Below are 72,089 nucleotides of genomic sequence, written 5' to 3'. Positions count from 1 at the left end.
ATCATACTTGAATACCATTAAGTTATGACTGTTTAGAATTATTTAAATTCCAATTTTATGTTTTTTTTAAAGTTTAATTCAGCAATATGGCTCCTTTTTAAAATATATTTTACTTATCATCTCTGTGTAGAACATAAGCTGACATCTGTTACAGGCCATGAAACTAGAAATACCCTTCCTAAAATTACATACGATCAACTTCACAAAACTCATTTAACTTTGGCTGGAAAAAGAATTTGTTTTACACGTTCAGTTATTCATTTTGAACAGCTAAAAACCGGAAATGTATAGAGTTGGCCAGGATAGTTTAAAAATATTATGCTTTTTTTTTTTTTTGTCCTTTCCCTATTGATCTAGTTGATACCTCTACTGCATGGGTCTAATCAGGACTGAAGCCTACCTGGAGTTATTACCATGTCTATCAATGTTCAGGCTTTTCTTCCTCTTAATATTGTCTATTTCTAATTTTAAATTATGTGTCTATGACAACTTGCAGTGAGTTATGGCTACAAATGGTGACAATGACATTTCTTGCTAACAAATTGTAGTTCTATGCTTTCAAATTCCTCTGGAGTAAAAAAAAAAAGAAAAAAAAATGCTTTACTTAGAAATGAGCTAAGGGTTGGCAATAGGGAGAGAGTTTCTGGCCATCATTTCTATCTTGATTACGTGCCACTTTAGCCATACTAATATGAAATACGGGATATTAAACTGAGATTTTTCTTATCAGTCCATTAAAGGAAGAAAAAAAAAAATGAAATGTTAGGTCACATTTTTTAGTATTTTTTTCCCTTCAGTATTGTCATATTCAAGGTGTTGTGGTCATTGGTTGTAAGCACATATTTTACTATATCAATCGTAGTTTGATGTCCTACTGTCCTGGTTTCAAATCCAATTGACACCATAATCATTCTTCCCAAACCAAAGACTGAATAGTAAAGATAGTAATTCTCCAGAGCATAAAGAGGTCTTTTGTTCTGTCTACTTAACACATTTTCTTCCCCCATTAGTTGAATACTTTAGCTCTTTAGCATTCAGATTACTCAGTCAAATGTAACACTGTTTATTCTATTCATGTTGTTTTGAATTAATCATGCATCATCTCATAGCTTCATGTTTTTGATGATGTGATAGTTAATTATTAATATGGCATTGTAGAGTAGATGTATCACATAGGCAAGATCTGGTTGGTTTAAACATGGAACTCCTCAAGAAGGCTAATTTTAATTGTTGTTTATCTTTATGAATTGATAGCTGAATGCTACAATTATATATTTATTTGAAATAAAAATCATTTTCTGTTTTTTCTGCTCCAGCACGAAGGAAATCAAGCCAACTGGGTCGTTTATGCGCCACATATACAAAAAGGTCAATAAAAACTCTAATGCTATGTCTTTGAATAAAACTCCAAGTGCAATAAACCAATCATGGTCAGGCCATGGTTCCCATCACTTATCCCACCACTCTGGGGTATCAAGCAACTCTGGTAGTCATTCCAATTCTGTTGGTAATGGATATTCTAGCCAGAGTAGACTACCATCTTTACACTCTTCATCGTCACCGCATACTGGAACTGGTTTTTCTCATTCAGGGAGCAGCATAAAAAGAAATGCCCATAAATCAGCTATAGTTGATGAACCATATCGGTTAGTGTCAAAATTTAATTTCACTCTTTATATATTTCTATATACACGACATAAAATTATATCTATGTGTTTGTGTAATGCCTATGAATGATTGCAACCTACACTGGGCTACAAACAATGATGTCAACTTTTTTGTGTTTGTTTTAAGAAGCCTGTTGTGTTATGTATGCATGTGTGTATGAGAGGTGAGAGAAAGAGAGCATGTCCTTACTTTGTTTTGATGTTTGTTGAAATATCCTGTCAAATCCTCCACTAGCTCTGATTTTGATTTCATGTAAAATGGCTAAGGGTCGATGATTGGAAGAACACATGGCTGTAAACGTCCTGCCTTAATTCACCTGCCAGCCAAGCCATTATTAGCATGGAACTCTGTGTTTGTCTTTCAGCTGTTTTTTTTTACTTTCTACTGTGTTACTAATAATTTGTTCCTCAAATTTAATTTCAGTGATAGAATTATTCATTTATTGGCTCTACGACCTTATAATAAGGCTGAGTTGCTGCTACGGTTGAAAAAAGGTACAACGTTTTTTTGGTGTTTTTTTTCTATTTTTGATTTCAAATTTGTTTCAGTTGTTGCTAAATAAATAATAATGCATTTAAAATATTTGAATCTTGAACTAAATGATTAACTAATTCATACATAAATATCATTTAACATCATCACTGTTTTAATGCCTGCATTTTCCTTGCTTGCACAAGAGCAGATTTTCAATGGCTGGATACTTTTCTTGTTGCTGACAAAAAGATATCCACTTGCTTGGAAACAAGCTAATATATTCCCTTATTCCTTGAAACAACACAGCTCGATGCACAAATGTTTTAAAAATTTATTCGGGATATTATAAAACAACACTGCTTCTATGAATGGTGGCTTTTCCTATCAGCATGCAGATGTCCTAAACAAGGTGGGAACACATGCATTCTCTCTCCCTCCCTCATACACATACAGGATGGACTCTTTACAGTTTCTGCATTGGTCAGCCTGTGGCTATAGTAGATGACCACCATCCAGCAGTGGAAACAAACCCTTAATTATTTGGTTCTACTGTGAACTTCTTAACCATACCCAAGTTATGATCTGCTTGATAATAATAAATAAATAAAAAAAACTAAACTGTGTTGTAGTAAACCATTTGTAAACTAAAATTTGTATTTCCTTTCTTTATTTTTCAATTGTTCTTTTCAAATTTTAATTTAAAAAAATTTTTAATTTCAGATGGCATACTTGATAAGGATAAAGAATGTTTAGCATCTATATTAGATGATGTTGCCTCACAATATAAAGATAATAAATATACTTTGGCCAAACACGTATTGAGTGAAGTGCGGTTAGAATGGCCCTATTACTCAGACGGGGAGCGTCAGTTAGTTCGAAGGTAAGTTGTTTTACAATTTTGATACTCCTGCAATTTTAAATAGGTATGAATTTTCATTTTGCTTTCTTCCCCCACCCCACCCCAAATTTTAACTAAGCTCTCTGGTGTATATATATAATCATCATTATTATTTAACGTTCATTGTCCATTCTGGCATGAGTTGGATGGCTTGATTAGAGCTGGGGAGCTGCACCAGACTCCAGTCTGATTTGGCATGGTTTCTACAGCTGGATGCCCTTCCAAACTCCAACTACTTTACAGATTGTATTGGGCACCTTTACATGACGCAGCATGGGCACTTTTACGTGTCACTATATATTGTGTGTGTTATGTGTATGTTAATAACACCTAGAAGGAGGTGCCTTTTTTTTCCCTCACCAAAATGAATGGAGCTTTTGGCCAGGAGGATCTGATGCCACCAGATGGTATTCACTGTTCATTGGGTGTTTCCATCCTGAGCCGTAACATCTTCCTGTTGGTGGATCAGCAAAGGTAGCCAAATCACTACTACTCACCTCTTCCTGACTTCCAGCTGAACTCCTGTTTCTTGTTCCAAAGCCAGTAAGAAGCTCTTTCAGTTGCCTCTCCCATCTTGCACACAACCACTCTTTGTTCCTTTCGTCTCATACCAATTGACTGTAGTATCCTCCATTCTGACTGAGCAGGGAACACCCTATCAAGCATCCATTCATCTCCACCCACTTCCTGGGAGGGTTGTGTGGGTAGAATCCTGAGGCACCTCCTCCATAGGGTCTTATCAGAAGCAACCACCAGTAGATTTTCTTTTTCCCAATTATTAATGGTTGTCCCCTCCTGAGATTGCTTCCAAGTCCTACCCCACACCCCCAAGAACAGATTGCAGGTTCTGTACTGTCATTGGATACATTCCTTGTCAAACCTACCTAAAGGATGATGCAGATGGTTCATTTGAACTCCTTTCATATTGCACCTTTTGGTGATCTTATTCATACCAAGCACCGAGCTGGTATTTATATTTAAGCCATGAAAGCTCATTGTCATCTGCTGTCCAAATTCTATAGGTTGGGCGATCCATCAGGATCCAGCTAACAAGAGGACTGCTTTGACAGGGTTTCCACTGCTAAATGCTTTTCTTAAAACCAATCATTTAACATATAGTTTTTACCCCAACTCTGATAAGTATGTCTTTTTGATCATGCAGACTAGTGACATAGGGGGAAATCTTCAGTCACAGTAAACAGATCAGCATGAGAATGAAGCGCCAATAACCTGCCAGGAAATAACAGCTAACTCGTACCATGCTGTCTTTGAAAATGGAAGATCAGTTTTTTATAATATTGTTTTGTACACACTAAAACTGAAAGAAAAAAATACAGCTTGTATCTTTGATCATGGGTCTGTTCTGTCAATAGGCTTGGAACTAAACCTGATTCAAGGAAATATGGGAAGTATTAAAATTAATGTGTTGACTGCTGTGAATAGTCATACGTTTTTGCAAAAGAAACACTTCTGTACTTCCTGTTCATTATACGTTCATAGCTAATTTATAAAGTGCAAATGTAATATTGAATTAGGTTTGTTATTTATAAGCCTTTTCACATCTGCTGTAAGAGAGTTAGAACTAGACTGCTGGACATGTCTTTTCTCCTTCACTTCTTTCTAAAACTTTCAATTCTGGCAACTACAATGAGCTCAGCACCGTCTCTGTGAAAGCTTTTTGCCTACTTAGGACTGATTTGCCTATGCTTGACTGCCATTAGTACAGAATACTTTTCCATCTCAGTCTTTAAAATTCCAGTAAGCCAACAAAGCTAGCTCTGCATAGTCACTCTATTTGCTAGAAATAGCAACCAGCATTTCGTAAATCACACCCAGTCGTCCTAAAAAGAGAAGTGCACATTGAATAATGTAGTCCTAGATTCAATAGTCATGACAAGAATGCTTTTAATCATAGGTATTCTGGGGCTTAACAACAACTGAAATTACATAGCATTCACATGCCATGCAACATCATTGTTACTAATTGTCCAATTTCTCCAAATTCTTTCAGGAAATATTGTTTTAACCATTCAGTAACTATTTTTCTTATAAATGCTCAGTTCAAAATTTTTAATTCTTTTGTTACCATATTTCTTATGAAACACATTGTATGCATTTCATTTGATTTTGAGAATAATGAATAATTTGTAAAATAACTTTTACATTATTGAATCGATGCTTGGAACAGAACTACCATATTTGCCATTGTATCAGATGCATGCCTATTTGTAGGAAAAAACAAATTTAATGTTTCCTCATACACTGTCTCATGCATAAGCGTATCTTATACACTGGGATAGATACTACATAAAAAGATTTGAATATGAACACTAAAACAAGTGAGTTTTGTGTTACAAAATCATAGCAATCTTGGATTTGTTGATATTGATATTTAGCATTTAAAGTGGCCATATCCAGCCTGAATATTGTTTTATGTTACTAAAACTACCCAGATCAATCCTCTCATGCCTACCCTGTGATGTCATTCTAAAAATAAGCAATTGCATCATCAAAATCCAAAAACTACAAGATAATGTAGGATTAATTCAAAACAATGTGAATAAATAAGCATTACATTTGACCAAGTAATCTGAATGCTAAAGGGTTGAACTGCTTGGGAAAAACAGGAATTCCTTTTTTTTTTTTAATAGTTTTACCCTTTGGAGAAGTCATTGGGAGAATGATAGAATTGTCTTGACTTGCAGGGTAGGGGTAAAGATGATATGGTGGAATCTTTTTTTTATATGTTAAGATTGTAAAACTTAGCACTTAATTGAACACCATGCCTTGATTTTTCAAGATTTTATTATTTTTCAATGCTTTAGTTTTCGTCTTCTAGTAAGAAATTGCTCATTGTTTTTCTGTTGTATTGTAAATAGAAACACTATCAATTCTGACTTTTTAATCCTTCCTCAACTGCTTTAACCGAAACCAATTTTTAGGTTTCTTTTAAAAATCATAGTAACTTATCCTATTTACATACTTAATACATGTAGTCTAGTCATTTTGTTGTAAAAGTTTATTATGGTGGTGTGTATACAAGTTCAGAGTAAAGTATTATTAAATGGAATTTTAAGTAGTTTAAAAGGATTTTACAGGATGATTATTCTCAGAGCAACAGGCAACATATATTTGTCATCAATTGCTCTGATAGCTATATATAACTCCAAAATATTATTTCCCTAGTGTATTCCATGTCATTTTATCTTTATCAGGAGAATAGCAACTGATGGTCGGAGTGCTTCAAATTCTCCCGAAGAGTCATCACCTCATCACAATAACAGCCTGCCTACTAGCTGTAGTCCTTATGGGGCAAACAATTTACAAGTTAGTATCATTCAGTACTCAGTTTATATTTTCTTGCTACTGTCTGTACTGTACATTAGTTCACTTTCATTATTTATTTTAGTAATCTTAGTAATAGTAATAGTTATAAGCATTTTACTAGTTTCAATTTCTGGATATATTTTGAGCAATTTTGCATTCTTCAGAAGCGAATGCCTGACAGTTCAGCTGTCGATGGTAATTTTCATCCTCCAAAGAAACTACGGGTTTCACCTCCCATGTTGGGAGACAAACAAATGAACGGGACTGTTAAGAAACCATCCGCAAAAATCGAAAACCACTCAGCTTCCAATAACGTCGCAAACAACATTTTAACTAATGGCCTGAACAAAACAGCTGATCAGAACCAGACTCATCAAAATTCTAGAAGCAACTACAGTGATCATCAAGCTGTTGTGTCCAGCAAAAATGAAGGTATGTATTCTACTTCAGTTTTCCACATTACGGGGTTGCTGTTGGGATTTGTTTGTTTGTTTTTTAAATTTTATTTCTTTGCTTTTATAGAAAGAATGTCTAGTACTTAATTTATTGATGTATGGGGGAGTACAAGTCCCATCACAATAAGATGCAAAGTATGTGTTTGTTCATATATGCAAGGACTTGTTGCTTGATTTCTCATCCCTGCTAGAAATAGAAGCTAAATTTCTCTTAAATCATTTTGTTTAATGTAGTGTTAGGTAAATACCTCTGAAATGACATAGTCACTGCTGGAATGCTTTTGATCATAAAGTAATTCAGGGTTGAGTTGGAGTTTAATAATACCATAATACACGGACTACATTTGCTATTCAGATCTTACTAAATGCTGTCTGAAATTGGTTTAGTGATTAAAAATTAAACACAATTGTTTGTTTGTTTGGTTGTTTGTTTTAAATTGTACCTGGTGGTTAAAAAAAAGTCCCAGTTTGTCATAATGTCTCTGCTATTGAGGAAAGTTGTACTTGTGTATGATTTTTTTTTTTTTTTTTAACTCCCAAAAATAGCAGCCTTGCCTCTCACATTTCACACTTCACTGTCTTTAAAAGTGCAAGGTTACTTTGGCTTTAGTTAATGTTACTAATTTGGGTACTTTCTCTAGAAAAAGAAGAAAAAAAAATGTTTATGACTGGGATATTTTTTTTACCAACAAACAGTATGCTTGATCTGGGGCTAAAGAACAGCTACAACTAAAAATACTTGATTATTTTAGCAAGCATTTGAGAACCTGTTTTGATTGTATATTTTATTTTATATTTTATATGATTGTATAATTTATTATTTTAGAAATACCTTCTCCTTCGTCTTCACCAGACAATGATACTTCTAACTATCTAAAGTAAGTACCTGACAGTTCACTCAAATTTTTTTTGCTAGAGATTTCTTCAATTTCATTTTATTTACTTATTAGGCAAGTTTTCCTAAACTGTGAATTTTTTTCTTTCAGTAAATATTCTGTGATATGTCGTGATAGTCAACGCCAGGAATATAAAAATGACTTCAATGTCGACTATTTTGAATACCAACAATTATATATCGCTATTAACAAAGTCTCCCAGAAATTTCTGGATTGGAATAGCCAAATGAAGAAGGTCTCAAAGGGGTCTCCAGATTACGAGGTAAAATACATTGTTGTTTTTTTGTTTTTTTTTATTTTAACTTTTACTCCAGTTAACTTTTCTTAAGTTCAAACAGGTCAGATTTGACCCCTCACTTCTAACCTACACTATCATATTAAAAATAATCATGTCATTGAATTCTTGAAGACATGAAATAGTGCATGATTAATTCAAATCAGTTTGCCTAATTATTACATGTGACAGAATAATCAGAATGCTAATGGTTTAAGTTTTGGAAGTGATAATGGTACTGTTGCTAAAAGTGTTTAGTTTTTAAACACAACTATTATCTGTCTTGGCTTTATTTATGAAAAGCCAGCTGAATAATAAAATGAATGCAAGGACTGTAATAGTTGTGAACACAAATAGTCTGCTACATTTCGAAAGCAAATTGAATATGATTCATTAGATGGGCATTGTTTACTTGGATAAAAAAAAGTTATGAGTGCAAGTAAATCGTTACTGTGTATACAGTTGACATTTAGAATACTTATTGAATTAATAATAATGATGCATGACCATATGGTAAGTTTGCTTCTCAACCACTTGGTTCCAGGTTCAGTCTCACTGCTTGGCAATCTTGAGGCAAATGTCTTCTGTTATAACCCCAGATTGACCAAAGCCTTGTGACTGCTACAAAATTTCTGTAAAAATATTTTTGTCTTTACAAAAGACTTTATTCAAATTATTCTCTCATTTATTTAAATTTTCACTGTTTTTTCTGTTCTGATTTTTCAGTATATTTTTTTTTTAGTCATGTCATTTATTTATTTATTTTTTTTTTCCAGAAACTGGAGAGGAAAATATTTAAAGAATATGATCTAACTAAAAACAACACAAAATTTATGGAAACTAAAATTAGATTTGAATTCCTACACCGCAAATTGAGACATATAAAAAAGTTGGTTTCAGATTACGACCAAAAGCAAATGGCTATGATGAGATCCTAACATTGGCTCTTTGGCTTTCTTTTCTGACCCTTCTTTATGCTATGGCGATTCTAGACCTTTTTCACTGTCAAATGACCAGCTAATTGTTGGACTTTGGATTTACTAAGTCACTAATTAAAAACTTCAGCCAAACACTTTTTGGCTATAAATTTGCATATAAAAAATGGAAAAAAAAAATGAAAAATAGAAAACAACAAAAAATGGGGATAAACCCTGTTCTTTCCTATATAATGCTAAAAGTAAAAGGAAAAAAAGAAAAAGTAGTAAAAAAAAAAAAGCATTAAGTAATTTTAACTGTTCAAATATAAAACAAAAACAAAAAAACAACAGAAAGCAAGAGTGAAGGTGTGATTGCAAATTTCTCTCAAGATCTTGCTCTGTCAAAAATCTTATTTGGGTTACCTAATGCTGAGCAGAGTAGTTTTTGAAAGACAGTTAAGCTATCTTATGTTTCATACATTTAATGCATACACTAAATCTATAAAAGAAAAAAAAATATCTTTTTACAGAATTGTGTGTGTATGTGTGTGAGTTGTGTGTATGTAAATGTATGTTTATTTCTCCGACTGGTTGTCAGTATTTAACTTCCAACTCATTCTGTGATGGTATTTTTTTTTTTTTTGGTCCATTCCTACACCTCTTCCAGTTCCAACTCCCTTCTTTTTTTTTTTTTTTCCTAGTCTCAAGAGAAAGCTAATTTTTACATACATGCTCAAAAAATGAAGAAAGAATAATATTAATTAAAAAGTGAGAGAGAGAGTGAAAGATAGGCTTAAAGTGAAACCAATTTCTTTTTACATTTTCTTTTCAGATTCTGTTTATTATAAACAAGTTTAATTTGAATATACATTTCCTTCCTCACTCTCTCTCTCTCTCTCTCTCATATATACACTCACACACACACACACACACACACACACACACGTGCACATATTCCTCTCTCCTGCTCAGTCTTACACAGACATAAATACATGGTACAAACAAAGTGTGTTGGAATAATAATAATATAGATCCTCCAAGGATGTTTTTTGTCTTTCAAAAGATTTCTCCCCAACATGTGTACAAGTAATAAGTTAACTCATGCTCTTCCTTTCCTAAGTATAAAACAAAAAAAAAACAATGAAATTAACAAAAAAAAAATACTAAAATAATATTGGTTTGATTTCTTCCCCTGCCCTGCCTTTTCCCCCAACCTCCCACCACTTCCTTCTAGAACCTTGCTGAAATAATTTCTTGAAGTTAAAAAAAAAAATACAAAATTGCAGAAATCATTCTCTGGTTGTGTGTAAATGCAGATTCAGTTTATTGTTGAGGTTTAAAAAGAATGTTACTTTGCATAACAACTAATAAATTATTGAAAGGAATAGCACGTACACACACACACACACACACACACACACACACACATTCTATAGCTCATTGTGTGCTTGTTTGGCCCCTTTCCCTCCTGTTCAATGTTAGATTGATAAAACCAAATATTGACCACACAAAAATTTAAAAAAAAAAATGATTACTAAAGATTTTCAGAGACTTCTGAAAGAAAAAAAAGCAAAGAAAGAGTTCTGCATTGATCTGTTGTATCAATATATCTTCCAAGTTAGATTCCTATCCGTGCTCTTTTTTTTTTTTTTTTTTTTTCTGTTGAGGTACGGGTTTGCTAGGATCTGCTGAACAGACTGTGATATAGCAAAGCTTTTAGCTCACATATAGTGATGTTGGATAAGATTGTCTCAACCAATCAACTGAATGTAAACTTGAATGTAAAAATGTATAAAACTATTAAAAAAAGATAAAAGAAAAGGCCACTGGCTTTCTTTTCTCCCATTCTCCCCATACACTATTTAAAAGTTGGAATCTATAACCCTAAAACTATTTTTGCTGGCACCTTCTACCCCAACCCGAACCTTATCTTCTGCCTCCTTCCCATCACACCTCACCTCCCGTCCACTTCTGTAATTAGATACCAAGTCTTGAAAAGCTAGCTAGGAATGAATCTCCCAATAGAATATATATTAAAATTTAATTTTTAATCTCAAAGTGTAATTTTTTTTGTGAGTTTATTTAAATTATATATACTCTTATTTATTTAAATCACCTAAACTGTTTCCATCTCTTAAAAATAACACACTAAGCAACAAATTTCAACTTTTTTTTTTTTTGTTACAGACATGTAAAAAAAAAATACTGATTCCTACTAAATTTCTGATGTTAATTTCAGATCTGATATCTAAGTTTCCCTATCTCGTCCAGATTTTGTGTAAATGAAAACCCACATTTTTCATTTTTTTCTTACCCACTTCTATTACACTAAGAATATTTTTCCATGCCACGTTTTATGTTAAGCATACGTAGATGATTAGTGAACAGGGATGAAGGTTTTTCATTGCCATTGTACAGTAATACAGCTTTATAATTAGCTTTACTAAAGTCAATAAGCAGTCTCCATTCTTTTGGGTCATAGCGAAAGCCAATCTTTTCCATCAGGCCACTGATATCATAGCAGAAACAAACGTTTTCCTCCATTCTGCAAATGACGATATTGGAAATGGGAAACTTTGGTGTTTGAAGTCTGGAACCAGGCAACTCTGCCTTTTTTTTTGGCAATTCCAAATTGCACACTAAATCATTTAACATCCACTTAACCTAACAAATGTGGGGTACTAGTTGCAGCTTTCCCTGTTTCTGTATCAATTGCAGAATCTTCAGATGAACTGCTGTCTGTTGTCGTTGCTGGTGGAACTGGTGGTGGATTTGTTTGAGCATGTGGTACTGGTTTTATTGCTGACTCACAGTTTGGGCACATGATTTTTGACTTTATTTTTGTGAAACCAGCAATCTTTGTCAAATAAAAATAACTGAGAATGGCATAGCTTTTCTTTCACAATTCATCCAAGCTATTAACATTGCATTGCACTGTTCACAGCTAATATGTGATGTCCAATCCCTCTCTAGTTCTCTCTTAGTCAAAATAATATTTCTAGGCAAGTTTAATCTTTGTTTTGTCTTAGGTGTGTATTCTTCCCGAATATAACAGAAGTTGTCTGGGTGATTTACACAAGCACGTCTATTTGATTGCATTTTAATTACCCTACAATATCCGGGGAAAAATGTAGAAAGTAATAATTATGATGTACAAAGTAAAAAGAAATACACACCATAGTACAAAACAAATGCTATAAAAACACGTTACCACAGTCTGTTACTTCATCACCAGCAGAGAACTTCAACGAATGCTTTACTTGACTGTCTCGTAGTGACCGACCATGGTCTTTTATTATGCTCTTAACTCAGTGTTGCCAACTAGGGATAAATTTTATTGATCAAAATAGTTAGAACTTGTATACAGTTGTCAAACAAAAATTGCTTCAACCTTGAAAAGCAAGTTTCATCTTATGGGCATTAAGCTGATTAGAACCAAAATCTAGATGTTGTAGGAAACTTTACTCAGAAATTTACATTTTACACAAAATCTAGACATGATAGAAAAAAATCCAATTTTAGATTTGAAATAGCCATATTGAAATTAGCTAAGAACAACCATTTGGTCTTCTGTAACAGAATCCTTGTTGCCTGCTGCCATGAAAATATAAAGTGTTGGACATGTTTATGAAATGTTGGTTTAGATGTGAGGTTACTGTCTACTCTCTTACTATTTTCTTATGGAGGAAGTTGAATTTAAATTGCTGAAAATTTATCTATAAATTTATCTGAAGGTTACCTTTTTTATGCCCTTCTGCTTTTGTTCTATTTGGTAGAGAAACCTTAAGCAGTTCTTTTTATTTTTTAGGTTTCTAATATTCAGTATTTGTTTACTTTTGACTTTGTTGCAAATTTTATTTCTCGAGCTTTACCATTTCCCTCCTCCCAACTAGACCTTATTTTTCAATTTTCACTATCAATTTATTCCAGTAGTTGCCGACACTGCCTTAAATTTTCTGTCTGCCATTTTACTTTGATTGTGTTGAATTTGCTCTTGAGTAATTTCAGTTCATCTTTCTATTTAGTAGCTTACCCTTTTTAATTTTCTTTTTCTGCTTTCTCTATTTGACTTATATACATTATATATACATATAGCTCTACTTTATGATGCTGCTATTCATTGAATGTCTACTTTAAAAAGACAATCAAAATAATTCTGTCTTGGTTATTCCAACCTTTATTTTAAAATATACAGAACGGAACAAAAAGAAAATACATTTTAGCTAAATATCAAAGCAAGACTAGCATTTAATTTCAACCCCTCCTCTCTTCAAGCTTATTTAATGCAGTAAGAAAGCTTTAGCTTTCCCATTTAGTATTTCCAAAGATTTTAACTTCTAAAAGAAGGTTTGCTATCAAAATATAATTGAAATTTGTATCCATTATAGACAGTCCTATATAAGTGGATACCAGTTTCTGTCTACCTGGATAGATTTATTCAGTATTTACTGAAGAGAGCCACTGACATTGTTTGGTTTGGTCCCAAATTTACTAACTTGGATATGTCATTAATTGAAACATTACATGTATGGTAGCATTATATCTTGCATTAGTTATGGGATCCTTTATTGAGATTTTTAAATATCTATGGAAAAAAAAGTTAGTAATCAAATATTTAACAAATTAACCATTCCAAAATTAAAATCTGTATCGAAAGTAAATCATAAAAGTTTCTGCTAATCAAGACCCTATCTTGAATGTTTCCTGACTGTGGTTCCAACGTCAGACATTTTAAGCACTGCCACGAATTTAATGGTTTTGCAAAAATAGTATTTTAATTGTGTTGACATGGAGTAATTATTTTTCATTTTGTTTGTTTTTTTTTTGTTTTTTTTCTTTTACCCTTTCTGCTCCAGTAGACCACTATGTGCATCAAGGCTAAATGTTAATGTTACTGCATACTATTTCCTAGCTGCTGGTGTTAACTGTTGATTTGCATTGTGCTGCTAATTTGTGTTCTTATTTTTCATTTGCATACTTTAATATTTAGTCTTAAAAAAAAAAGAATTGGTCATTGTGAACTTGCAACATTATTCTTAGATTGGTTCAAAAAAATAAGTGATTTTATATATATAGATATACATAGATATAGATAGGTATTTATGAGAGAGAGAAAAGTATAAAGATATTGTGTAGCAGGTGTTAATTTTAGGTTGCTGATAGTTCTGTTCATAATTTGTTGCTCCACCAAACTTAGACTTATATGTTGCAGAATTAGCATGGTTGTTTAGCTTATTGGTTGTTTTATATATATATATATATATATATATATATATATATATATATATATATATATATATATATATATATATATATATACTTAGTAAGGCTGTCTGGTACATCAGTTGAGTCTAAAATTACTTTAAACATTTTCTTTTCACTTTATTTTTTTTTCTTTTGGATTTGTGCAGATTATATTTATTTCATGTATTTATGTAACTATCTCCTTGCATCTTTCTCTATATTTATTTAATCTGGATTAAATTCATAATCTAAACTTTCCAAAGCCTATTCTGCACTGGTTCCATCTTGGTCTCTTATTTATTTATTTATCATCATCATTATTATTATTTTTAAATGTTTCAAAAAGCTTTATATACCTTAACAGATGTACTAAACACTAAAGATATGCATATTCTCTTGTAACTATCAGTTCTTTTATTAATGTTTTCTTCCAAATCTGCATCTTAAATAGATAACCTAATTGTATGGGATATTAATGGATTGCAATTGAATCTGTTATGTTTATAACACAGATAGCAAAATATTCATCTGATAAGCTTTAAGAATATTACCATGTAATCCCATCTGGTCAAGCTGTTCTGAATTGATTCAAACAACCATGTTTTTCTAAGCTCTATCTACCAATAGCTTTAATCTAAGATATAATATGCTTAATAAATGGAAACAAGATAGTGTTGATATCAGATCATTCGTTAAATGGAAACTAGCTAATCTCCTTTTCACTCCTGTTTTGTTTCTGCTGACATAAATATGTTTAAATTTCCTGAAAGTAAAGATGTTATATATACATGCACACATACACACACATATTATGGAAATTTTTGATTTTTAAGCTCATAGATATCAATGATAGTATCATTGGTAGTGTTATGTCTGAGGAGTTGGAATACTGCTGCTGTTTCTGCAGTGATGTCTCTTTGAAATATCTGTATGCAATTTAGTGTTTCATTTTTGCTAAATGTCTGCACTTTCATTAGTCATCAGTGATCTGCAACTTTGGATTTTGTGACTGTAACATAATTGTACTGTCATGATAGCATAGAATTTTATATATATATATATATATATATATATATATATATATATATATATATATAAAACCAAAATTTCCATCTCTGTGGAACTTACATTCCATCTCTTATGAATATTGAAATGTTTGGCTGGGGTTTAGGTAATCTGAAGTTAATTATATTCTGTTATAAATGTATTTAGTACACCTTTTCTCTCTTTCTGAAAAAGAAAAAGGACTAAAAAAAATTACTGATAGTTTAGGTTAAAGAACTGGATCTGCCACTGTACTACAAAAAAAAATTTATAAATCACCTGAGAACTTCTCCCAAATTTAATGAGCAAAACAATGAGGTTGTTTTGAATCTTTACCAAAATTACACTGACAAAGCCTCGCCTATTTACATCTACTGCTCTTTGATAGCCCTTAATTTTTTCCCCCCTCTGTATGTGTGATATTCTGTTGTCCTTAAAGGTCCAAGATTTTGAGATATAAAGAAACCAAAAGAATAAACTACTGTAATGTCTTCTGCATAAGACAGTCTTTTTATTTTAGATATTCTGTTTGGTAAAAGATTTAACAAAGCAAAATAAATAAACAAATAAAACTCTTGCACTCTGATAGCTGAAGAGTATTGAGTACTAGATTGTGATGCAAAATGATGGTAACTGAACGACCAAGTGCCTCTGCTGTTATGTCTGCTTTTTTTTCTTTTTTATTCCCTCAAATGATATCAAGAACCATTCCTTTTGCAACATGAAGATTTAAGTTCCATAATAATAATTAAAAATAAGAAGATTGACTTGCTCTTGTTTCAAAATGTGCAGTCATACCTTTTCTGTTACGACTTTTGGTTCAAATAATTTTTTTTTTTTTTAAATCCCTATTCTTTTCACTGTTCTGTATGATGAGCGATCTAATAGAGAATTTAACTGCTTGCTCTTGTTTATGCAATTTGTTGGTGTCCAATTAAGTTAGCATAATACTGAAATTACATCACCACACATTGTTCTAATTTGGTCTTTCAAAAACAACATATAGGGGGACTAAACCAGTTTTTAATACATTTCAAAAGAAAAAAATAACTTCAGTTGCATAAACTTTATATATTTATTTCTTGGAATAGTTTTTTTCCAAGAATTTGTGTTCCTCCTATACAAATGCTCTTGAAGCATACTGACAAACTGTATAATGAACTTCCATTTTAATCTCTGTCCTTGGACATGTCTGTGTTGTGTGATAGATTTTCAGCTATTATTAAAAATAAAGAAAAAAACGAATATTCACCTTCCAAACAAGCAATGCATTTTGATATACCTTTTACTCAATATACAGCTTTTCTTTTCCTTTCTTCTCCTCACAGGTCATTTGAATTCAATACTTAGCATTTTGTTTGTTGCACTATTAGTGTCTTTCTTGTTGCAAAGCTGATTTTCAGTTTTAAAAACCAAACAAAAACGGAAAAAAAAAAAATTGATACCATTGCTGTGGAATCAACTTCCACTGACTAAGCTAATCAGGGAAGTTATTCTTATCAAAGTGCTGTTTTAGCTGGTTCTTTTACTCTTAGCATTGGTCAATGTAAACTGCTTGTATGTGGGATGGGTGGGTGTTCATTCAGGAGTAAAACTTTTATAAAGTTGTAAAAAAAATCAAACTGGAAGTTCCTTTCCCAACCCCACCTCTCTCTCCAACCCCCAATCTCCACCCAGTTAGTGTCCCTCTCAATAAAAAATAAAAATTATTTGTTCCAAAGTTCTTATATATCATCTAGCTGATGTCTAAAAATTATTTTTACATGAAGTTTTTTTTTTTCTTTCTCTGAGTGAAATTTATATAAATATATATATATATATATTGCTTTGGTTGCTGACATTGGACAAATTAAGGGAATGTTCCAAATTCTGAAACCAGACCACCTAAATTAGAACCATCAACAGATGTTTTTACTTCTTCCTCGCACCTTTTCTCTCTCTGCATAACACACATTTTGGAGTGTGTATGCATATAAATGCATGCATAAAATTTTATGCAAGAGAAACTTTGAAATGTGAAAATAAAGCAAAATAATAATTTTATCTAGATTTAATATGAGGACTAAATCAACACACACACATATATATTACTTAAACAATGTATTTTTAAAATATGATTCACTTGTATGCTGACTACTTGCTGTGATGGTGTCTTGGGCCAATTTGTTACATCGGAAGCACTGTTATTTATAATTAAAAACTTACAAGTATGGGCCAAGAAATCTGAGCTTCCCATGCATGTATTAGTACTTTTGACTTAACTGTTGGATAATGGTATAATTTCCCTTTTTTTTCTTCTTTTTTTTTTTTTACACCGCCACCAGTACCACTTTCTCTCGCAGCTGTTAAATAAAAGACTGCTGGCAAGTAATAATAAAGTAGCTGCGAGAGACCTAAGAGCTATCGGTATAAGAAAACGAAAATAAGGCTAGCTAGCTCAGTTCACGTTTGCTCAACTGCTAGGTGTTGATTGAGAGATGTAGATATTAAAAGAAAATATCATTTTGACCTTTGATCTCTGCTCTGAGGTTGGTTATCTTAGAAAGCCTCTAAGAGGCTGCAATTTTTTTTTTTTTTTTTTTTTTTTGCTCTCTAAAATTTGAAAAGCTTTCTCTCAACACTTTGTGGCAAATGAAAACTGGAACTTAATGCAGTTATGTAAATAACTATAATAAGCATTTTCACATATTAGCATAACAAAACCTATATACTCCAATAAGACTGCTTGCTATAGAGCAAGCTAATTTTCTGCTAACACACTTTCCAGTTTCTCTGTGGAACTTGGTGTTTTCAGAAGTTATTTTGTAACCAGTAAAGAATAAAATTATTTAGTGTTATTATGTTATGTGTAGTTTAAGGTGTTAATGAGAAAACATTGTGAAATGTCTGTTTTTGTCCGTTTTATTAGCAGTTTGGTATTTCAGATTCCAATTGATGGTGAGGGAAGGTGTTAATTCTTTCCTTACTTCAAAGTTTGATTTCCACCCCACTGAATGGGGAGGAAAAAAAAAAATCATTTTTGTCCAGTATGTTTCATAAATTCTCCTTGTTAAAAGCTAAAACAAAAGTATTCTTAAGAGTTGCTGGACAGTTTCATATCAAATTAATACTCATTAAAAGATCGGTGAGGAATAATTTGGTAAAACTTCAGAACACACAAAACAAACAAACAAGCCACCTATCGTTCTCTTCCCGTACACCCACCCATCCACTCTTCCCTTTCTTGCCGTTCCCCTTCTTTTAGACTTCAAAACAGTTCGTTGTTTGTAAGGAGAGAGTCTGCACGAGAAAGAAAATAACTGCTGTTGAGTCAGGGGTGTATGGTTACTTACGAAACATTTCCTATCAATTATTTTTAGTCTGACCAGATGACTGGATTTTCATCAGTCTGACCTCAAAACATTCCCCCCACTCTCAACTTATATTTTAGTGAAGACAAAGGAAAAATAAAGAAAAAAAAACACAAAAGGAAAAAACACTAATGAAATTGACTTTTGGGGTCCTTAAATTCATCCTAACCTATCCTCTACTATTTTTTCCGGATACTAGACCCACAGTGTATGTAGAAAACACATACAAACTTGTGAATTGTCTTACCTAAAATGAGTCGTGTATATTATTGACACGTACTATTAATGGACAAATAAATATTTAATTCATGTGAAGCAATCCCAATGTGTCTCTTGTCTTATTTTGTTATGTATTTATCTTCTAATTTATTTGTGTGATCTATGGATTTTTTTTTTTTTTTAAACATTGCTCGAGAAAATAATTTGGTATTAATGACATAAAATGTACAGCTCATTTGAATGCAGTCAGAACCACGTGTTTTCTTATATACGTGTGTATGTATATTATATACAAGCATAAGACCAATTCTCAGACAAACAAAGCGGATCTTGAAGCAAGAAGAAAGGGAAGTCTCGAAACGGCGGCGAACAACCGATCAATTATTTAATCAATACATTTGACAAACGATCGATTAGAGTTAGTTGGTTAGATATTTAACCAATTGACTAACAGCATAGAAGTGAATTTGGACCTGTGCGTATGTTATTGGCGTAATTACTCCCAAGACAAAATTTGTTTCAACACACGAATTCACATCAAGAATCTTGCAAACCAGATGTATGTGTGTGTGTGTATATATATATATATATATACATATATATATATGTATATAAATTTAGGAACTGGAACAAAATGCAGGTGACGTATGTTTCTTAGCTGATCTTCTGATGTAATTCAACGAGTGGTACATTATACACTTTGTTTTCTATACTTGCCAGGGACTGCTTGAAGCTTACTAACTCCCTATCCCTGGATCTTACCCTTATCTATCTCACTCTATCTCTCTTTCTCTCTCTCTCTCTCTCTCTCTCTCTCATATATATATCAACCGAGGAAGAAAGTATATTCTATCTTGGTCTTAAGATATAGTCTCAAAGAGTTGCACATTATAAGTGAAATATGATGTTGGGTTAACAGACATTGTTGGCTTTTACAAATAGAGAAAAATTGAGAACCATTTCCTTTACTACTAACGAACAAATTTACCTTTATATGATGTATAAACACACTCGTGCTCCTCTCGGGAGTGAAGGAGTTGTACGTAGGTAAGTCGTCAACCTAATGTTCGTTCATTTTCATATTCTAGTTCCAATATCTGAATATTGATGTTACGGTTGTCAAGATGTATTGCCAGTTAATTGCAAAACAAATTGTGACTCATGTGCTGCTTTTAAATTTTATAAACTGCATTAGTTGCTTGTCTTATGGATGATCGATAGTCATGTAATTTCGAACGTGCTGTAACCCTGATTCTGTACACCTCTTTGAAAAGACGATTTCAGCCGTAAACTAGTGTCTTTTGTCCAGGAGGTTTGATCTAAGAATAGATACTCGAATGTTCTTTTGAAATGGGATATTTAGTTGCTATTTTTAGTAAAATAAGTGACCGCATAGAAGGTCTCTTACTGGAAACCTAAAGTTGTTTAGCTCAAAGCTATACTTGATCCATCAGATCTATTGCAAAAGACCTTCAGTTGTCATCATCTCGTTTTTATTTTTATTATTATTTAAAGACGTCGATTGAAGAGGAATGAAAACTAAATGCAGGAATCTTTGTTTTTGTAATACCATACTTAGAAGCATGATTGTCTAGTTGCTGCAATGGTAGAATGGTTTGAGTTTCGACTGCAATGCCTTGTATTTATTCCGACTGTCTGCTCTCTCCGACAGTCTGTGTGCTGGAGTGACGAAACTGTTAGAGCAATGGTCAGTATTCTTCGCGATATTTCTTCCACTTCTTTGCGTCCTGGCAGCAACGCTTGTAACAACATCAGTATTGACCAGTGTCGGCTTTTGTTTTTGCCTTACACAACATAGGTGGCGTAGCGAGATGTGATTTACACGCATGGTCAGCCGTTTTCCACACACACTGAAGGGAAAAAAAGTAATAATAAAGAAAGATGAAACCCTAACCCGGCCTGCGCTCTGGAGAAGTTTTCAGACGCAGAAATCTGTGGTTTGTCGCGTCTGAAATATTTTATTAAGCTCCAACTCAACCCGGAACTAATTATGACTATGTAATTTTAGAGATATTTAACACTGCATTAAACAGTGATTTAAGAGATATTTAGTTCCTGGATTCTTGTGCTCGTAATCTGTTGTCACAACCATTATCTAGACTGTCCTCGTTTCCAGTACTTCAATAACAATGAAATTAGTGTTCCAATTAAACATCATAATCATCTAACATCCCCTTTCCATACTAACAGACCTGGGTTGGACAGTTTGGTAGCTGTCAAGCCAAAAGACTGTGCCAAATTTTGCTGTCAGGTTTGGTACAGTTTCTACAGCTGCATGCCCTTCTTAACGCCAATTATTTTATAGAGTGTATTGGGTGTGCTTTACATGGTACCCGCACCAGTGATGTCATCCGGTAACTTGCAAGTCAAGACCTTTCAAATGAGGGTGAGTAGGATGAAAAATGTAAGCGAGAAAGTAATTCCAGAAAGGGATAAGTTATTGGAAGGAAGGTTTGTATGGATAGTTATAGGATCTGTCACAATTAAAAACGTGTGGTCATGTTTTTCTCTATGGTGATTAACTGGCTGAATCGCTTGGGCGTCGGACAAATGCTTCGCGGTAAGTATTCTGGCTCCTTGCATCCTGAGTTCAAATTTCACTGAGGCCAGGTTTGCATTTCGTTCTTAATTCACTTTTTCCATTCAAAATCGGCTATGCAGCACTGTGAAAGGAGCATGGGACGGAGGTGAGGAGGCACGAATAGTTTCCCTTGTCACGAAGAAATGGAGGGGTGAACTAGGGGCTAGCAAAATTTTCTAATATCTTGCATTTTATAAAATCATCCAGTGAAACCAGAAACGATAGGGGCGATTTAATGTTCTTTTCGGCCCTGAAAGCTATATAGGAACGGTAAACCTTGAAGCAAATAAAACTATAAATAATAGCATGTAAATATTGTGTTAAAATTCATTAGATAGACAATGTTGAAGGCGACTCGTGTAACTCAAATTTACATCTCGTGTGAACATTATTTTCCTCGAGATTCATGGTTCCTAAAAAGAATTATTTCGCGTTCTCGAAGTTTTTTTTTTTTTAAATTCTCATGACGCCAGCAACATTCATTCATTCGTAGAGAGAGAGAGAGTACACAATCGATTTAACGAATTAATGAGAAGGTACATCTGTTAAAAGATAGACAGCGGTTAATTTTTTTTCATTGCTTTTAATCTAATAAAAAAAATACAACTTTAATATTAACATACACTACCACACAGGAATTATTGATTTGTGGTAATAAAATACGGGTAATTTTTTTTTTTAGACAGTGTAATTCAAGAGTATTTTGCCTTAAACACCGTGGTAGTATCCACGATAAGGTTTATTCCTTGTTGCACTGTGGTAGCTTGTGTGATTCAGTGACTCTGAGAGCTATGCCAGCGGAGTGCAAACTCCCAGTAGGACCTCCCATACAGGAAAGGTCAAAGGATAGAGGCCAGATTAATATGGACCACCTCTTGCTAGAGGTAAAACATTAGCTTTATGTAGGCCAACAACCCAACCTAGAAAAAAAGGTAAGTTACAGAAGCATCGATGAAAATTCAAAACCAACGAGACGTGAAGGATGGTGGGAGGTTAGGGTTAGGGTGAAACAGAAAATAGAAAAACGAGTCCTCAATCGAATTCCAATTTCCTTCGGAGATCATTTACTTTTACCTACATGAGTTTCTCTTTTGTGCGAGATTCAATGTATCAGACAAGAATGGTCATATGGTGAAGGTCAAGCCATCGGAGCAGTTTTGAAGATCGTGACAGTTAAACCACCTTCACCCGAAGCCCCGGTGTTCTTCAATATGTGGATAGCTTCACGAATCCAGGTAAAAAAAAAAAAGTCACGGTAATAAAGTCACTGGGGTTTTGACCGGGGAAATTTTGTACGAGGGTTTTTGTACGGATCCCATAAATTAATTGTGACTTTATTACTGGCCACCATAAAATAATTGTGACTTTATTACCGGTCACCAGTTTCACTACCTTCTCGACTGGTACATCTGGATTGTCTGTGTCGAGAGTAAAATATATAGCCTATTTGTAAACGTGGTTTGCAAAATGATCATAAACAGGGAACATCTGGATTCGAAATAACTATTGTACACCTTGAGCATCGAAAATGGTTTCACTTAATGGTGGACAGTCCTTCATGATTGATCTTAGAAGTTGGTTCAGTTTTCGTAAGCCTCCAACAGAAACTGTATCCGTCTCAGTGAGTTAGTACGCCAGCTTGTAAATTTATCACTTGCTCCACTGAGAGAACAAGTATGTCAAATTTCGTGAATGTCATAGCAGTAACCGAATTTTGCAAGAATTTTGTTGAATATTTTAGTTATCGCAGGCATTCTCCAACTGCAAGTAAACACGCATTGTAATTATATGATCACTTCATACTCTCCAGTTCCCACAATCGTAGAGGTTAGCATGGATGAAGGAGATTGCTGAATATGGGGCACGTATCTTGAATTTAGATGATTGTGACTTGCCACAATATATTTGCAGGCGTATCTCACGGCAAGTAGTTACCGGATCCGGGAACAGATACATACTGGATTTTAGGTAAACGATTTGAACAACGAACTCACGCTTTCCAACACAACCTAATTCAGTTGTGTTAATGCTGCGGCGAGAATACATGAGAAGAAACTTGTTCGAGAGAAATGATCAAATTGTTGGTGCCATATGGAACAACTTAAATCAGTGAAACCCTCAACTCCAGCTGTTCATTATCAGTGAAACATAAAAATTGTAATGTAGCCCTTTCGAACTTCCAAATTTCGCCATTTAAATTTTAACAATTAAACAATCAAATAATAAATTGGCGAGGTCAGTAACCTAATTAAGAAACTACTCAGAAACCAAAATAGTCTATGACTGACGTACAATTCTTCCGCCTAATTTGTTTATATAATAGAAAGATTTTTTTATTTTTTATCAAATATGTACGAAAAGTTAACAAGAAAAAGGAAATGGTTCTTTAGTACGACAGTCATAGTTCGGAACTGCCATCAGCATCTGAAAGAATTTCCAATATTTCCCTGTACTGTATTTCGTTTTTCATGTAACTGATTTCATTCTGTGACCCACAGCTCGGTTAATATAGAATGCTGAATAAAGCTGATCGACATTTTTAATTTTATATTTCGTTTATCATTATCATTAAGAAGGTGGATGTGGCGATCTGTTACCGCACTGGGAGAAATTCTTTGCGGCGTTTCGTCCATTGAGTTCAAATTCCAGCGAGGTCGACTTCGTCTTTCATCCTTTCGGTGTCGATAACATAAGTTCTAATCGACCACTGGGGTCGATGTAATTGGTTTACCCCTTCCCCCGAACTTGATGGCCTTGTGCTAAAATTTGAAATCATTATTATTAAGAAAGCGGTAAGCTTGCAAAATTTTGCAATTCTTAGAGCGCCGGACGAAATTTTAAGCAGTATCTCTTCTGGCTTTTCGACCTGAATTCAAATATCGCGTTCGATTTTACCGTTATGCTTTCATTGTCGATAAAAAAAAATCACCAGTCAAATACCGGGGTCGATGTAATCGACGAGCTCCTTTTTCCCAGAATTCCAGACCTTGTTCCTATAGTACTGAGGTTTATCATTTCTAAACTATTAAGATATTTCGATATTATTCGTTAGCGTGCCTGGGAAATGCTTTGCGGCATTTCGTCCGTCTTTACGTTCTGAGTTCAAATTCCGCCAAGGTCGACTTTGACTTCCATCATTTTGGGGTCGATAAAATAACTACCACTTGAGTACTGGGGTCGATGTCATCTACATACAAATCCCTCGTACTTGCTGGCTTCGTGCCGAAATTTGAAATCGATATTATTAAGATTAGTAAAACCACGAATAAAAACTTTTTTCGATTTCGTAGCTCGAACAGTTTCTTGGATACCATCCATAGAAGACACCGAAGTAATTAACCGAGCAAACAAAACGTACAAAATAAAGTGACAACTCTTCGTTTCGTAGTCAGGTAAGCTACATGGTGAAAGGAACGGGAGGAATAGTTGTGCATAACATGAAATGAGTAAAGCTTAATAAGTATGCAGCCTTCACTTAGATAAAAACCTTTTATCAGAAAATAATAAACTGATAAACCATTTTATTTCACATGCTTGTGTAATCAAATAGCCATACATCAAAGGACTTTTGTTTTAAGCTTTTATACTTGTTGCCGTTGTTGTTTAACCCAAGGTCAACTTTGATCAAACAGACCTATGATTAAGGTGGCCAGACAATTCCTTCTTTTCCAAAACTTCACCACCACCACAAAGCGTGTATATTCAGAACTGCATCGTTCTTTTTAAGACTTTAGGCTAAAATACAAGTGAGTTTTGTTTGCTATTTCCAACAGATCGAGCAACTACGTAGTGGCGCTCTCGCGGGAGAGCTGAGATACATTGGCTGAAGTGTCTTCAATTCTCGTATCGAAGGGCGGAATAGAAGAGCATTTATCGCAGAAGGTTAGCGGGAGACAAGGAAGTGCTAGTCGCTCTTTGTGTCTTCGACGTCTGATCTCTGCCTTTTTTTTTTTAACGTACATATATTTAATATAACATGGAGGCGCAATGGCCCAGTGGTTGGGGAAGCGGACTCGCGGTTTCGATTCCCAGACTGGGCGTTGTGAGTGTTTATTTAGCGAAAACACCTAAAGCTCCACGAGGCTCCGGCAGGAGATGGTAGAGAACACTGCCGTACTCTTTCACCACAACTTTCTCTCACTTTTACTTCCTGTTTCTGTTGTGCCTGTAATTCAAAGGGCCAGCCTTGTCACATTGTGTCACGCTGAATATCCCCGAGAGCTACGTTAAAGGTACACGTGTCTGTGGAGTGCTCAGCCACTTGCACGTTAATTTCACGAGTTGGAACCCTTGACGTCGTAAGCGACGGAGTGCCAACATTTAATATAACACGGAAACCATGTATATGTTTTGTATAAGCTAGGAGACAATCACATCTTTGGGAAAATTCGTAAATTTCACAATCTCTAAATTTGTTTCGTCACACATGCTCATGGAGATACGATATAAATATCAATATTCCCACATTGTTGCCAAGTGTTCTTCTTGGCGAGTATCCATTACCCTCCTATAGTCTGTGTATGGATGCTGTCATCGTTTTATTTCTTTACTGCTCACAAGGGGCTACACACAGAGGGGACAAGCAAGGTCAGACAAACGGTTTAAGTCGATTATATCGACCCCAGTGCGTAACTGGTACTTATTTAATCGACCCCGAAAGGATGAAAGGCAAAGTCGACCTCGGCGGAATTTGAACGAGCGGCAGACGAAATACCTATTTCGTTATTGCCCACAAGGGGCTAAACATAGAGGGAACAAACAAGAACAGACGAACGGATTAAGTCGATTACATAGACCCCAGTGCGTAACTGGTACTTAATTTATCGACCCCGAAAGGATGAAAGGCAAAGTCGACCTCGGCGGAATTTGAACTCAGAACGTAACGGCAGACAAAATACCGATATGCATTTCGCCCGGCGTGCTAACGTTTCTGCCAGCTCGCCGCTTTCATCGTTTGGATCAACACAACTGAGTGGCTGGTTGACAAATTATGAGTATAGAAGTTGTCGAAACCTACATAGGGAGCCCAACTATCGGATATCAAACGTGTTTCATGAAATTTTGGTATATTATTGTCGTCACTTCCTGCTTCAGTCGCAAAATTCTTAACCGACTGAAACTGCCGCGATCAACTATAACCCAGGGATCTTTTCTGTTCGGCTGCCAATTTTCAATCTCTTCCATTTCTGTTCGAATCGATTTCATATTCAGTGAAATTATATATATTTATATGCTAATCAATGCCATGAAAATCGTGTTCACCATAAATCAATAAAGTTATTAGGTATTAAAGTTTGATAATTTTGGGTAATTTTAGCCAACCGTAAGCTACATTAATGCCTGTTTCCATAGTAACAAGCCGAACATGAAAACTCTTTTGTCTGGGAGAAAGCACGTGTTGACAAATATATTCCAGTCATTAAGGTGGTTGTCATATGTGCAAAAAATAGCTGCCAAATAAGCCTTAAATCACGCATTAGAGGAGGATGCGGTTTCGTACTTGCAAGAAAAGGGTGTTATACCCAAAAGAAAATTATGCAAAACGAAGAAGCATTTTATGAGTACAAGAAAACGTGGTGGGAATATGTATTAGCGATGCTCATGCCAAAGATGCATGGAATCTGCGTCAGTGAGGAAAGACACAGCAGTGGTCCCAAAACAGTGCCTTGCGGAACACCGCTCACTATTTGCTTGTCATTGGAGGTGGGTCCATTGGCTACTACCACCTGACTTCTATCCTTCAGAAAGTCATGCAGCCATTTTCCCAATTTCCCGACTATGCCGAAATCATGCAGTTTGTGACATATTCATGATCGACTTTATCGAATGCCTTTGCAAAGTCGAGATATATCACTTCCACATTTGAGTGATTGAGCAGCTGTTTCAACACCCAGTCATAGTGTTGTAAGAGCTGAGTCAGGCAGTTTCTTCCTGGTCGGAAACCATACTGGGTGTCAGTTAGCAAGTCATTTTCCTCAAGGAAGGTGATTAGTATATATATATTACAAATGTAATAATTAGATTATGTATTATGCGTTTGATTGTGTTTTGCTACGCGCATGATTCCATGGTCTGTGGTAAAATTAAATGTTTTGCATGAAACCGGTCTGTGGTGCAAAAAAGGATGAGACCGCTTGTTTACAGAATGATGATAGCAGAACATAACAATCATTCAGAATAAAAAAAGAAATATATCTTTTTTCTATGACATAGGTGAACGTCCATCCTATCATTGCCATCATCTCATGTTCTTTTTTAGAAGTATGGAAAACCGCTTTCTTTGAAAGACAATAATTTGTTCGTGTTTCTTTTTCGTTTCTTTTTTAAGAATGCGGTTAATACATACATACATACATACATACATACATACATACATACATACATACATACGAGGGTGTGCTGAAAAGTTCCTGGCTTTGGGCAAAAGAAAATATAGAAGGGTCAGTTAATTATGATTTCTTTCAACATGTCCCCGTCTCAGATTCACACACATATTGCAACGGTTCTTCAGTTTTTCTAAGCCCTATAAAAGAACTCAGAAGGTTGAGCCTCCAATCAAGCCTTTCGTGACACTCTTAACGCCAGGAACTTTTCAGCACCTCCTCGTATACAGTAATCCATCGACTATCGCGGGTGTTACGTTCCAAAACACCCCGCGATAGGTAAAAATTCGCGAAGTAGGAACAGTACTGTGCTATATATATATTTTATCGTTTTTATAATTTGTATGCATTTATTTTATTATAAATGCAAAACAACACCACACACTCGCCTCGCAAGTTTCGTTTTCCATACTGTATTTGATTTTTTGTTCACTCATCTGCGGTACACTACGTATTTTCTTTTAATATATTTTAATCAATGTATTATACAATGCAGTACTATACTGTATTCTTATTTATTAATTTATTAATTTTTAGGCGTGAAAATGCTTATTTTACCACGGAAACACTTACAATCTAAAAATATATAAATACTTATCGGCTGCAGAAACCCTCGATATACTTAGGAGTCTGCGATATAAATTTACATATATTAGCCAGAAGAATCTACGATGTACTGAGGGCGAGATAGGTAAACCGCGATATGGCGAGTGATTATTGTATGTGTATATGTTAGCTACATTGTTTACTGTAGAATATTGTATTGTTTTCCTATCACAACGGAATTTTTCTTATTTAGCTTGTTAAACTATTGACAACGGGGCTCATTCTGTCTTATCTGCCTTTCTCTCTTTCTCACACTTGTCTTTTCCGTTTTATGCAACAAGAAATGCATACACATTTTATTCTACACTAGCAGTACCGGCGGAAATTCCACGGATATTTTGTGAATTGTGTAATGAAATTGTATATTTTTCTGAAACATTTGATTCTTGAGAAGATATAAAAATTCACGTTGGCAGTAATTGAAAGGGCAAATCGATATGTTTGTTTGTGTTTATCGATGTGTTTATCTCCCTGCCTGCCTGCCTGCCTGCCTGCCCATCCTTCTATCCATCCACCCATCCATCCGCCCTCCCATCCGTCCGTACGCCCCGTTCTTCCATCCGTCCGTCCGCCCGTCCATCCATCCATCCACCCACCCACCCACCCATCCATCCATCCATCCATCCATCCATCCATCATATCCTTCTTACATTTCTGCCGGTGTATGCATCTATTTACTCAAACATTTAAACTATAGGTTCCCAAAGAGGGCGATATCACCCACTGGTGGGCGATTTCAACTTACAGGTGGGTAATGGGCAAGTTTCTAGAAAATGGTGGGTGATTTGAGATTTTGGCGGGCGATATGAACATTTTGTGGGTGACAATGAATTTTTAGAAATTAAGTCTGCATTTACTGATTTCTAGGCATACCTAGAATAAGGATGCACTTTTATCGATTTGACTACTCGCATGAGACGTCCCTTTGTATTACAAGCGTGGACTTGTTTATCGATAGAATATTTTTGTCGCAGTTATTGAGATGGTTGCCATGCGTAAAAACAGCAGCCAAATAGGCCTAGGCCTTAAATCACACCCCACTACAATTTTTGTTTTGTATAATCGTATGAAGTCCCGTGTGTAGAATTCAAATTCGCAAAAATTTCTTGAAAACTCCAAAAAATAAAAGAAAGTTATGAGAGGTTATATGTCGTGCGTAATTCTGTGGTTTCATATCAAAACACAAGTGCTATTTTCAGGATGTTGACAAAATGTGCAGTCACGCACAAAATGACAGCTTTGAAATCGTGTTTCTTGACTGGGTGAAAATGATCAAGCTTTAAACCTCTATAACTTTTTTAAAACATCCTTCTGGAAAAAGTTAAATAACTCCAGCAATCTAGCTTGGAAAGGTACATTAATGTGCCAAATTCTAAAATTTTCGATTAACTTCAATTTTTGAAATGTTGGCAGTCAAACGAACTAGATCCATATTTGCTCCAGTAAAGACATGTCATCTGACTCTGCTCTATTGAATTCTTCTTCTCTTTGGGAATATCATACTGCATTTCTGACGCCATCTGTAGAAATTCGTTTTCACATTTTCACTTTACTGATGCCTCCAGTCAAGAAAATTTGTCGACAGTACAATAGTGATTATTTATCGTTTGGATTTATTCCCTCTCCTCAGAACTGTCAGTTACCAATGTGCCTTCTTTGCCATCAAACATTGACCAACGAAGCAACGAAACCTTCACGCTTGAAGTATCACTTTGATGCAAAGAATTCTGAGAAGGACAAGCCGTTATACTTTTTGCAACTGAGCTCCTCTTTCAAAAATTAAATACAAACATTCAACGCGCTACTCCAGGAAACTAGTAAACAGGAGAATAACATTTGATTGCATCGTACAACATCGCATCGTACAACATCGCATCGTACAACATCGCATCGCTTGTTGCTAAGTCTGGGAAGTCTCACACATTTGAAGAAACATCACTTCGCCCAGTTATCGAAGAGATTTTGTCAACCGCTATGCACGAAAAACCCAATAACATTATGAAGATCCCACTTAATAATAACACAATTTCTCAAAGCATCGATAAAATGGCCAACGATGTTAAACATCAGCTCATTAATATTCTCCAGCGTTCTGAAATTTCTATACAAGTGGATGAGTCAACTGTTGTGGACAATCAATGTTTGATGATTGTATATGTTCGGTATTTCAGCGAAGACCTTCAACCTTGTAAGGAAATGCTGTTCACAGAGAAATTGCAACTTGATTCAAGAGGTGCAACTATTTTTCACATTTTCAAGTCTTTCCTTTTTGAACATAATATCTGTAATGGGTAGGTTTTATTGTTGATGTCGAGGGTCACCAATTATAACGATAATAATTTGTGTAGTTACCAATTGTAACAGGTAAAATTAATTAGGTACACAATACTATGAAATGTCGGAGTCAACAGTTATGACGATAAAAATTTGTTGTTATAACGGCATGTTGTAGGATGTGAAAGATGAACAATGGGTATTATTCAAGAAGAGTGGTCCCGGTGCGCGCACTCGCGCATCCACGCTAGCGAGTCGTGACTAGTCGATCCTACGACTACCTAGCGTGAGTGTGCGTCATGCGCAAAACATGTATGAGGGTATTTTCTAAACAAAGTAAATATTTTTTTTTAGACAAAGTAAATAAATTATACACTACCTGTTTTTGGTAAAGAGTCCATTAAAAAGTCGGTCTTTCAAAATCTACTGTTGTTCAATGGTATTAGTACATGAGGGACATTACAAATAATTATATATAGCAAATGAAAGATGGAAGATGGAATATACGAAAATTTATTATTAATCACGACAATTGATTCGACACTTATTTTTCTCGCTGGATAATCACACACACACACACACACACACACACACACACACACACACACACACACACACACACACACACACACATGGCCGTTCCATTTCCTCACTGATAGGAACTGTCATGTCTTTGAACTCTGTGCGGATTGCATGTTCATTTCTCTTTTTGCCATCTGTGACTTTATTTTTGATCTTCTGTATAAATGAAGATATTTCCTCCGTCTGGCTGCTTTTCTTTCAACAAAACGAGAAGTTACATTGCGGAACAGTTATTTTAACGAGTTGTAATTATTCAACACCCGACGAGATACATCAGCGCCGCCGAATGCTCCTAAACCAGTTGTTGAGTGGCCTGCCCATGATGGATCGATGCTAGATGTATCGAAACAATTGTTGTGATTAATAATAAATTCTCGTATATTCTACCTTCCGTCTTCCATTTGCCATATACATAACGATGACTGTAAAAGTGACCGTGCTTTACCAGTAAGCTACCAGGTGTAAACCATCCACTTTATTATCCTATATATATTTATATACACACACACATACATATGTATACATACATACATACATACATACATACATACATACAAATATATATATATATATATATATATATATATATATAATGTGTGTGTGCGTGTGTGTGTGTGTAATCTTTTGTTTCAGTCATTAGACTGCAGTTATGCTGGGGCACCATTTTGAAATTTCTAGCTGAATGAATCGAGACCAGTACTTACTTTTAAGCTTGGTACATATTCTAACGGTGACATGCCCACGAATTGAAAACACCCGTTTGCCTTAAAAATGTGAGGGGGACAAATATAAAGTGTGTTTATTGTCTTTTAGAACTTTCCAAATGTATTATATCTTGCATCATTGCTGTCAATAAATAATTTAGCAGCTTCTTCACAACTCATCTTTTTCAAAACATCTCTATGAACGTGGCATATTAGAAAATGGTTGAATCTTTGCTGAGCCATGGCCGATCGCAGCCAAGTTTTGAGTCTCCACAAACCGCTAAAAAATCTTTCAGCTTCACAAGAATTGGCTGGAAACAATAAAAGTAGCCTGAGCAATCGCTCAACATTTGGAAATATGCAACGAACTTCTGGTTGCATTTCACCGAATACTTTACGATGATCCTCAAGAGATGATCCACTATGATGATTTCTATAAAAATATATTTCGTTCCTTACAGAAAATTTATCAAGCTCTGGATACTGCATGATCACTTCAGCACAGTTCCATTGAATAAAATTTGCTCAGTTTTTCATAATCTGCTAAATCCTGTGAAAAAAAATAATCTTTCAAATTTGCTATTGCAGTATCCACTACCTGCAATTACTGCACTCTGCAATGATCCAATACAGTACGTTGTTGATATTTTAAGGCATTTCCTTCCTGGTGTCTTTTAGAAACATTTCGTTGCCTGGGTAGCTCCAAAGGTGAAATACCGAGTTGATAAATAATTTTTTCTGCTATATTGAACAGCTCCTGAAATTTTTCTTCACTACATAGATCTTTTAGCTCTTCCTGCACCAGTTTGACACTATGCAACATGCCACGTAGATTGACGGTGGTACTTTGAAAATATTTATTCAATCTTTCAAGCAATTGAAGTAATGGAACTACAACATGCAATCCAAGAACACATTGGCCCTAGAGAGACACGTAAGAATACCATTAGCTCTGGATGCAATGTTGGTGCCAAACTCATTTGTTGCTTCTTGTAAGGGAATGAGGATATCTGAATAAATTTCAAGAAGGGCTTTGACAGAAGAAAGCCGTGTTAGCCATTGAGTAGAGCACACAGGTTTTAAGGAGCGTGGTGACGATATTTCATTTTCTTCATCATGTTGCGATAAATACGTGGGCTTAAAATTCCCTGATGTACTATATACGTAATCAAGAGCATCTTTGATAAACGAAGCTTGTTGAACGGACTTAGCTATAATGAATTGAGAAATATAAGCGTCGCAGTGCACGTAACGGGCCAGAGGCTGAATTTTCTTTACTTCTGCTTGACAACCAAGATGTTTACCTGCCATATTAGCTGCACCATCATATGTCTGGTATCGAAGACCAGCTTTTCAACCTCGTCAAACACCAACGTCGGCCTGTGTATATATGTATGTATGTATGTATGTATGTATGCATGCATGCATGCATGTATGTATGTATGTATGTATGTACGTATGTATAAGTATATACGCACACCTTTCATCACAATTGCTTATTTTTCTTGTCTTTTCTGTCGAAGTTGTTCTTGTAATTGTTGTCGTAGTTGACATTCTCATTTACATTTTCTTTGATTTCTTTCGTTTTTCTTTTATCTCCGTAGGGAATTCGTTGACAAGCTTCTTTCATTTACTTTCTTCATTTCTATTAAATTTATTTAAGGTACATCCTTGTATTTTTTCCTTGTCTGGCTTGTAGTCCGCTTGAATTCATGGGCCTCGGGGCACCGCTCCAGCTGACACTGCCTCTCAGTGGGCCTGTGTGTGTGCGTGTATATATATATATATATATATATATATATATATATATATATATATATATATATACATATTTGTTTTGCAAGATTTTTGATGTGAAATCGTGTGTTGAAACAGATGTTGTTGTACTTGGGGATGGTCATATTGCCAGTTTAGCCAATAAAAACACACGCACTGTATATTTGGTGTTAATTTGCTTCAGCTTTATATTACATTAATCTTAATCTTATTTCGGCCAGAGTTCTTTCGTCACACTCCTGTGACCTCATCAGTGGTCCTTTGTTTCCTTCCTTCTTATGTGTGTCTCACCTTGCTAACTATCAGCCATTTTGTATACAAAATGGCTGATAGTTAGCAAGGTGAGACACACATAAGAAGGAAGGAAACAAAGGACCACTGATGAGGTCACAGGAGTGTGACGAAAGAACTCTGGCCGAAATAAGATTAAGATTAATGTAATATAAAGCTGAAGCAAATTAACACCAAATATACAGTGCGTGTGTTTTTATTGGCTAAACTGGCAATATGACCATCCCCAAGTACAACAACATATATATATATACTTTTTTGTATAATTAGATATTGTTAATGTAACAATACATAAAAACGGGCTAGAGTTGAAGTGCTCGGCATGTATATATATATATATATATATATATATATATATATATATATATATATATATATATATATATATACCATCATCATCATCATTTAACATCCATTGTCCATGCTGGAATGGGTTGGACGGTTTGACCAGGACTGGCAAGCTGGAAGGCTGCACCAGACTTCAGTCTGATTTGGCATGGCTTTCTATAGCTAGATGCCCTTCCTAACGCCAACCACTCCGGGAGTGTAATTAGTGCTTTTACTCGTCACCACCACAGGTGCTATTTGCGTGACACCAGTATCTGTCACGACTGTAATTTTGCTTGACTTGGTAGGTCTTCTCAAACACGACATAATGCTAAAGGCTTCGGTCATTGCCTCCATGAGGCCCAACGCTCGAAAGGAACACAGCCACTTTCCCTCCGTGAGGTCCAACACTCTAAAGGTGTTCTTTACGTGCCATCGGCATGGGTGCCAGTTACGTGACACCAGCATCGGCCACGATTACGATTTCACTTAGCTTGACAGGTCTTCTAAAGCACAGTATATTGCCAAAGGTCTTGGTCACAAGTCATTGCCTCTGTGAGGCTCAAAGTTCGGAGATCATACTTCACCACCTCGTCCCAGATCTTCCTGGGTCTACCGCTACCGCTACGTCAAAATCGGCAACTCGGTTTTGGAATGCGTAAAGAACATACGCACGCGCGCACGCGGGCACACACACACACACACACGTACAAACTCTCTTTTATAGATATAGATAAGGAACATACGCGCGCGCGCACACACACACACACACACACACAAACTCTCTTTTATAGATATAGATATAGATAAAAATTATCTCTACATTCACTTATAGTCACGTTTTGACAGTTGCTCAATGTGTGTGTGTGTGTGATGTATCTGTATGTGTGCGTTCATACATAAGTGTGTGTGTGTGGGGGGGGGGGTATGTAAATAGGTACGTATAATATATTCTCATGCTTTACATTGTCAATTTATTTGTTTTCCTCAAGGCCTTGCTATTCATAAACTAATCTCTCAAATTTTGCTGCTTCTATTTCTAATAACAGCTATTGAGATTCATTACAGTGTTAAGGAAAGATAATTCATATTTCTGTAAATTAGAGATGATCAAAGCAAAAGGCTTGACAAATATCACTGACACAAGAAATTATTAGTAACAATGAGGGGGAAAATCTGTAATTTGTATTTTATATACACAGTATATATATATATATATATATATATACTTATGTATACTTACATACACACACACACACACACACACACACACATATATATATATATATACATACACACACACATACACATATACTAGCAGAGATACCTGGCGTTGCCCGTGTTACAGGCAATTGAAGAATTAGACTTTTCTGTTATATTTTCTCTAATGAACTGGAATACCTATGATTCGATTTTCATCAAAATTGCAGATGAGGGTTCTTTCCCTCTTTACACACCCTAAAAAAATTCTAATTATGACACATGTATCCCATACTACTGATCTTTATGCGTAGATTCCAAAATTCCAGTCTTATGGAGCCTGTTAAAAGGATTTTGCTCCTGAAAAATGGAAGTCATGGAGGTCTCAAATGTGGGAGTTAAAGCTCCTATTGGGCCTTAAGCTATCTCAATTTGAAACCAAACATACTGCATTATACCCGCCCTTATGCATTGAATCTAAGTTCCAAATATCATAAGGATCCATTCGGTAATTTTGGTCCATGAAATTATCCTTCTCCCTAGGCTTGGATTTTGTGTTCCAGATTTCATTAGGATCGGTGCAGTAGTTTTGGAATGTATAAGTAACACACAAACACACATAAAAACATTGAATTTTATATAATAGATATGAATATGCACATATATATACATGTGTGTGTGTGTGTGTGCTTGAGTATTATGTCAAGCATGCAAATGTCTGTGGAATGTCACCAATAATAAATCCAACAAGACCTTTGCTCCACAGTAGAAGTATTAAGGCTGGTTCTCCTGGTAGAGAGGATTGACCTGTAAGAATCCTGTGCCGGTGTCATATAAAAGTACCTGTGTAGTGCCAGGTAACCCAGCACACTCTGTAAAATGATTGGTGTTAAGAGGGGCAGCCAACCATGCCAAATCAGACTGGAGCCTGGTGCAGCTCTCCAGCTTACCAGCTCAGGCCAGAATGGACAATGGAAATTAAATGACGATGGTGATGAATGATCACCATCAAAACTAATGGAGAATCTGTTTACTGTTAGCTTACGAAAATAAACATTGAGTTGTTTCAGAATTATTTCATTCCGTTCCCATTTCATATTCACATGTTACACCTACGCTTCACATACCTTACATATTTTGCAGTCTTTAAAATATTATCTACCGACTCATTAATTTCTGCTTCTGGACATTTGAAAATCTGGAACATTTCCAGTATTCTTGATATTGTGGCTTTTATTGTTGTTCCTTTTTATATTTTAATCAAAAAATATCCTTTTCTTTTTAATCTTTTCCTTTTTCCACAAATTATTGTCTTACACTTAGATTTGAAATAGTTCTGCATGTTATCATTTCCATTTCCTATGAATCAAGTTTGCTTGCTTGTAGGCATCTTATTTCACTTACATAGGGCATATATCTGTGAGCATGTGCATGTGTGTGTATGTATGTGTGCGCGCACATACACACATGTGCATGCTTGTATGTATATGTGTGTATGGGAGAAAAAAGGGAGACATGGATACTGCATTTCTCATTTCTTCCACTTCTAGATGCATAATATGTGAGGGTCCGTGAGGTTTTTAATTGTGGACGATTACAGATTTGAGGTTTCTGTGTTTTCCTCTCTAGTTGCTTTCTGATGGCTAACACCTTTCATTTGCAATGTTTCTATGAAATTCCAGCAAGAGATGTAGAGAGAGAAGAGGAGACAGAGAGAGAGGTGTATGTGAAAGAGAAAGAGAGGTGTATGTTTGTGAGAGAGAGAGAGGTGTATGTGAGAGAGAGGTGTGTATGTGAGAGAGAGAGGTGTATATGAGAGAGTGTGTGTGTGTGTATGAGAGAGTGTTTGTGTGCATGTATGTGTTTGTGTGCATGTATGTGTTTGTGTGCATGTATGTGTTTGTGTGCATGTATGTGTGTGTGAGAGAGAGTGTGTGTGTGAGAGAAAGAGAGAGAGAGGAGGGTGAAAGAGAGTGTGTGTGTGAGAGAGAGTATGTGTGTGAAAGAGAGTGTGCTTATGAAAGAGAGAGAGTGTGTATGTGAGAGAGAGAGAGTATGTGTGAGAGAAAGAGTATGTGTGTGAGAGAGAGTGGAGTGTGTGTATGTGTGTGAGAGAGAAGGTGTGTGTATATGAAAAAGAGAGAGAGGGTGTGTGTATGTGTATTTTTCCGCATATTTTGAAAAAAAAAAGAAATTTCTGAAAAAAGTAGCCGTACACTGCGAGGAGAGGAGGGGGTGTAATTTTTTTTTTTTAATTGAAATTTTACAAAACTTTTTGGAAATTTTTTTCAGAATCATATAATCTCCGTGTTTTTCCGGATATTTCGAAAAAAGAAGAAAAAAAATTCTGAAAAAAAGAAAAAAAAACCCCCGAAGAAATTAGGGGTGGGGGAACGGGTAATTTCAAAATGCCGATTTTTGCCAATTTTTTTGAAGATTCATATTCTCCGTAGCCGAAAACAGGGGTTTGTGTAGAAAAAAATAAAGTTGGGGGAGGGGTACAAAAGGAATTCTTGCTGCTGTGTGGCATTTTTTAAGTTCTTCAGAAAATTGTAGAAGAGCTATTCCAAGCAGTTGCACCAATTTGTTTCTCAGGTCCTTCGTTGATTTACTCATTGTTGGTGTTGTTGTTGTAGTTGTTGATGGTGCTGCTGATGTTGTTGCTATTGTTGTTACTGCTGTTGCTGGTGATATTGTTACTTGTATTCGCATCGAACGTTGCTTCGCTCACGGAAGGGCTCCCATTGTTTACATTCTTGAAATTGCTGTTTTTATTTGGATAACAAGAGCACTCGGAGAGCGCAAACCTCCGCCAACGCAACACCAACATCCTCTCACCGATTAACCGGAGATGAGTTTTAAAATGAGAATATCTGAAATAAAATCGACTGCTCTCGCAAACGAGAATACTAAAAATGAACTTGATCGCTCTCAAGCGGAAAAATAATCCATATACATTGTCCGGTACCTGATCGATCCCAATGGGAGTCATGGAATGTGCAAATGGGTGTGCAGGCTGTGTTTGTAATGCTGTGTGTGTGTCGTCTGAGTAATAAAAATATTTACATGACTTGAGTGCACGCATGTCGATAAGTCTTTAGGAGTTATTACGTAAAAGTTTTGGAAACACTGGTTGAACTGAAACAGGAACTTTGATAGAGAAACGTAATTGAACATAAAAAGTATAATTGTAATGAAATGCATACTGTATCGTAGTCTTAAATTCCGGTCTTCCTTTAGTAATCCTGTTGTTTTAGATCTATGTATAGAATTATGTATATATGTAAGTATACTGTAAAATGTTGAAATGTATGTATAATCTCCTAATATAACACGAGCACTCAGAGAGCGCAAACTTCCACCAACGCAACACCAGCGTCCTCTCAACGATTAACCGGAGATGATTTTTAAAATGAAGATATCTGAAATAAAATCCTTCATTGAGTATCACGAGACCTTTTGGTTTCCTCTTCTCTTAAATTCCGCTCTTCGTTTAGTAATTCTGTTGTTTTAGATCGATGTTTAGAATTATGTATATATGTAAGTACACTGTAAAGTGTTAAAATGTATGTATAATCTCCTAATATAATAATGAGCGTTAACTACATGTGAATCGTTGGCGATTTTTTCCCCTCCGTCTTCCTTTTCTATTGGACTTTCCTCTGTCTCCTGTTTCTGAAGAATAGCTTTGCTCGAAACGTAAAACCACCTTTCTTTCCTTCCCTGAGCGTCAGCTAATACTTTACATGTATCACGTCCTCGTATTGTTGTCTTTTTTTTTTGTATTTGTTCTTCATTTTTTTATTTACTATATATGTATACATATATATATATAAACTGTAAAAGAGAGTTTGTATGTGTGTGTGCGCGTGCGCGAGCGCATGAGTGTGCACGTATGTTCCTTATGCATTCCAAAACTGAATTGCCGATTTTCATGTAACGGGTATCAAAAGATTCAGTAAGCGTTTGGCTACCAACTAAACTATATTTTCATTCACATATTTGCATTACAAAAATTTAACATTATCATTTTTCTTTTAGTAACCTATCGACATTTTATATCACCACCATAATGACGATGACGTTGCATTTTATATATGCGCGTGTTCGCACGTTCGTTACCTACGTTAGGCCGATGACTGACAAGTATATGTGTATGTGTCTGTCAGTATACATACATTTTTAAGACGACTGACACACACACATGCATCTAAAGACAAAGACAGACACACACAGGGACAGAGATAGGCTTTACGTGTGCGTTAATGTACGTGTGTGTATCTCTTAGTTAATGTATGTAACTTCCCCTCCCCTCAACAGTTAAACGGGCGGATATTGGAAATTTACTTGCGGCTTCGACTTCAAACAAACAACAACGTTCACTTTCAAGTACTACCAACGAAGATTTGCCTGATTTAACACCACTCAAAATATTTGCAAATATATCTGGAAAAAAAAAAAAAAAATTCTGGTTTTTATAACAAACTCGGAAACTTGGCGAAGTAGAAAGCCTCAGCGGCTCTTTCAATATAATTAAAGAAATAAGGCGGCGAGCTGGCAGAAACGTTAGCACGTCTGTCTTTACGTTCTGAGTTAAAATTCCGCCGAGGTCGACTTTGCTTTTCATTCATTCGGGATCCATAAATTAAATACCAGTTGCGTACTGAGGTCGATCTAGTCGACTAACTCCCTCTCCCAAATTTCGGGCCTTGTGCTTAGAGTAGAAAAGAATATAATTACAGAAATGTTATTCCACTTCTTCTAACCAGTTTCAAGATAGTGTGTTTTTTTTTGTTTTTTTACAATCCTTGTATTCTTCACCACTGTGAGTATCAACGTCGCACAACTTTCTTTACTGCGTTACTCAGTATTTATTCTACAACCTATAACGTTTCACAGTTCAAAAACAGCATCTTCCTTTTTATTCATTTTGTTCAGCATTCGTTTCAAAATTGTAAAATAAATTATTTTTGTATGAAAAATTGAATTATGCCTTCTGAATTTTCTTGAACTTCCACTTTCTTCACCGTGATATTCATTCAATCGTGCGTTTTATAACATTTAGTACATGTTCCAAATAAATGTCTTTCGTAAAAACTATGTTAAATAAAATAAAATTTAAAAAATTGGGTGGGAGCAAACATTTCTGTCCCCCAGATTTCATTAGTCTGTTTACCACTATTTTTCATGGAACCCTTAGGTCACTGGGGAACCCCAGTTGAGAAAAGTTGGAGTAACGCATTGACGAAGTGGTAACGAAATGGGAGAGTTGGTCAGAAAGGGAGATAACATGAATAACTTTGTTGAACATTAGTCATTTAACCACAACACTCACCACACCTTCAATTATTTTGACATCACTATATCTCGATGATACGCTTGTTCATTCATTGCGTTGAGAGGGAAGTTCCTGAGACACTTAAACTGCACCTTATTTGCTTCTGTTTTCGAGCTTATCTTTCTATAATGGTGTCATTTCATAATGTTGTTTTGTTTTAAACTACCTCCCACACTCTTTTGAACTCATATAGTTGAGAACAACAATGAAGGTGCAACTACGGGATTACTTGATCTGCGAGAAATAGCAGCCAAATTCCTCACAGCACACACACACTCGTTTTAAAAAAAACGATAGTTTAAAATTTTGCCACAGGGCCAGCAGTTTTTGAGGAGAGGAGGAAATTGATTGATTGGTATCGACCTCAAAAGGATGAAAGGAAGAGTCAATCTCGGTGGAATTTCAATTTAAAATGAACGATATATTGGGTAATGTAGACAGTTTGAGATAAACGGACCACAGCTGCTGGTTTTGTTGTTCCAACCTACATCAGCCCTGATTGAGTAAACCAGTGATCAAAGGCATTCAAGCTGAGATCAACCCATGATATGAGGGGTGACATAGAGGAAGGAAAGATAGATAGATAGATAGATAGATAGATAGATAGATAGATAGATATAGCGAGAGACGAAGGAGAAAAAGTAAGAATGAGGGAAAAGCTAAGAGGAAAGCAGAGAGTGAGGAAAACTCTTGGACTGCATTATTCAACGTTTTCTCCCGTTTGAAGATGGAAAGAGTTGAAAGGAAATTTGGTTGCTATTTTTAACAAGCACACTATATATAAATCCAGCAAGGGTGTCTCTGTGATTACGTGTCATAAAATCTTGAAATTAAGTACCCCAGTGTACTTGTAGAAAATTTCCTGGATCTTTTTTAAAACGGGGGCCACATTTTTCATTAATGTTTTACGTAGTGTTTTTGGTACCGAAAGACTTTCAAACTTCGTATACTTATCTATTTTGTGTTATAGAACAGAAAAATATTTTTGTATTCGAATTTATTTCATGTAAAAAATTGTCTTATTTCGATAATTTCAACCAATCACTGACGTCCATTCAGCCGATATACATTAAGTGCCGACTACATAAACAAACGATTCTTCGTTTTATTTGCTTTTTTCATTTTAAATTTGCTTTAACCCTAACCCTAACCCTAACCCTAACCCTAACCCTAGGGTTAGGGTTAGAGTTTGGGTTAGGGTTAGGGTTAATTGTTTCAGAATCGTTTGTTTATGTAGTCGGTACTTAATGTATATCGGCTGAATGGACGTCAGTGATTGGTTGAAATTACAGAAATACGACAACTTTAACATGGAATAATTTATGGATTTCTTTTTTTTTAAGAAGACTAAGAGAAAAAGATGTTTTATATGACACATTCTACCAGTGTTCCAAGTTTCAAAGTGTTTCGTTAATGAAAAATGTGGCCCCCGTTTTAAAAAAGATCCAATTTCCTTAAAAAATATTCATTATTCTGAAAGTTATGAGGAAACGAAGTCGAGCGTGAACACACTTGGGCATAGGCTCCGGAAAGGAAGGTACAAGCGTACCCTCTAAATCTTTGGGGGTGGCGGTAAAGAAAACACTTTGAACATCCTCTTGAAGATCTTTTTCGCCGAAACGAACGAGGATCTATTCCAGGTAAATTTTTTGAGTAACACATGCACGATTTTCACGAAGAAAGAAAAAAAAACTCGGATTTTTTGCATGGAATCATGTACCCCCTCGCCCCCACCATTCTTTCCGAACCAAAATAAAGGATTTGCAGCATATTAGGAGGTCAGGGTTAGGGTCAGGAGGTCAGGGTACTTGATTTCACGCAAAAAATCTGATTTTTTTTCTTAATGAAAATCGTGCGGTTGTTACTCAAATAATTTACCATATTCCATCCACGAAGGAGCATAGAAACACTGTTGGACTGATTTGAAACATTACGTTTTCATGATTAAATTCATCTGATTTGATTGATGTACAAATATAATCATGATAATAATAATAATTATTATTATACCTGGGTTTGTTTTGATATTAAGACTGAAAAAAATTGACCTTGTTTGAAAAAAATTCGAACCTGGGTTTGCACCCACTAAGCAAATTTCGTTTCCGTACTTAACGCATTTGTGTACGCATGCCATCAATGTTATCCTTGATTCTTCCGACGTCGATAAAATAAAGTACTAGTCAACAACTGGAGCCGACTTATATTCCTATGATGCTCCCAAAACGTAAATGGAATTATAACAGAAGATGAAACATGTTTTATTGTAGCTCTATAGGATTAGAGTAGATCTAGGGCTTAAATGCCTTAGCCTCGTTCATCGTCCGTGGTTATGCTGCGAGCGTGCTGGTTTGCTTCAGTAGATTCTGTTTAACCTTGTGGTATACGACCTGTTGCTGTGATAAAAAAAAAAAAAAAAAACAGAAATGGTTTCAAAAGAAAGAGTTGGAAGAATCAGATGAAAGTTCTCCTGTAATTTCCTTTCGTGCAAATAAATGTTTATGTTAATTTAAAAATTTGCCAGCAAAATCTTATAAAATGATAACAGCAACAACGACGACGACATCAACGTAAATGAAGTGAATTTAAAATCTCTAACTTTATTTCATTCAATTTGCCATAAAGGCAGTACACAGAGAGTAGCTACGGGCTGGACAAACACATTAATGAGATGAGTAACTAGTACAATGGTTACCAATCTTTACACTACCTAGGACCCCTTTTATCTAAATGAGTTTTCCCACGGACCCCAGGATATTGAAAGGTCTGACAGTTTAACATGTTCACGGATTTTCAGTATTATCTTTGCGGACCACAGATTGGGAACCACTGAACTAGTTTTTGAAACCAGATCGCTACCTTTATACACTATCTATGGCGCTGACGAAGTTTGTAAATATATGTATCACATCGTTAAGTTCAGTTGAAGTATAAAATTTAAGTTTTCAATCTTTGTTTGGCGAAAGAAAGCGTTGTAAAACTTTAAAATATATATATATAAGTAATATAATTTTTATTCATTTCATTGAGTTTCGAACCTTCAGCCTCTGTGATTGTATTACGTTATATAACATGATATAATCAAATTTCATTTCCCAACTTTCATCTCACTCCATGATTACATATTCCCGATTTTTCCTTGTTTTTTTCCTCTTTCTCTTCTTTTCCACTTTTCCACATCCGTCTCTTTACTCTTATTGTTTCTTCTCCTGTCTTCCTTTCCTCGTCTCTTCTCTCTATCACCTCGCTGTTTTTATCTCTATTGCTTTCCTCTCTATTTTCTCTCACTCCCTCTCTCTCTCTGTTTCTTTCTCTTCGTTTGAAGTTTGAATAAACACTGTTATGATATATAGAAAGTTCGTGACTTGAAACATTATATAACATAATCAAATTTAGTTTTCAACCGCCATACAAGTTTTTTGTTTTGTTTTTCTGATCTTGACTTTCTTTGCTCCCCCCACTCTCTCGCTCTCTCCTCATCCCCTGTTATGATGTTTGAGTAAACACATAGGTTTGTGCAAACGAGCAGAAATCTAATAAAATATCTTGTCGATTGACAGACAGCAAAGACCTTGATGTGATCACGTGATTGTTGAATGAACGCTGATGCAATGGTGTAATTTAGGAAGAGTCATAAAATCACAGCCGAACAGTGGATTCGTAGTTAAAATGTGATCCGTTCGGTAACATCAACTGAACAAATAAAGCAACAAACATTTAATGCAATTATAAGAATCGTAGTCTGATTATATCATAACATGCTTTTGTTGTTGAGCCCTAGGTCAGCTAAGATCGAATATACTGATGATCAAAAGCGTTCTAGCCATCGCCATGTCACACGATCCAACATGTCCTTCCTTCTTTGTAAAGATAGCACATTGAGAGCTGATTAAAATTTGGCTGCTGTTTCTAGCAGAATCATTAGCGCATCGGACAAAATAGTTTACCGTGTTTAGTTTCTTTACATTCTGAGTTCCTATCCTGCCAAGTTCAATATTGCCTTCTGGGATCGATAACAGGAAATACCAGGTAAGTACTGTAGTCGAATAAATCGACTAACCCTTCTACCTGAATATGTGGTTTTGTGCCAGTGTAGAAACGATTATCAGAAGTTTTAAAGGTGGTGGATTGGCAGAATCGTTAGAGCGTCTGATTAATTTCATTGCGACTTTTTACATACTTAGTTCATATCCCACTGAGGTCAACTTTGCATTTTATACCTCCGGGGTCGATAAAATAAAATAACAGTCAAGTACGGGAATCGATATAGCGACCATACTCTCCCCCACCACAAAAAAAAAAAATGAGGCCTTCTGCATATGTTAAAAATCGATATTTAGTTACGTCTTTTTACATTTGGAGTTCAAGTCCAAACGATGCTGACTTTGCCTGCAATCCTTCCGGAGTCGATAAAATAATAATAATAAAAAAACCCGTAAAGTACTGAAGTCCATATAACTGTTCCTTTCCACCCCAAAATGTCTAGGCTTTGTGTAATTATTATTAGCAGAAGATAAGGCGGCGAGCTAGGAAAAAATACTTAGAAGTCTTTCGTCCGTCTTTACGTTCTGAGTCGAAGTCGACTTTACCTTCCATCTTTTTGGGGTCGATAAAATAAGTAGCAGTTGAGCACTGAGGTCAATGTAATCGACTTACCCCGTCCCATGGCCTTGTACCAAAATTTGAAATCATTATTAGTAGAAGGTTGAAATATTCCTTATGTATTGTTAGAAGATTCTGTGTTCACATTCTGCCATAGTTGACTTTTCTTTCATGCCTACCTCCACCAATAAATAATAAATAAATAAATGAAAACAATTCTACCGTAATTTCATTCTTTGAACACGTATGAAAAAAAAAAAAAAAAGAAATCACACAATACACACAAACCCACGTTTGAATTTCCTGGTACGAACTACGTCGTTACTTCGTGGTGGAAAGCGGGGTATATCGATCCGGAAAGGCACATAAATGTGTCAACTGCAATTATGTGTTTTCTACAGTTTATTAGCTTTTATCTGTTTTAGTATCTGATTTGTACATATTTTCACATGTATTTTATTTGATTTTCCACTTCAATCTTCGTTTTTAAAGATTTTTCAAACAGATTTTATATTTTTTAAATGTTCGGCAAGACCGACGTAAAGTTGAATAAACCGACTGAAGTTGAAGTTCTTTTTTTTTTTTCCTCATTAATTTCTTAAAAAGAAAAGAAGACAGAGTCGTAAAATACGTAACTCGAAACGATATAAATTGAAGTATACTTGTATTTCGTTTTTGCCCATTTTTCTATGCTCTGAGTTTAAATATTTGTTTTCAAATTTTGGCACAAGGCCAGCAAGTTCGGGAGAAGGGGTAAGTCAATTATATCGACCCCAGTGCTCAGCTGGTACTTATTTCATCCATCGATCCTGAATGGATGAAAAGCTAGTCGTTCTTGGTGGAATTTGCACTCAGAACGTAACGATGACGAAATGCCGCCAAGCATTTTGCCCGGCGTGCTAACGATTTTGCCAGCTCGCTACCTAAATGTTACCCCAACAGTAGAACTTATGCTACAAGGCATTTATTTCGAACCCTCACCAATTCTGCTAGTGGTTTGTCTGCGTTCTAAGTTTAAATATTACAAGGTCAATTTTGCTCTTCGCCCCTGTTATCGAGAAGATGATACAATGGTATTAAATTTTGGCACACAACCAATAAATTTAGTGGGAAGGACGTAAGTCGATTACATAGACCCTAGACCTCAGTACTTATTTTATTGATCTCGGCGGAATTTGAACTTATCGTAAAGAACCGATATTAATGCTGCTAAACATTTTGTCCGACGCGTCGACGATTCTGCCAGCTCGTCGAATCGAGACGGTGATATAATAAACTACAGGTCTGTAAAAAGCTCGAATTTACATATACGCTTCCCTTGTGAATCCTTAGCCTTGTGACGATATGAGAAACCCTAGGTTGGCAGAAACAGTTCGACATTGAAGCCACTTCCCCAAAATATCAAGCTTTGATCCCTACAGTAGAGAGAAAAATATATTTTGCATAAACCATTTATTTCTCTACGTTCTAAACTCAAATACCGCCAAGATCAACTTTGACGTTCGTCTCCCTTTCTCAATGGTCGATAAAATAAATAGCAACCATGTTCAGTCCAAATTAATCGACACCCTTCTCCTATAAGTTTGTTGCTTCTGATGATGTAAAATATAATTACTACTGAAGACTCTTAAATTGGTAGAAACTTAACAGCGTCGAAGTAAATGATTTATTTAATTTCGACTCTTTATACCTTGAGATCAAATCCCTCATGAATCGATTATATGGTTTCAAATTTTGGCTCAAGGTCGGCTATTTTAGGAGGAGGGTGTTAATCGATTACATCGACCCCAGTTCTTGACTGGTACTTTATTTCATTGACCCTAAAAGGATGAAAGAAAAAGATAACCTCGACGGAATTTCAGAGGTATTTAATTGGTGTAAAACAGCTGACAGCTGTTTTACACTTTTGATGGCGAACCGTATTGTATTTCAAACTACGATCATTGAAGCGCTCTCGTTTTCATATTTGTCCTATCTTGATCCAATCAAATTCGTGTTATCCAACTATTGCTCGATTCCGTTTTTATCCGGTTTAAGAATAACTTTTTTTCCAGATGAATAGTTCACCGAATAACTGATATTTCACCCATCATTACGATGAACCATTTTCCTCTAACTATACAGCGTGAAAAGGAGTCATTTCGTCGTCCACAACATCCAGTAAAATCTATATAAGTGACGACCCAGGCACAACCAATCAGAGATGATCAGGAATAGAAAGACTATTGCGTAACAATTACTCCGTAAGGCATGACATCAACTTCTTAAGATCAGAGATATAAAGGTCGAAAAATGTTAGTAAAAAAAATTAATAAATAAAATAAGATAGACAGTCACGAACCTACTCTCTAACACTAGATATATATCGAAAGAAATCGAGATTTGCGGTTCATACTACATTAGTGTGGTATTCAAAAGCAGGTCTACTCTTCGAAGACATCTTGCCCCGAACAAAACATGCATGCATACATACATACGTACGCACATACGATTGTTCATATGTACATACACTCGTATGTATATACAAATGTGTGTGCGTGTATGCGCGTACATATTTACATTAAAAATATGACTTAAAATCTTATTCGTTTAAGCGCGAAGTTTTTTTAGTCGCTTCCTAACTTCTTTCTAAAGAATTCTTTTATTTTATTTTTACTTCATTTTATTTTTAAGAAAATAAAATCCGGCCTTCTGATTTTAATGTTCAGAACATCAGAGATTCAGAATTAGAAAAGAAAAAAAAAGAAAAAGGAAGTAATATAAAAAATATTTATTTGATAAATAAAGAACCCTAATCCGAAAGTATGTATTATATATTAGATTACATGGATAAAAAAAACGAATATCATCTTATCGTTGTATTTGTATTGAAAGTAATGCAAGTGATGGGTATTCAATAATGAATGCATTAAGGAGGCGAGCTGGCAGAAACTTTAGCACGTCGGGCGAAATGCTCTGCGGTATTTCTTCTGTCTTTATGTTCTGAGTTCAAATTCCGCCGAGGTCGACTTTGCCTTTCATCCTTTCGGTCGATAAATTAAGTACCAGTTACGCACTGGGGTCGATGTAATCGACTTAATCCCTTTGTCTGTCCTTGTTTGTCTCCTCTATGTTTAGCCCATTGTGGGCAATAAGGAAATAAGAAACTTTAGCACGCCGGGCAAAATGCTTTGCGGTATTTCTTGTCTTTATGTTCTGAGTTCAAATTCCGCCGAGGTCGACTTTGCCTTTCATCCTTTCGGGATCGATAGATTAAGTACCAGTTGCGTACTGGGGTCGATATAATCGACTGCCCCACTCCCCCGCAAATTTCGGGCCTTGTGCCTAGAGTAGAAAAGAATAATGAAAACATTACAAATTGTGCTGTTTCACTTTCCGAAAATTTAAAATGCTACTGTTTCTGTTAATCAACGATAAAAATGTTATTACAAATGCAGGCAAATATGTCTATACACTACAAATGCAAACCCACCATTAAACATGCACAAACATCAATACATCCTCTAACTCTAATAATTTTTTTACAGATTATAAATTTCCGATGTTCAAAGCGTTAAAATCTAAAGACCGCTTTTTAAAGAAGGCATAATAAAAGTTTTAAAAACTGGTTATAGGTGAGATTAAAAGACACCCACGCTTAAACGAATAAGAATCGAAATTTCCACGAGAATTTTGGCGAGCCAATGATAGTAATCTCTAAATGTTCGTTTCGCCTATTTGAAATACTCCTCAAAACGGTCTTAATGGATTATGTAATATTATATACACTTTAAAAGATCATCCCAATTTTGACAAGATAGTTACTGCTGGCATACCTTTGATTTTAAGTTTCCTCAATCACGGTTAATCTGGGGGGGCAAACTGGAACTATTAAAAGCGCAATTATAATTTATAATTCTTATTATCTATTTCGACAATTATTTCGCCTAGACTCCTACTTTATTATATCTGCGGGGCGCATGAAAATGTATTTCTCAAGGGCAGAAAGCTCTTAGGTATGTTTTTCCCATGGCCGGTAATAAAATCACAGGAAAAAAAGTCACAATTAATTTATGGTGACCGGTAATAAAATCGCAGGCAAAAAGTCACAATTTTGCCATTCAAGTCAGTCACAATTTATTAAAGTACCATAAACAATTAAAGTAATAAAACAGAAAATATTTTAAATCAGTTATTAACTGTCAATACATGACTTGTACATATTGAGAGCACGATTTATATTTGATGGCATTACATGTGACCTTTTTTCCTGTAGCTTTTTTTAACCTGGATTCGTTTTTCTACGTCTGCTTTTTTTATATATGAATTTCCTTGTGTACAAACACGGTGAGATAGTTTCTTCGCTCCCATTTAAGATGTTACCTGGCAGAATCAACAGTTTAAACTTTTCAGTTGCACTCAAATTATAATTATAATTACTACCGTAATATTGTATACGTCTTCTTTTGCGAAGTTGCTACACTCGATTGTTGGGCTCTCTGTATTTCAGCAAAGGAGTAGAATTGTTTGTTTCCGTTTCTGAACGAGTTAATGTGCTGTTTGTACCGCGCATTGAATGAATTTTCAATAGGCCCAATATGTGTTTTTCTAAACTGCCAATGGTTGATGCATCTGTTTTTGTAACCGTTTCTTTTAAATGGTTTTCATTGTTTGGTCAGAAATTAGCTGTTTTAGATTTAGCGCACACTAGAATGTGTGCAATGTTTTAATAGCTGCTTTATTATGACTGAAAATCTGGGTCCTAATATTGCCTAGACACCTCTAACTAACTTTAACAAATTTCTTTCTAAAGATTATATTGTATCTGTGGGGCGCACGAAAATGTGTCTATCAAGGGCAGAAAAATCTTAGGTATACCTTTAGACATTCACTGTCTGACGGTTGGACAACATTATTTTCTTGTTACGTTGTTTGCTTTAATCGTATTCAGATTGTTTCTACGTATTCTATCTTGTCGTTGAAGCCAATTCTCCATAACCCTCTATTAAAGCGTGGGCCAGCTTTATCAAATATAATCTTGTCTGAAAATATATAAGCAATAAGTTTACTGATATTGGTGGTGATATATTAACATGTATGTATGTGTATATGCATACATGTAAGCATGTATGCATACACACACACATACATATATATGTATGTATGTGTGTATGTATGTATGTATGTATGTATATATGTATATGTATATATGTATATATATGTATATATATATATATATATATGTATGTATATATGTGTGTGATTTTTTTATTGCCCACAAGGTGCCAATATATGTATGTGTGTGTGTGTATATATATATATATATATATATATGTATGTGTACATATATATGTATGTGTATATATATGTATATATGTACGTATATGTATGTATATATATATGTATGTATATATATATGTATGTAAATATATGTATGTATATATATATGTATATGTATATATGTGTATATATATTTGTATGTATATATGTATATATATATATATATATGTATATAATATTATTAGAGACAAAATCCAAAATTACAGGTAAAAAACTCAATTAAAATCAATTTATAAAAAATTAAAATTAAATTGAGCCTTATAGATAAAGTATATATAAAATATATATAGTTTTAGGGAAAATAACCAATTTTCAAGAACTCATCGATGAAAATCCACTATCACATACATTATACTCATTTATTGTGCTTTTAATTATTAATTTTTCTATATGTGATAGTGGATTTTCATCGATGAGTTCTTGAAAATTGGTTATTTTCCCTAAAACTATATATATTATATATGTATATATGTATATATATATGTTAGCGCGCCAAAACGAAAACTTTTGAATTTTACCATTAAGCTGTAATTAGCAGAACCATATGCACGCGCACCCATGGCGGTGGGCAACTCTGTATACGATTCTGATGATTGCGGTTACATTACAAATCAGGCTGAAGAGGAATGGACAAATGGTAAGATTTGTTAAATCCGAAACCGGTCCCTGTTTAAGAATGCTTTTTTAGGTGATTTTAAATGTCTTGCCCGCTCACGTTTTGGTATGCTGCTATATTTCATGTTGAGAACAATTTAGGTCTTAATAGACACAAGATGTGATCTATTTCTAGCACATTAATTGTCCACGTTAGTGGTCAACGTTATTTTTTTTTAATGTATATATATATGTATGTATATATATATATATATATATATATATATATATATATATATATATATATATATATATATATATATATATATATATATATATATATATATATATATATATATATGTATATATACACACACATACATATACACGCGCGCACACACGCACACACATATAATTTCTTCATTCGGTTTCTGGCAAGGATAAAATTTGTGTTTAAATTTAAAGTTTTGCTCAGGAAGTCGACTATTTTCATTTTAGCATTTATCGTGATTTCTTGATCAAACTTTTGAACATATTAACGAACATTTTTCTAAGTTTTCTCGTGTTGAGCCCATTATATATCTCTGTAATTCTATTTTCATTCTATTCGTCATTGTATGCTGTAAAAACAGATCGAGGCGATTCAGTTTCTCGACACCACTGTAGTTGTCCATAAATGCACCCCAGAACTTTATTCTATGTGTCTTAACCCAAGCAGTCATCATAATTTAACAGTGACCTCTTTAGCATCCTTTATTATATTGATATGAACGTCGGTTATCGTGATGTACATTTCCCAAACTCCTGGGTTTGCAGGAGATGACTTTTAGAAATAGATGGGTAAAACTCTACAAAATCAAACTGGGTGGAACAACAGATGGATTTGTTTTTAATACTATACAACCAGTTGATACTAGCACTGTTGCGATTTGACTGGACAAGGATTGTAGTCGCAATGATTTTTTTTTTTAATTTATAGGAAGTAGTATGTTTTTGCTGACAGCTTCTAGTTCCCTTTTCGAGCTACTGATTTTATATGGAAGATTTGGTTTCATATAGAATAATTATGGTGGTCTTTAAGCGTTAGATGCGGCTTTTATATGGGCTGAAGCTTTAATTCAATTTTATATTTTTATTGTATGACTCATCGGAAAGATATGTTCAAGCTGTCCGAAAATTCATTGAATATTCAGTATATATAAAGCTGTGAGCTGGCAGAATTGTTAACACACCGGGCAAAATGCTTAACGGCATTTCGTCCGTTTTTACGGTCTGAGTTCAAATTCCGCTGAGGTTGTCTCTGTCTTTCATCTATTCGGGGTCAATAAAATGAGCACCAGTTGAGCCCTGGGGTCGATGTGATCGACTCATCCCCCTTCCCCTGATCTTGCTGGCTTTATGCCAAAATTTGAAAGTAATATTTAGTACATATAGCATAACAACTTGTTCAGAAACAATAACAAACGCAAATCCACTTCTTTAAAGCGCATTTAGGAATTGAAATATTGCGATCTAGAAAACTCTACAATGAAGTGGAGCATAGTCGTAGAAGCAAGCACGTACAACGCACGCAACAGCCTTTACAATTTGTGTGCAACTGAGAAAGTTAAGATATTAATCCTGCCAGTTTACGTCTTAAATCGTGGAACAGATCGTTCTCTACCTGTTTGCACACAAGAAAATCCAAATTACAATCTTTCAAGCACAATCCTTATCCGCATACATTCCGACAACAAACAGGCTAATTACCTGAAACCCAAACCGGTTATTCTATTGTATAACAGAATGAACCTTTAGACATTATAGCCTTTCCTTTTACTCGAATGGAGCAATACCAAATCCACAGCCGGTATTGACTTTCATACACGTTTTGTTTTTATTTTTGATCTACATTCGTCACCTGCTTTTCATATATTTTTTCATCGTTTCCAATACTTTCTTTGTGAACTTTCAAAAAAAGTACCTTTGGTTAAGGCAGTGAGTGAAAAAGCTTACCTGATTTAAAGATACATATACCACTCAAACGCTTGCGTCAACACTGGGCTTAATGACACCATTGCATAAATACGGTATTGAGTCTGATCTCCGTAACTTCGAGCAATTATTCATTATTATTCCGGCATCCGCATCTACATTCTGAGTATTCAGGTAACTGAGAACTATTACAAAAAAAAAAAAAAAAATCAAAGTCTGAATATTATTCTTGTACCTCTATTCCATATCGGTGTCCGGAAAAAATGTCATGAAAAATGTCAGAGAAAAAAGCCACATTTCATATAAATCCTAGAAACGATTAAAGTAATAAAACAAATATATTTTAACTTAGTTAACTGACGGTACACAATTTAATTTTTGATGGCATTACAGGTATGTGATAAAAAAAAAATCTTTAAACAATTTCTGAAGCAAAGACAATGAGACAAAAAAAATTGCCAGTCATTTATTGACAATACGTGACAGTTACAGACTGAAAACACCTTAACTTAGTATCGTGATCGTAGCATTACATGTATATTCAATATTTTCAATGTTGATGACAAAGACTTCCGGGGTTCTCGGCCCCCGGACCATATCTCTGCTCACTGCTATCGGGACGGAGATGGCTGTCTGCAAGTGTGAGCCCCATGAGTCAGAGTCCTTGTTCCGGTGCATCTCCATCGCCATCTTCCGCCTTTTCCATTTTGTTTGCTGGGGCCATGAGTCAGTCTGACTTTACAGAAAAGTGTACGTTCCACTCCTTAATGTAAAGTTACTCCATCTTTATATATATTTCTATCATAGAAAAGTTAAAACTAAAACAACTGCCAGCTGAATTCTACAATAAAATTTTATCTTCTGCTTCATTTTTTACGGACGAATGAAGCTTTCTCCATTGTCTAGTTCTTCTGTCTCCTTGTAATGTATATTTGAAGGTTTTTCTGTATTACGTGTCAAGTTTAACAAATTGTCTCGGCAATGAATTAAGATTATGTAGCTACTTATAAATTTTTTTTTAAAGTTTAACATGGCATTTTACGCAGACGAATATACCAGCCGACGCCGCGAAGAAACACAGCCAGTCATATGGTTCTCCCGTTGAGTAACACACAAGTTATGCAGGCGTTCTTGTAAGCTGCACTTTTTCTCTGACTTTTCTTGTATGCCGTTTTCTTTTCCGACTTGACTTTTTTCTTGGCTTTTTCATATCATATAACGATTTGTATCTCGAAGAATTAACCAACGTTATGTAATATATTTGGAATATTACAAGCCACACATTTGTCCCTTCTCTTTCCCTTCAACTGGCTGCAACTTCACATTATCCTCCACTCTAGTTTATAACATTTAAAAGAAATTATTTTCTTTACTTTTCTCATTTTCACAAGCACCATGGTTCCCGTATCTCCCGTTCTTTAGAATCAAATGCGCGCACGTGTACATGTGTGTGTGTATGTATATATATATACATATATACATTCGCGAGCGTGCACTTATGTGTATGTATATACAAACACACACACACAAATACGCGCACGCAATACACTCGCACGTGCACACACACACACGCACACACACACACACACACTACCACCACCACCACCACCATCATCATCATGTAGCGTCTGCTTTCCAAGCTGGCATGGGTTAGACGGTAAGCTGGAGAGCTGCACCAGATTCCAGTCTGATTTAGCATGGTAACTATGGCTTGATGAGCTACACACACACACACACACACACACACACACACGCGCACGCGCGCGCGCATTTATCTATATGTATTTATATGTATGTATGTATATATCTATATCTATATGCATTTATTTACATATACATATGTATGTATGTAGGTATGTATATGTATGTAATATATATATATGTGTATGTATGTATATATGTGTGTGTGGGGGAGAGAGAGAGAGAGAGAGAAGCAGATAGATAGATAGATAGATAGATAGATAGATATTGGAAATATATGCAATACTAGATTCTGTGGAGATCATAGGGTGGATGTTTGAGTGAAAGAGAGAGAGAGAGAGTGTGTGTGTGTGTGTGTGTGTGTGTGTGTGTGTGTGTGTGTGTGTGTCCGTGCGTGTGTGCGAACGAGTGTCTGTCGTTCAGTCCATTACTCTAAAACCATGAAGTTTTATAAAACTTTCATGTTTGCACTGAAAATTTGCAAATAACAAAAGCGATTCGAAATTTATTCACGACTTACATATTAGTGGTTTGTAGTTGATGGCGTTTCACATTTTTATGTATTGGTAATAAATTATTTATCTGAATTCACGATTGAACGCAGTGCAATGTTATACGCTGTTTGATGACACTTTGATAACGTATTCATCTTAAGTCTTCCGACAGAGTACATTTCATTTATGGAATAATACTTTCTGTGTGATTTGTTTTTATTGATCTGGATGGCTTTCGGTAGCGTTTGAAAGTGTTTTTGTAGTGTTGTATAATTTAGTTCACTTATATTAATTTCTTTTCGTAAGTGTTACTCTTTGGGGGAGGGGGTGATGATGATGATGATGGTGGTGGCGGTGATGGTGGTGATGGTGGTGGTGGTGGTTGTCTTGGTGATTATGATGTTGGTGGTAGTGGTGGTAGTGGTGATGGTGGTGCAGATGATAATGATGGCTGTGTTGGTAACGATGATGATGGTGATGGTAGTGATGGTGGTGGTGATAATGATGACGATGATGATGATGGTGGTAGTAGTGGTGGTAGTGGTAGTGTTAATGACGATGATGGTGGTAGTGGAGGTGATGACAATGATGATTATGGTGGGGGTAGTGGTGGTGGTTGTGGTGGTGATGGGGGTTGTGGTGGTGGTGGCGGTGGTGGTGGTGATGGTAAGGGTGATGAGGATAATGAGGATGAAGATAGTGATGGTGGTGATGGTGGAAGTTGTGGTGATTGGCGACGATGATGATGATGATGATGTCGTCGTGGTTGTTGTTATTGTTGCATCAACTATCACCTCCCCCGAATTTCAGACGTTGTGCCTATAACAGAAAGGATTATTTAGCCCCAGGTCTACCCCGACCCAATACATCGATGATCCACGTTAGACGTTTCAGTTACCATCATCCACCTTGCTTAAGGAACACAGTGCATGTTGCTCTACATTATCAAATGTGTCGTTTCCTTTCAGGTTTGGCTGCTATTGAGCGACTGCATATAAGCGTACATGTTTTATATCTATGTGGACATTGACAAGATTGTCTTAGCAATATTATAGGCCCCTGAGAAAATCAATGCTCTGGGACCTTTAGTATTTATTTATTGCCAGCCAGCCACAGCATACATAGATCAAAATTGGGTCCGAAAACCCATGAAGCCCCTAGGCAAATCAATGTCCTGGGCCCTATAGTATTTATTGACAGCCAGCCACAGCATACATAGATCAAAATTGGGTCCGAAAACCCATGAAGCCCCTAGGCAAATCAATGCCCTGGGCCCTTTAGTATTTATTGACAGCAAGTCAATTCAGTAGGCTCAAAGTCAATGCAGTATGCTCAAAAGCGAAAGCATACATCGATCAGAATTGAGCCTCCAGATCTTAAAGCTTCAGAGCAAATCAATGCAGAAGGCCATATAGTATTTATTTAATTGACAGCAAGTTACAACATTAATAGATCAGAATTAGGCCTCTAGACTCAAGAGGCCCCTGGGTAACTGCTCGGTGTGGTCACGTCTTAAAATGGCACAGGACATTTGCTAACCCTCAAAACTATCTATCACGGATATTTTAGCCATTCTGATAAAATGTACGATACGTTATTTTTATTCCTTCTACATCGCTATATAAAAATAGGGTTAAATCGACTGACCATTAGATATTCAAGTGCAGGACAGAGAATTAATTCAAGTCTTTGGAAATCAATCGTTTTCCAAGTTTCTGTTTGCTCCCAGTGACAGCACCTGACTCGAGATGAGTGGGCTGGGTAGCGAAATTTTTTCCCCACGAGAGTTCCGGGCCCCAGTTATGAACTCATTTGCATGCAGCCAATCAGAGCTCAACTATCAAACTAATTTATGAGTGCATAACAAGTGATGGGCGATAAGATAAGGTCATTTGGGTAAGGAATGACCATGCTTCTTTCCTCTTTTAATAATTCTTCTTGTTCTTGTTTCAACCATGGCTGCCTCTGCGTAGTTATTTGTGCTGTTGTTTACTTTGTAAAGCAGTAAGGGGAGAGGGCTGGCATCTGAAGCAGCTGGAGATACGATAGTTTGACCCCCCCAAAAAAGCGGCTATTGCAAGCAGAAACTAATATTGAAAAGAAACGCATTTGGCCAAATTTGGACATACGACAGTTTAACATAACAGCAACCACACACACACACACACACACACACACACACATACACGCGCTTACTGAACCGATCATGTCTGTGAAGAAGGTCAACCGATCATATCTTGAAGAAGGTCAACCTGAATCATTGCTTTCCAACGTGTCCGTCCATTGCGCATCTCCTCTTCACTAGAAAACTGGTTCAAAGATCCAGTCGGTTCTGAGTACATATTGCAACAAAATGGCCTGTCTAATCTCCACCCACTTCGTCAAATGATGGTTTTATAGTTACTTCTAGAAAGCTTTCACCCCACGTCATCCACTCCGGTCTCACTTATCTTCTATTACTCTCTCAATGGCAGCTGCTGGCTCTTATCTATAAGCTAAGCGGACCGGTACAGCTTTTCATACTCGTAACTCCCCTACGCCTGTAACCATTCCTCATACGTTAACAATAATTTCTTTGTCACCCTGGTGATAAGTTTGTACACTGTTAACAGTCCTTTCTCTCACTCTCTCTCTCTCTCTCTCTCTCTCTCTCTCTCTCTCTCTATCTCTCTCTCTCTCTCTCTCTCTCTCTCTCTATTTCTCTCTCTCTCTCTCTCTCTCTCTCTCTCTCTCTCTCTCTCTCTCTCTCTCTCAATTCCTCTCTCCGCCCCCACTCTCTATTCCTCTCTCCACTTTCCTCTCTCTCATGCTATTTACTCCTCCCGCAGTTTTTTTTTTTTTGCCCCTATGACTCTTCTCTTTCTCATTGCACGCTCACTACTGTTACTCTTCAATGGGGGAGACTTAAGGAGAAAGAGGTAGAGAAATTGAAGGAGACACCAATCTGTGAAAAATAAATATTATGATAAAACAAAAGATAAACTTTAAAAAAGAGTTTATAATAAATATATAAACAAAATGAAAATTGCGCACTGAAAACTATATATGTATATATGTATGCATACATATATGTGATATAATATATATATATATATATATATATATATATTCTGTTGTAATCTAGCACAAATGACACAAATATGATTATTGCAGCAGATGTGACAATAAAAAAAGGAAAAAAATATATAGAAAGTGGGGTTAAAAAAAGAGGTGAAGGAGAAAAAATAGAAGGTTAAGGCTAAGAAGAAGAAAGCAAAAATAAATAAAGGGCAAGTGGACAGGAAGAATGCTAACAATAATAACGATGAGAAGAAGAAGAAGAAGAAGAAGAAGAAGAAGAAGAAGAAGAAGAAGAAGAAGAAGAAGAAGAAGAAGAAGAAGAAGAAGAAGAAGAAGAAGAACAACAACAACAACAACAACAACAACAACAACAACAACAACAACAACAACAACAACAACAACAACACCGACGAGGACGACGTTGACAACAGGGGATAACAGGGTCTTAGAAGACGAATGGAAATACAAGATATGAAAATGGGGAACTAGCAGAAATAGAAGAAAGAGAAAATAGGAGAAAGTAAGAGACACGAGAGAAAATCGACGCGGGAAACGTACAAAAATGAAGGAAAAGACGAAATATAAAGAAACATAGGACAATAAGACACAAGACAAAAACTAAATAACAAAACAATGTTAACAAGAAGAAGAATAAAATAAATGAAATGAAAGCTCATCTCGGTGAATCAAACTAAAAGCAAGTGAGTTGGAGCAGGTCCAGTGAAGACAGTACAAACATGGTTTATTGCTTTATAAAGCCAAGCTAAACGAGATAGTGATAATGGAGATAGTGAGTTTTATTTATTGCCGTCTCCCTCCCACCTCTCTCTTCCTCTTTCTCTCTCTCTCTCTTTCTTCCTCCCGTTCCCTTAGTTGACACTGTCATTGACATTAACCACTGCAATGATTATGTCTTCATATAACACCAGATTTAGTTACACACGCGCGGGCTCACACATACACACTCGTACACATGGTATATAGTACCATGAAAATGTCTTCGGCTACTTTAAACTATTGTAAATTTTTACTAATTGCCAGCTTATAAGTGGATGTTTCGTATTGCGATTTCTACAGATGAAACATTGGCTCTGTTAGAGTCATTTCCATACCTAATCATTATATTTTGTAGTAAGGGTTCTGAATGAGAGGGGAAGATGCGAGACGACCACCTAAAATGGCCAAAAGTTTTCAGACACTTCATATAAACCGTTCAAGATACAGTATTTTAAAACAGAAAAATGTCTAATAAGTGAGAATTTGTCAGAAGACCTCTAGGAAAGCGAAATGACCCACGTTACACGACGATAACAGTGAAGTTTGGGGGGGGGGATAAGAGTTTGATACTTTGGGGATACATGAAAAGTAATGGTTCAAGAAAGTTGGTTGAAATTGACGGTAACTTGAATAGTGCCAAATACATCCAGTTGTTGAAGGACAATTTGATACTAGACTTAGATAAAGGTGAGATTTTTCAGCATGTCGGAACTCCATGCCACAGATCGCGTGCAACACAACAGAGTCTGGTTGATGAAGGTGTTACCGTATTGAAAGATTGGCCAGCTCAGTGCCCTGACTTAAATATTATCGAGCAAACGTGGATTGAACTAAAGAGAAGAGTTCGTCAGAAGAATCCACGCAATCTTGAAGAGTTGTGGGAGCTCAACCATAGAGCATGGCATCTCATACCCGTGAAGATGGTGAAGGATTTGTATGCATCTCTTCCCAGGCGCATTGAAGCAATTATTCAAGCTAAAGGAAGCCACACGAAATATTAACAATGATCAATAACTTCTTGAAATGAACATTATGTAATAAATTTTCATTATAGACATTTTTCTGTTTTAAAACAATGTATCTTGATTGGTTTATGCGAGGTGGCCGAAAACTTTTGCACGGTTATTTTTGGTGATCGTCTTGCATCTTCCTCTCTCATTCAGAACCCCTACTACAAAATATAATGATTAGGTATGGAAATGACTCCAACAGGGCCAATGTTTAATCTGTAAAAATCGCAGTGCGAAACATCCACTTATAAGCTGGCAATTAGTAAAAAATTACAATAGTTTAAAGTGGTCGAAGCCTTTTGCAGGGTACTGTACATCCAAAGCCAAGTGAGATGGCAGTCGTAGCTGATACCGGTATATCGTAACTGGTACCAGTGACAGTGGCACGTAAAAAGTACCCACTACACTCTTGGAGTGGTTGGCATTAGGAAGGGCATCCAGTTGTTAGGAAGCCATGCCAAATCAGATTGAAACCTGGTGCAGCTCCCCAGCTTACCAGTTTTCAGTCAAACCGTCCAACTCATGCCAGCTTGGAAAATGGACGTTAAATAATGATGATGGTGGTGGTGGTGGTGGTGGTGGTGTGTGTGTGTGTGTGTGTGTGTGTGTGTGTGTGTGTGCGTGCATGTGCGCGCGCGCGTGTGCGTACATACGTCCATGCATAATTTATTTATTAATCAGAAATACTAAGTGATTGCGACATTGCAGATTTGTCGTCCGAATCATTCACTAATTCTGTGATTTATAAATTATTTAGACTCTATACTTCTGTCGAGTCCTTTTACATTAAATATTACTGCTGGTTGCTTTTAACATTTAAAGAAGAAAAAAACCCCACCAACATGAAACGTGTGTCATACAATCAACTGTTACTTTATGTGCGTTTATAGGCTACAGGTTATTTCGTGTATTATGTCATGTTTATATAATCCAGTCATCTGAAGTTCTGAAACACGCATCATGTTTTTCTTCCAGCGAGCTTGATGAGCATATTATGATGCAGTTACGACTGTGACTTACAAACTCATGTAAAGAAACAGATAACTGTGTTACGTTATTAAGAATCACTTATCGAGACAGAGTGACAAATCAAGCCATTCCCCAAGCAGCAAGAGAGAGGCTCCTGCATGCAATTGTAACTGAACGACGAGTGAGAATGGCTGAACCCATATTAAGACTGCCAGAGGAGAGGCTTGCCAAAACAGCTATGGGATGGATGCTGTTGGAAAGTAAGAGAAAAAGAGGCCGGCCAAGGAAGACAGGGCGTAGTACCTTCGAAGAAGACCTACGCAGACTGAACATCACCTGAGAAGAAGCATACCAGTTGACCAGAGACGGAGATAGTTGACGATTACTGACTGCCCGATGTGCCGCTCAAAAGCACAAGTGGACCTAATCTGGTAATGAGTGGCAAAGTTAAAAAGTCTGTTTCAAGCTTACAAGTCATTCGGCCAGAACTGATCCCGGTTTCAGTGACGTCTAAGCAAGTGAATATATAAGTAGTTAGGATAGCGGACTCGCGGTCATAGGATCGCGGTTTCGATTCCCAGAGCGGGCGTTGTAAGTGTTTATTGAGCGAAAACACCTAAAGCTCCACGAGGCTCCGGCAGGGGATGGTGGCGAACCCTGCTGTACTCTTTTACCACAACTTTCTCTCACTCTTACTTCATGTTTCTGTTGTGCCTGTAATTCAAAGGGTCAGCCTTGTCACACTGTATCACGCTGAATATCCCCGAGAACTACGTTAAGGGTACACGTGTCTGTGGAGTGCTCAGCCACTTGCACGTTAATTTCACGAGCAGGCTGTTCGGTTGATCGGATTAACTGGAACCCTCGACGTCGTAAGCGATGGAGTGCCAACAACAACAAACTCATTTCCAGCTGGTACTTATTATCTTGAATTGTTTTTAGTAGTGCAGCTCACCAGATGATGATCCATGCCTCCTGCTGCCGGCTTCTCGAAAAAAGATTGCTCATACCTGATAATATTGGTTTCAAATTTTGCCACAAGGCCAGAAAGTTCGGAGGTGTGGGTAAGTCCATTACAACGACCCCAGTGCTCAACTGGTACTTATTTAATTGATCCCAAAAGGATGAAAGGCAAAGTCGACCTCGGTGGATTTGAATTCAGATCGTAAAGACGGATGAATTGCTGCAAAACATTTATTTTGCTCGCGGCCTTCCCATGCCTGATATTATTACAACGTGCATATAGGGCAGTGAGCTGGCCGAATCGAGGGCACGCCGTGCGAAATGCTTAGCGGCATTTCGTCTGTCAGTACAGTCTGAGTTCAAGTTCCGCTAAAGAATAATAGATATGTACTCCACAAAAAGTGTTGCATAATTCTTCATTTTAACGTCATTGTTTTTATTGTAACTTGACATAAAAACAAATATGACAGAATCGTAGACACGTTGAACAAGACGCTTAGTGATTTTTCGTCCGTCTCTACGCTCAGACTTCAAATTCCGCCGAGGTTAACTTTGCCTTTCATCCTTTCGAATTCGATAAAATAAGCACCAGTTGAACACTGAGGTTGATTTAATCGACATAGCCCCTCCTCCAAAACCTGCTGGCCTTGTGCCAAAACTTGAAACCAATATTTCAACGGGCAAGCTGGCAGAATCATTACGATACCGGTAAAAATACTTAGTGGCATTTTTTCCGACTTAACGTTCTGAGTTCAAATCCTGCTGAGGTCGACTTTGTCTTTCATTCTTTTGGGTCGACAAAATAAGTACCAGTTGTGCAGTGGGTCGATATAATCGAATTACCTCCTCACCCAAATTGCTGGCCCTGTGCCAAAACTTGAAGTCAATATTACAACGGGCATTGTACCTCTCTTCAACCTGGCAAAAACGTTTGTAAACTAGTAAACCAGATTTAGAAAAGACTTGAGCCATTCAAAGGCTTCTTTGAACGCCAAACCACAGGTAGATTAAGCTTAAGATACTAAATGAAACACCTTTGTGTGTGTGTGTGTGCGTGTGTGTGTGATGTCACCAGCAGCATTTCTTCAGGAGGCGTCAGACGATTTTTGAAGTTTTAATACCTCTTGCTGATTTTTTTTAACTCATCAGAAATATAAATCCTAGTTGGTATGGTCTTGAAGAGAAAACTCAGTTTCATGTTCTAATGTATAGTCTCCTTCAGTTATAATTTTCTTCAGTATATGAGTAGCACCTTCTTTATCACCACTAGCCGATTCGCCTGTAATTTTACTGTTGTGCAAATTAAAGACACCTTTGAAACTTTCAAATCATCCTTTACTTACAAAAAAACAAAAAAAAACAACAAAAACCCCCAGCAAAATAGCAAGGAAAAATTGTTCCTTCATTTTTTTTTTTTTTTTTTTTCAAATCGTCATACAAGCTTTTAACTTTTGCTTGAATGACTTTTGTATTTACTGGCAAGTTACGTTATGCTTGACTGCCAACCTACACTCTCAAAAAGCGTTCCATTTTAAGCATTACTTCAGATCTATGCAAATAAATAAATAAACGGATAAATAAATAAAAGGATTAATAATTAAATAAATAAAATTGTCCGGAGTCGCTTCTTAAACAAATGAATTAATTTTATCTTTATTGTCAAATATTGTTGCCATACTGATGCTTTAGACGTAGATGTTACAAGTTATTGTTGCTATAGACGTTGCATGCTTCAACGCTTTTGCAATGTAGTTTTTTTTTTTTAATCTGCATCTTTATAAAACACCAAATTTAATTTCTGTCTAACCTCTTCACGAATCCAGGTAAAAAAAAGTCACAGGGGTTTTGTTCGGGGCGGGGAGGGGGGTTTGCTCTGGGGGTGGGGAGTTTGTTCGGATCCTATTAATTAATTGTGACTTTTTTTTCCTGTGACATTTTTCCTAGCCAAAATTGTGACTTTATTACTGTGATTTTTTTTTTCCTGTGACTTTGTTAGCAGTCACCTCTCTTCACAACTCCTTTTTATGCATACCTTCACTCCTATTTCATGATCTTATTTCCTGTCAGCTTGAATGAAAGTAATACACAATAAATGACAAGTTAGAAATTAAGCTTTAACAATGATGATAGACAAGAAATCCTTTTCAGATCGTAAAGCGGTGGAATATCAGGTGTTAAAAAAAAAATGTCACGGGAAAGAATATTACAGGAAAAGTCACTATCTTAGTCAGGGAAAAAGTTACTGGGAAATATAAAGTCAGATTTTATTCAAATACTATGAAGAATTAAAATAGCAATTAAGGCGGCGAGCTGGCAGAATCGTTAGCACGCCGGGCGAAATACTTAGCGGTATTTCGTCTGCCGATACGTTCTGAGTTCAAATTCCGCTGAGGTCGACTTTGCCTTTCATCCTTTCGGAGTCGATTAACTGACTGTAAACAACATGTGCACAGTTTACATATGATAGGCGCAAGCGTGGCTGTGTAGTAAAAAGCTTGCTTCCCAGTCACATGGTTCCAGATTCAGTCTCACTGCGTGGCATCTTGGTCTTCTACTATAACCTCGGGTCGATCAAAGCCTTGTGAGTGGATTTGGTAGACGTACTCAAGCACATATAGACGACGGGCTTCTTTCAGTTTCTGTCTAGCGGATCCACTCACAAAGCTTTGGTCGGCTCGAAGCTATAGTAGAAGACACTTGCCCAAGGTGCCACACAGTGAGACTGAATCCGGAACCATGCGGTTAGTAAGCAAGCTACTTACCACACAGTCACATTTTTATAACAAATCACACCATGCCTATTGAGGAGACCAAACGTCAACAATGAGTTGAAGTATTGAATCAAAATGACTTAACTCTTTTAATGCAATCTCTTGTCGCCACATAAACTCAATTTTTTAGTGGGAAGATAACCCAGTTTTTTAATGGCAATTTTTTAATGGGGTGAGATAACCAAAAAGTACCGCTTGATTAAAGTTTGTATCCACCAAACAAATAAATAAATAGATAAATAAATAAATAAATAAATAAACACCTCAGTTGAATTGGTGCAAGCACAAACAGGTGAGGAAGTGCCGAGAAAGGAACGGATAGTTTCTGGAATGTCAAGATCAATGAAAAGAACGTTCTGTTGAAATGGCGCATGTATATAAAGGGAAGGTCTAGGTGCGAGTGAAAAAAAGAAAATAAAAAATATGTATTGTGATTTCATAAAATTTGCTGAAATTTGCTCGAGGGCTGAATTACAAGTCGTCTCCCAGAATTTTGTGGTCGCACTTTATAATTTCCTCACTAATGCTAACGCGAGATTCACACTCGTGCAAACACACATACGCACGTACACACATATCTATCTATTTATCTATATCTATATCTGTCTATATTAATGTTTGTTTTTATGTTCAGTTATAATAAAAACAATTTTACATTAATCTGATGGGTTATTCTATACTTTTGTGGAGTACAAATTTATTATTCTCATACAAGAAGTCACTGTCAACCACATTCTTGTATAAGTATAAATATCTATCTATCTATCTATCTATCTATCTATCTATCTATCTGTACGTATGTGCATCTATGTGTGAGCGTGCGTGTACATGCATGCATGCATACATACATACATACATACATACATACATACATACATACATACACACATACGTACATACACGCTTGCATACATACGCGTATGAACAGATGCATTTCTTGAGTAGAGTAGAGATGAAGTAAAACAGTTAACAGAGGTGCCTATAAGGAAGGAAGAAAGAGTGACAATGAGAGAAATAGGAAAGGAGAGTGAGTAGCAAACAATAAACGTGAGTGAGTGAGTGAGTGAGTGAGCGCGTGCGTACGCTAGCGGGTGTTTTGCGTGTATGTGAGTGTGTGAGCGAATGTTTATAAAAAGACCGATAGAGATAGGTGGTGGTGGTGGGAGGAGAGAAAGTGAGAAGAGAAAAACAGTAGCGGAGTGAGAGTTGTAGAAAGATTAATAGCAACAACAGTGAGACGGATGTACATGAAAAGAAGGGAGAAATTGAGTTGAGAGTATGAAACGAGGATGAAACGACGGAAGAGCTAGCTGACAGTCGGCACACATGTAATATATATCTCAGTGACCTAGACATTTTGAACTCTAAAACCCGTTCTGACCAGTTATTTTCAGTGTATATACTATAGTCAGTTGTTTATGTACTACTTACTTGCGTTACAGCTGGGATGGCTGAGTGTCAAATACTATAAATGTCTTGTGGTACAGCTTTCTGTGAACTTTTCGCTAATAAGTAAAGTAAACTGCCTGATAAAAGTGAAAGGAAAAACTGGGATTGTCGGTAAAAAAAAAATAAAAAATGAAAACACTAAATCGGCTTTTCAGATATTTTTAGTACTTTAGGATACTCAGTCGTGGCGGTGTGGTAAGAAGCTCTTCCCAACCACATGGTTCTGGGATCAGTCCCACGAGATGACACCATCTGGTTGGGAAGAAGCTTCTTACGTACACACAGCCACGACTGAGTCTCCAAAAGTACTAAAAATATCTGAAACCCCGATTTAGTGTTTTCATTTTTTTTACCGACAATCAATGGGCTTCTTTCAGTTTCCGTTTACCAAATCCACGCACAAGGCTTTGGTCAGCTCGAAGCTATATATATATATGTGTATATATATATATATATATATATATATATATATATATATATAATACAAATGATATGTGAGCATATGCATATATACATACATATATGTACATACCTACATCTACATGTATATATAGATGCATATCCGGGTACAGGACGTGATGTAGGAAAAGTTCCATATGTGGCTTGTCTGTTTTCCTGTGTTCATTCTGTTGTCCGTAAAAAAAGTTCGTTTTTTTGTGCTTTGTTTATGTTCCCGTCCCATTTTCTGTCCACGTTTTTTTGACATCCTGTACCCGAATATGCATCTATATATACATGTAGATGTAGGTATGTATGTATATATGCATATGCTCACATATCATTTGTATTATTATATTATCGAACGCCATGCGTCCATTTGCAAGAATATATATATAAGAAATAATTGAGATTCGGTTGAATTAGGTACTTAAGCTGAAGCACCAAGTCAGTCTGGTATTGTCCGTACAACTCAAAGTAAGGTGAATTAAATCAAAATAAGCAACAGGATATCAAGAGGTGATGCAGTACGAGGATATCAAGTACAAGATATCACGCGGTGACGCAGCTGAGGATAGCATGCATTTAAATTGATGTAATGATTGCATTGTTCAATTAAATGGAGTCGCATGAAACGTGGATCTCTATGTTCAACAGATGGAACGACTCAACACGGCTATTCATTAGATGTATACACAAATTACGCAATACCTTTCTCTGTTACATCCCCCAAGTCCCTTTAAACAATTCATGTCACTCCCTTTTTATTTGTAGTTTCTGAAAATTTCGTAAGAAATCTCGCCTTGTCTCGCCTCTAGGCCCGTCCTTTATCTATTTAATACTATTTAACGTAATTATAATGTTCCTTGGTAGACTTTTCTCTTAATTTTATTCCTTTCTATTCTAGACACAAGGCCCGAAATTTTTGGCGAGCGGGGTCAGTCGATTAGATCGACCCCAGTACGCAACTGGTACTTAATTTATTGACCCCGAACGGATGAAAAGCAAAGTCGACTTCAGCGGAATTTGAAATCAAAACGTAAAGGAATATCGCTAAGCGTTTCGCCCGGCGTGATAACGTTTCTGCCAGCTCGCCACCTTTTTCACTTAATTTAATCAACTATATCAAACTCTGGACTCTACAATACTCCTCTATGCTACCTGTCTGAGATTACTACACTTCCAGTACATTTCGCTCTTGATAGCTAACTTATTACTTCGTTTACTCTCCAACCACCCCGAGCCTTCTTATATCCTATCATTTACTACCTACATATTTTCATGCTTCGTTTTGCTATTGCCTAACAGCTCTGAACGTACGTATTTGTGAGTGTGCTTGCTTTTTGTGTGAATAAATTTGTGCGTCTATAACTATACATGAAACTTTCTTCACCTGACTCATTTCAGCTTTTTTGTCGCATGATTCGCTATTTCTGCCATTACTTTTAATTAACTTCCAGTATACGTTTCCATGCATGTATGTTTCTATCATACATACATGCATACATACATACATACATGTGTGTATGTATGTATGTGTGTGTGTGTGTGTGTGTGTGTGTGTGTGTGTGTACTTCATATTATACCTTTACTTTTATATCTTACGGTGGAATTCATTTGTAAAGATTTATGTCTATGTATGTATGTACCTACATCAATATTTTATTTCAATTTTTTTAGCATATGCATGTGCAACGGGTATATAGATACATATTTCGTATCTAGACCGTGTGTATATCTAAGAATATGTATGTATGTACGTACGTACGTACGTACCTATCTATCTCTCTCTCTCTCTCTCTCTCTCTCTCTATATATATATATATATATATATATGTTGTAATTTGTTACAATATTTTACGAGACATCTTATGATGTGGTTTATTTTTCCGGGATACCCTATTGAAATGTGCATAGGTTTGGCTTATTGTGGTTGTTTCTGTTATTATAATTGTTGCTGCAATAAAGTATCTTCAATGCATTGATTTTGAGCTCTATCCTTTAAGAGACATGTATACATATATATATATATATATATATATATATATATATATATATATATATATTCCCGAGCGTCATACTAATATATACTTTTGTTATTTACACCACCTGTCCTCGTCTGTTGTTATTTTTTGTATATTCTCCCATATATATATATATATATACATATATATATATATATATTATTGGGGGAAAAGGACAACAAAAACCAAGGTAGTATGAATATCTCAAGTCATATAGAATAATTTAATTAGGGGAAATTTGAAGCCTTACAGCTGTTTCTGGGATATCATAAGTGATAGACTAGCATTTCCGTTTTCCCCATTTTCCCGTTTAGATCACTAGTGAACTAAGCCCCTCATATTCTTTATATATATATATATATATATATATATATATATATATATATATATATATATATATATATATATATATATATGCTTCATATGCGTACATCTACGAAGTTACATGTGTGTGTGTGTGTGTACTAGCATATGCATGCGTGTATGCATACAAATAAAATTATTGCCATCACATTATTTTGTCCTTATACATTTTGTTTTTTTCTTCGTAATTTTCCTCATTTTTCCTCTTCCTGTTTTTTCCCCCTCTACAGGACCTTTTATTAGCTATATTAATCTATTCTAAGCAGTAAATATTCCAGTTTTCATTGCACCGGCTACTTATTATTGACGCCATATATACATTAATGAGATTATAATCGACTGTAGCCACTACAATAATTGGAGTATGTTGATAACGAAATGAAACCACACCACACCACTATCTATTTATCTATCTTACTAAGGTAATCGGTGAGTAGGGCACGCAGTTTGTTCTTTACCGATTCCAGTCTACACTCCCACATTTTTTAAAATTCTTTCTGCTTGTCTGGTTTCTGTTGCATTCTCTATTACAGCGGCGAACTATTTTCAACCACACAGCCGTATGTACTTGATGAAAAAGTGTTTTTTGAAACAGCTGTAGTAAAACAGCTCTAACTCTTCCATCTCTTTTATTTACAGATTTGTTTATCGAATTATAAGCAATGTTTATTGCTTCCAAAATGGAGTTGTATAGCTTCTGTCATCTAATCGGAGTTTTCTGTCTAGTCTCGACATGAGACAAAGTGTGTTTGATGCATTGAGCAATAAATTTTGTCGATGAATTATTGAGTCATCCGTGTTTTCTTTACGAGGCTATGTCTATGTTAGAGATTAACGAATTGCTTTTAACCACTATCATTCGCCTGATCCTACTGCATTATATATATATGTGCATATATATATATATATATATATATATATATATATATATATATATATATATATATATACACACACAAACATACACCTACATACATGCACACACACACACACACACACACACACACACACACACACATACACATTTCTTTGTTTTAGAAATGTCATCAGCGACATGCCTACTTATTCATTAATCGAAACGTAGTTTTAAATTTGAAAAGCGTAAACCGGACCCTGATCAGTTACATATGATCTTTTTTTTCCACTACAAAACCTTTTTTGCCACAACACATAAATATGCATATACATAAAAATTTTACTATAAAAAATACTTGAAGTAACATCTATTACCTTATCTTCCTTCCTTCTCTCCTTTTCCCTTGTGTTATATATGTCAAACTTATCTTATGAATTTGTACCCCAATATATTTTCTGTTAAACTATGTTCCGTAAACATTTACTGTGGGAAAACTTATCTTTTTATTTTTATTTTCAGACTTATGGATTCATAGAGTCAATCTATTACCCATTAATGTTTAAGAATTTAATTACACGAAAAATATATGTGCATAGAAACAAAAAATACTTGACGCACTTTCACCCTTTTCTCAGTACTTTTCATGTGTGTGTGTGTGTGTGTGTGTGTGTGTGTGTGTGTGTGTGTGTACATATATCATGGCGCGCGCGCACACACACACACACACACACACTAAAATGTAACAACAAACGAATGAGATCTCGATATTAGAGAAATAGAGGATTATTTATATATGTAAGAATTTAGAACAAATAGTAAAAGGTTGTCATTATAGTACTCGGAATTTCGAATGTCTATGCGAAGAGCTACGATATATTCTCGTCGGCTATTAATATCAACAGATGCTATATATATATATATTATGATTGACCGTTGACTGAACACTATTCAATTATTTTTCTCCGTGTTTTTCTCCTTGTCTCCGTATTCTTTCTGTTGAAGAGCGTAGCTCGAAACGTCAAAGACTTTCCGTATTCCCGAGCGTCATACTAATATATACTTTTGTTATTTACACCACCTGTCCTCGTCTGTTGTTATTTTTTGTATATTCTCCCATATATATATATATATATATATATGACGGGCTTCTTTCAGTCTCTATCTACCAAATCCACTCACAAGGCTTTCGTCGGCTCGAAGCTATCAGGTCATCCCATAAGTTCTGTCCGATTTTACCTTTTTTAAAATTGAATGAAATTTAATAGTATTTTAGAATGTCTAATGGAATAAAAAATTATTTTTATGCATTTGTGTACATTTAAACTAATTAAATATTATTTTTATAGAATAATAGAATTAAAATTTTTTTGATTAAAACCCTTTCTAGCATGGAAGTATCCAAAGAGCATTTAAGGCACATAATGCTTTATGAGTACAAAAAAAAGGAAACTCTGCAGCCGAAGCGACTCGAAACATACACTCAGTTTATGGGAAAGAATGCTTGAATGAAAGAACTTGTAGAAGATGGTTTGCAAAATTCAGAAGTGGAGATTTCAGCCTTGAAGATAAAAATCGAACAGGACGTCCAGTTGAGTTTGATGATAAGCTCCTTGAGGCATTACTTGAAGAAAATCCTGCATTATCAGTTGAAGAACTGGCAATAAAACTTAGTTCAAACCATACAACTGTTCATCGTCATCTTCAAGAACTTGGATCGGTTCCTTAACTTGGAAAATGGGTGCCTCTTTAATTGTCCGAAAGCAACCGCACATCTCGAGTTGACATCTGCTCTTCTCTCCATTCTCGCGAACTCATTTCACCCTTTTTGGATAGACTTGTGACTGGTGACGAAAAATGGATCTTCTACAGAAATGTTAAA

The 72,089-nt window shown here is 35.7% G+C and overlaps 1 protein-coding gene and 1 long non-coding RNA gene across 5 annotated transcripts in view; both read left to right on the top strand.

Annotated features, from left to right (window-relative positions):
* Nucleotides 1-10,212, top strand: part of LOC106877274 (RNA polymerase II elongation factor ELL) — a 66,352-nt gene extending 56,140 nt beyond the window's left edge. The window contains exons 5-12 of the mRNA XM_052977018.2: nucleotides 1,317-1,646; nucleotides 2,092-2,162; nucleotides 2,863-3,022; nucleotides 6,256-6,367; nucleotides 6,532-6,799; nucleotides 7,649-7,700; nucleotides 7,809-7,980; nucleotides 8,769-10,212. Coding sequence (XP_052832978.1) covers nucleotides 1,317-1,646; nucleotides 2,092-2,162; nucleotides 2,863-3,022; nucleotides 6,256-6,367; nucleotides 6,532-6,799; nucleotides 7,649-7,700; nucleotides 7,809-7,980; nucleotides 8,769-8,930 — 1,327 coding nt within the window. The 3' untranslated portion in view covers nucleotides 8,931-10,212. The remainder of the gene's footprint in view (nucleotides 1-1,316; nucleotides 1,647-2,091; nucleotides 2,163-2,862; nucleotides 3,023-6,255; nucleotides 6,368-6,531; nucleotides 6,800-7,648; nucleotides 7,701-7,808; nucleotides 7,981-8,768) is intronic.
* A 33,964-nt stretch (nucleotides 10,213-44,176) lies between these two features.
* Nucleotides 44,177-70,136, top strand: LOC128250909 (uncharacterized). 4 transcript variants are annotated; one of them, XR_016238915.1, is made up of 3 exons: nucleotides 44,218-44,875; nucleotides 54,360-54,468; nucleotides 69,994-70,136. It is a non-coding gene; the product is annotated as an uncharacterized LOC128250909 (long non-coding RNA). The 4 variants fall into 4 exon arrangements; XR_008266845.2 differs by having other exon boundaries at nucleotides 44,219-44,875; nucleotides 54,382-54,468; XR_008266846.2 differs by lacking the exon at nucleotides 69,994-70,136 and adding an exon at nucleotides 67,875-68,343 and having other exon boundaries at nucleotides 44,219-44,875; nucleotides 54,382-54,468.
* Nucleotides 70,137-72,089: the final 1,953 nt, after the last annotated feature.

This window comes from Octopus bimaculoides, chromosome 2, assembly GCF_046866305.1.
Source record: "Octopus bimaculoides isolate indiv1 chromosome 2, ASM4686630v1, whole genome shotgun sequence".
Classification (NCBI taxonomy): Eukaryota; Metazoa; Mollusca; class Cephalopoda; order Octopoda; family Octopodidae; genus Octopus; species Octopus bimaculoides.
The sequence above is the reverse complement of the archived record's forward strand: the minus strand, read 5'-3'. Positions and strand labels throughout refer to the sequence as shown.